The sequence below is a fragment of the Malania oleifera genome, chromosome 10, assembly GCF_029873635.1.
Source record: "Malania oleifera isolate guangnan ecotype guangnan chromosome 10, ASM2987363v1, whole genome shotgun sequence".
NCBI classification, from domain to species: domain Eukaryota; kingdom Viridiplantae; phylum Streptophyta; class Magnoliopsida; order Santalales; family Ximeniaceae; genus Malania; species Malania oleifera.
Genome location: NC_080426.1, coordinates 76,036,705 through 76,108,793, shown reverse-complemented (window position 1 = coordinate 76,108,793; position 72,089 = coordinate 76,036,705). Strand labels below are relative to the sequence as shown.

The 72,089-nt window shown below is 35.9% G+C and overlaps 1 protein-coding gene across 1 annotated transcript; it reads right to left on the bottom strand.

Moving 5' to 3' along the window:
- Positions 1-22,096: 22,096 nt before the first annotated feature.
- On the bottom strand, positions 22,097-52,776 carry LOC131165790 (uncharacterized). The gene is made up of 2 exons (XM_058123854.1): positions 51,920-52,776; positions 22,097-22,375 (listed from the first exon to the last, which is right to left on the bottom strand). The coding sequence occupies exon 1, from the start codon at positions 52,524-52,526 to the stop codon at positions 51,939-51,941; it is 588 nt and encodes a 195-aa protein (XP_057979837.1). The 5' UTR covers positions 52,527-52,776; the 3' UTR covers positions 22,097-22,375; positions 51,920-51,938.
- Between the last annotated feature and the right edge of the window lie 19,313 nt (positions 52,777-72,089).

Genomic DNA, 72,089 nt, shown 5'->3' with positions numbered 1-72,089 from the left:
AATTAACATTTAAACTAATATTTAACACTCCCATTTAATTTTCTAAATTATGTTTGCGAGGCCCAAAATTACACCAGCGGCGCTCACCCGGACCTTAAGTTCCGAACATTCTACTTCAACTCCAGATGCTCAACATTTTAACATTTCTAAATTAATCCTAATTAAATAAAAATAAGTCTCTTAATAACCTTCGTATCCCAAATTTGGAGTTTTGTCCACGACGATCCCACGAGAATTCCATCCCACTAGACTTGTAGAGAATTATTTCTAGATTCTCGTAGTGATCTCTGTTCGTCAATCAGGCTTGTAATTTATAAGAAATTATAAAAAAAAAAGGAAAAATTGGCTTATCTTAGGAGATACGCCTTTGCCGCTCCTACCACCGATCCGCTCCGGTAGAAATGACGACAGTAGAGAATGGAGTCCAGCGGTATCTTCTGATTCTCAATCGGGCGAGAATCCGCCACATAACTGAGGAGAGAGAGAGAGAGAGAGAGAGAGAGAGAGAGAGAGTGAGAACTTGGGGGTGGTCTAGCGTAGGAATCTTCTTGCAGAAAGAAAAAAAAAATTTATTTCCTTCTCTAATCCTTCCTTCAGGAAGGATCCTAAAGGATTTATAATAATAATAATATTATTATTATATATATATATATATTATTTATTCAACAATTTAAATTTAACAATACTTAATTAATTAATTGGTTAATAATAAATAATTTTAATTTAATTTAATTTTTTTCCTTTTATTTATTTATATAATTAATTAATTTAATAATATTTAATTAATTAACTAATCAATAATTACTCTTAATTTTAATTTTTTTTAATTAATTTTTTTTCCCGGACTATTACATGGGATTTGAATTTTACATCTGTTATATGTTTGCAAAAATTCAGAAATTTTGGGATATAGGAAAGTTTTCCAAATGATATATTATTTTTTATATAGCAGGAAAGTACAATTTTTCCCATACAGATTATAGTATAAGAGTTTCATTTAATTTGTGTGGCATGAGAAATAGTAAATATAGTACAGAGATTTAATACATAAATTTTTACAGTTATTACAGAACCATGATTTCCAGTTATTACAGAACCATGATATATAGTTATTATAGAGTTATGATTTACAGTTATTATACAGAATTATGGTTATTTCAGTTTATACAGAATCATGGTAAAATAGTAATATACAAACATAGTATTATATAGTATTAGATCCCTAATAGACCAAAACAGATTACAAAACACGATACTGTAGCTAATTTAGTATAAATAGTGCAACAACGCATCTCAAATAGAGTGTAGAGTGATAGTCGATTGTGCCAGAGGAGAGATGAGGAGCTCCCTGTCAATCAGGACTAGGTTGAGGAAGCCAATTGTACTACAAAGGTTTACAGTCTAACTTAGCCTAATAGGCCAGTCAGAGTTAAGTCCAGCCCACAAGCCGCACAACCTGAGCATGCAAGGTTAATTCATGCATACAATTATCCATCTAGGGAAGTTTTCACAGTTATATAATAAATGTATATAATTTTACAAAGAAGATGAACTATCTATTACAGTTAAAAGTATGTTCAAATAGAAAGCTTATTTTAAAAGGCATAGGTATGAGTTATGATATGTTTTATATTGAAATGTTATCACAGTTATAGTTGATTTAATAATTATATTATTCAAGTAAAACTCATCTGTTGGAATTGGTGTGATCCCAAGAGGGGGGTGAATTGGGTTTTAAAAATATTTTAACTAAATTAAACATTTACGTCAATTCACCACATGTCATATCCCATTTTAATTATGATCATGTATGTAAAAACTGAATAAGCAATATGTGCTGACATATATGTGTATCTTATTTAAAATAAATGTGTGCATGCAATTTGTTATAATTATAAATAAACAAGCATACACATATGAAAATTTAAAGAATGATAATCATTTTTAATTCATGAAAACCTGATTTAATATATAAATTTTTCCCTTACCTGATTTCTTGAACTACGCCAACAGGGATCTCGAAAAACACCTGCGGCGTTCACTTGGACCCTGAATCAAAAATCCTAATTCCATTAAATTAACCCTAAACAAAATATTATTTTAATATTTCCTAAGGTCATAAATTCTAAATAAAAAAATATACCCTTAAATTTAGTCAAATTATCAAATATCTCAAATCTCACTCTCGCTTTGGAGTAAGGCCTAGAAAACCCTAATTGGAACTTTACTCATATCAAAATGATGACGATCACGACTAGGACCCCATGGTGGTGTCTGATCGTCGATTCAATAGTAAATTTAACCAGAAATTGAGAAATTAGAAAAAATATACCTTTCCATAGGAATGGTGTCTATGTCACTCCCACGATAAATCCACTCCAGTATAAATATCGGTGACGGAGTTAGGAATCGAACGACACCTTCCGTTTCCCGATCGGTCGAATATTTGTCAAGAAATTAGGGGAGAGAGAGAGACGAAGACGGAGAGTGAACGAGTGAGACAGAGAAAGAAGGAGAAAGTTCAGAGAGAGGGAGAGACGCAGGTCGTAGGCCTCTGCTTACTTATCCTTTTCTTCTCTTTTTTTTTTTTTTTTAACTTATTTAACTTAACTTTTATATATATATATATATATATATATATATATATATATATATCTTTATTCCATTTTTTTGTACTACTTATTTATTTATTTATTTAATTTAATAACATTTAATTAATTAGTTAATTAATTAATAATTACTTTTTTTTTCATACTATTTATTTTTATTTGTTTATTTAATACATTAATTTAATAGTGTTTAACCAATTAATTATTTTAATTAATTTTGTTTTTTAATTATTATTTTTCGGGTTATTACATAAGCAATGCAAGAAACCAAGCATGTGACAACGTTCGAGTTTTGAGTGTTGCTGTGTAGATTAGTTGGTTTTTGATTGTAATCCTAATTGCTAGTGGCAAGCCTTTGAGCTTCAATTGATGTCATTTTCAATACTTGTGTATTTACTCTACTTTGATTTCAATTCTTCAATTTAAATACTATGTCTTTAATTTCCATGCACATTTAGTTCTTTGATTGTCATGAAATCCTAGGGGATAGGATAGCATAGTTAGGAATTCAGTCACTTATACGTAATAGGTTAGGGCTCCTATAGAGTGTTTCATGCTCGCTGAATAGGGTATACCTGAGTTTCCGATTGTACTCCAGACAATTGCTGCACCTTCGCTACCCTATGCTACTAATGGCTCACTTGATCATCTAACCTAGTATGGATAGCTTACCGGACATAGTTATCGCGAATGACGGCCTAAGTTGGATTCATGATTTGAGATTTGCCTTCTAGGAGTAGCTTTAATTACAATTTTACTTTCATTGCTTGTGTGGTTTAAAAAACAACCCAACAATCTTACCTTTTTCCTTTTATGCAAAGCATAGTAAATTAGACTAAAATTGGTAAACAAGTGCACTAGGTCCCTGAAGATCAACACCCGAATCACTCCTTGTTCTAGTGAAATTGGGCTTAGTTAGGTTATAAATATTATTTTTGGTAGTTAATGACCCAAGCCTTTGCGAGCCTACCAAATTTTGGTGTCGTTGTCGAGGACTCAATTAAGGTAGTAAGCCAATTTCTAGTGTAGTATACTACGTGTTTGTTTTTCTTTATTTTCTTTTTTTTTTTAATTTTTGTTTGATATTTGAAATCTTGATTGTGTGTTGAACTTGTATATGTTGGGTTTGCGATCTTTGAATCCCGAGTTAGTGCCTATAGAACTTGAGATTGAGAGATCTCGTAGGTCAATTAGGAAATCTACCTCTAGTCCCGAGTTAGCTGAGTCCTCTAAACCTAAATTCATGGCCGAACCCCGACTAGTTCCCACTTACCAAAATTCGGAACCTCTTGCTCCCCATCAACTTGCAGCGAAGGAGCAACCTCGTCAGCGCCTTAGAGGCTACTTCACACCCAACGCATACACCTCGTCGTATTGTATCCAATTCTTGAATATCGAGGCAGCGCAGTTTGAAATCAAGACCTCTACCATCTTGATGCTTCCTGTTGGAATTGGTGTGATCCCAAGAGGGGGGGTGAATTGGGTTTTAAAAACTTTTTGGCTAATTTAAACAATTCGCCAATTCATTACAGTATCATATCCCATTCAACATGTATACGTGTATGTAAAGCGAGTTTAACAATAAAAGCAAACATACACATGTGCAGTATCTTATTTAAATCAAATGTGTGCTTGAGAACAATTTCGACATTAAATAAACATTCATACACATGCTGAAATTAAAGTGTAGGAATTTAAATAAAATAGAAAGAGCGACACCAGATTTGTTATCGAGGTTCGACCAAACCAGCCTACATCCCCGCCTTGGGCTTACCCCCAAGGATTCCACTATACCTGCTCACTTAACCGGGCGGAGCAAAAGCCTTTTACATCCTCTCCTTACGGGGCGAGGAAAACCCCAGCTCAATTACTAGGCTGAGCCAAACTAGTCTCACTTGCGGGGCTGAGACTCCCCAGTTCAATTCCGGGCTGAACCGAACCGGTCTCACTTGCGGGGCTGAGACTCCCCAGTTCAATTAATGGGCTGAACCGAACCATTCTAATAAAATCATTTTGTACATAAAATATGCTTCTAAAATACAAGCAGAGATGTACAACATTAAAATCTAATATGCATTCTCATATGATTTTGAAATGAAGCTCATGTAAAGTATGAGTTTTCTCTCAAAATATTTTTCAAGTAAAACTTGAGAGTTTGGAAAATGATTGACCTTTATAAAATAGAAGGAGAAGCCTCTCAAGCAAGTATATATTAAATTGATATATGCTCAAGGCTCCCTCTTATATAACCCAAAGAAATTCTCCAACAAATGTATGTCAAAATAAGAGTAGGAGAATATTAGGGTTTTCTTCAAAATGATTGACCTTAGTAAAATTAATCCCAAGAAGGCATTCAAGAAAAGTATATGAGCGAGAATATTAGCCCAAGCCTTCAAGACATTTTTCACAATAAATTTCTCCAAAAAATATTTTTCCAATTAAAAGAATATGGGAGAAATTTAATCTTTGAAAAACATGAAAAATAGAAAGGCCTTCAAGCAATATACATATGAAGAATGTTATATGCTCAAGCCTCTTCAAATATAACCCCAAAAATATTTTCCCCAAAAATGGTTTTCAAAAGAAGAGAATGGGAGACATTTTAATCTTTGAAAATATATCACAAATGAAAGAAGAGGGCCATCAAACAATATATATGTATATGATATATTCTCAAGCCTCTTCACATAAAACCCCCAAGAATATTTTCTCCCAAAATGATTTTCAAATAAAAGGAGAGTAGGAGAAAAATAAGAATTTAAAGAACAAATGGGGTATAGAAGTGTGGGAGAATCAAAGAATGATAAACTAATTTAACAAAGGGATTCTCCAACATTTTCAAGTGTTTTGGGGTTGTATTTATAGGCAAAAACCCCTTGTGACCGTTATATAGCCGTTGGGAACTTAAAATATATTTTTATTTTGAAAACTAGCCGTTTTTCGGCCGTTGGGACACTTTCCCGAGAAGGTCGGTCGACCAGGCTCAAGGTACGGTCGACCGGGGCTTGAAATGAATGAGTTTCGGTCGACCGTAGTGAAGGCTCGGTCGACCAGGCTCAAGGTACGGTCGACCGGGGCTGAAATCAACGAGTTTCGGTCGACCGTAGTGAAGGCTCGGTCGACCGGCCTCTACTTTTCTGCGCAGACACTATTCAGTGTTTTGACCATAACTTTTTCCACACACCTCCAAATTGGATGTTCTTTATATCAATAGAAATCTAAGAGAAATTCCCACAACTTTACTGTTGGAAATATTTTAGGATAATGACTTTTGGTTTGAGAAAAATGTCCATCAATGAGACGGAAGAAACATGAAGGTAGTTTTTCTCTTATGGACACGTTTCAGTGTTTTGGCCATAACTTTTTCTGTGTAACTCCAATTTGGATGGTCTTGGTATCAAACTCAAGATATGGGAAAATACCACAATTTTCATCTTGAACATGGTTTGATATGAGATCCAATTGAGTGAGAAAATTTCTCATTTCTAACATTCGGTCGACTGGCCGGTTGACCGACCCCTTTGAAAAATATAGCTTTTGCCTTCTTTTAACTTTAAAACCATTTAAAAACCTTTGTATAAGTTAGGCATTTTATGAAAAGAGTTCTTCATATTATTTTGAGGTCCTATGGTCAATCTAAGGTCAGGTAGAGCTTCAATTTTAAATCATGTAAGATGCATGCACATTCAACCCTAATTACTATTACAACCCAGAAAAATAAATAAAATCTTCGTGTCTTCTGCTCCTCAATGCTCCATGGAATATGCCGATTGGTGTTCTTCTCAGTGCTCTTTACAACTTCCATTTTGCATTCATCACTTGTGCTTACAGAAACATAAACCTGTTCACACTCAGTTACACAAATGGGATACTGTGGTTTGTCATTATCAAAACAGGGATCGGACTTAAAAAGTCAACAATCTCCCCCTTTTTGATGATGACAAACACATGAGCAAAATTGGGATTGCCTGATAAGGCTCCCCCTTACAATATGCATAAATTCAAAATGATATTCAAAAAGCTCAATCATAAACATGAAGACTTCACAAATTTTCAAGTTGACAGTTAAGCTCAGTGGTTCAATGTGCAGTTTATGTTTGAAGCTATTTTAACAAAATATTCAAGTTTGTGCATTTGTCTTTCCCATTTTGAATAACAAAAGGCAGAGATATAAAAGGGGTTTATAATTTTGCTCAAGAAACATCTCCCCCTTTTGTCATCAACAAAAGGGCTAAACTGAGTAGAAAATAATTTTATCATTTAAAATATACTCAGCAAATAAAACTCCCCCTTTTTGAAGAAAAGAAAAGCTCTCTCCCCTTATGTGATATAACAGTTGGACATAAAAAATTTATAACGGTTTTAAAGATATATGGTAGTTAAGCACAGAACAATTTTTATAACTGGTCATTAAGAAATTAAAAAGCATATGAAAAACAAGATTAGACCAGGATTATCCACAAACCATGACAAATTAAACATATCATAAGACTCGTGAAAGATTTGAGTTCAACACGCACGACATATGATAGAAAATGTAGGTTTGAGCATAAGAGTGGTCTAATGAGTTCAAATGCATTTTATATATGATCCATGAACCAGTTATATAGCACCCTTTTGAAAAAGATTTCATGACACAAAATTTCAAGACAATACAAGCACAGTCATGAAGACGTTTCAGCATACAAGCAAGACATAAAATATATTTTATATAAGTTCAATTCTTGCTTTTATAAATGTATATATATATATATATATATATGTATATATATATATATATATATATATATGTATTAAAATATATCCCCTTAAAATTTTTAATAAATGTAAGGGGCTTATGCTTGTTGAAAAGGAAGCTTTAATTAAAAGCTCAAGCAAGCATCATTTTCCTGGTTAAGCATTTAAGCACGACACAAAGTATGACCAGAAAAATGTAACCATATAGATCCAAGGATGTTAAATAAATTTAAGAATGGGGATCATATGGAAAAACCTAAACCACTGTGGCAAACAAAATATGTTCATTTATTATATTAAAGGAAGACATTAAAATTAATCACAAGCCACAATGAATTTAAAAGCCAAATCTAAGCAGGAAATGTTGTGAGCACAACAAGAAAAAAATAATTTCTAGGTGCTCCCCCTATCAATTTGAATGCGTGCTTAGATTCTTTTAACTACTTATACTGATATAATTTGTGAAAGTTCAAGCAGTATAAGTATGAATTTCATATTTTACTGGATATGTGTTAGACGAATAAATTTCACCAGTAAAATGTCCCTAAACACACATGCGCTAAATATCAAGTACTAAGTCGTGCATGGTGTTCATGTGTACCCGGAACAATTCATATCAAAGATATTCAGTAGAGACAGGATATGATGTTCAAGGTGCCTAGAAAAACGTTGGACTCAAAAAGTAGAAACAATGAGAAATAATGAGAGTCCATGGGTCAATTGATTCTTACCCTTTTTCAAGGATGGGGCTTAACCTCCCCGGTATAGTCTCAAGCATACAAAAGTGCATTAATGTTCAAGGATGAATTTCATTTAAGCACATTCAACACATGTTCATCCTTCTAAATATTACTTAGCATGCAGGAGATTAAAGGCATTTATTTCATTTTCTTTAAAAGTGAGGCTTAAACTCCCCTATATATATTTGCATGCATACATACTTGCATTAAGTTCAGGATGATAGTCATTTAAGAACATTCCTCAAAGAGTTCATCCTTTCAAAAGATTTTCAATATGCAACAAATATAGACATTTTGCACATACTAGCATGATATATTGCATTTCAATTTAAATACACAATAGTCAATCAAGGTTATACTCAAGGGTAATGCAATAGGGGTTCAATAAAGATGACACAACTCAAAATTCACAATGAGTGTGTGAAATGAAAAACTCCCCCTAAGTCATGCAAATTCCTTAGTCAATGAACTATCATCAAAATATGGAACGTTCAATTTAAAATCGGATGATGCTCTACCATTTGGTTCCGGAGTGAAAGTACATAATCCAAAGAATTTTACCAAATGGTGTCCATGAACTAAGTTCATCCTAAAACCCAACCTAAATGTGTACATGCCTTCAAAATACATAGCAGTTTGGATTTCACATGTACTATCTCATGTAATTACTGTGCATCCTAGGTAGGGAAACGTGATGCTTATACTAATCAAAAATTGATTTCACTAGGTATACCAAATAGTATAAGCGGTCCTTTTAATGCAGCTATTCTGGTTATCTGTTAAGAGATTTTGTCATATGTTCAGTATAGTCTTCCTTATAAGCCATAGATGCATCAGAAAATATATATAGAGGCATGAAATAATGTTCATGACCCAAGAACATTTCATATCGAATCATTAGACTTTAAGCACTGGATATAACGTTTAGGGTATTCTCAAGAGCCTCGATATTCAATAAATGAAGATGATGCATATGAATCATTTTTGTGCTTCCTATAAGGATGGAGTTGGGCTCTCCTAGTTATTCGATGATTATGCAAGGATGAATTTTAATTTTCTATTTGGTTTCACTTATCATTTCAAAAATGTTTTAACATTAATTTTATCATAATCATCTTTAGCACAAGGTTTTTGTTTGGGAAAAATCCTATCAAAATTTCGGCAGCATGCCGTTTGTAAATCAGACATTTCCCAATTTTACCATGTACCTAAAATCAGATAGATTCATGCAATCAACAAATAATAGTCCAATTTAAGCATGCGAGAACCTATTTCAACTACCAGCATGCAATTCTCATCAACTGCATCCGCCATGCAGGAGGCATTCTAGACTAAGCATGCAATCAGGTAGTTCAATCAATATATCAAAAAAAAGAATATAAACTATCCATACGAAAATATGATCATTAGGAAAGTGATGGATAGTGGCATTCAGTACAAATAAGTTATCCATCAAATATAATTGAACTTAAATCAAAAGATGGATATATGCATTTATTTAAAACAAATTATCCATTCATGAGAAAATATAGTCATTTAAATAAGAATGGACATAGGCATTTAGCTCACATCAAATCAAATTTAAAATAATATCCATCAATCATAGAGTATATTCATTTAGCACAAATGGATATTTGTATTCAGCTCACATAAAGCGTCCAATGTATATGATAAGCACACTACAAAAAAAAATGTATATTGGATGAATTTTCAAAACATGCTGCTCCCCCTCAATTATGTAGCCAAAGAATTATATGTTCAATTAATTGTATTTGGCATAACAAACATTTTCAAATACGAGGACGAGCTTAGCATAAGATCAATTTCCTAAAACTCAATACTGTGTGATGGACATAGATATGCTATATCCGAGACATTCATACTAAAGCATATATAGCATCAGAATTCTTAGAACAATTAAAACATTTTGTCCATTTGAATGAGATTTATTTAAATATGCTTATGAGGTTTAATTCAAAAGCTGAAAATGACATAAGCATGCACTAGCCACAATATTATCATATATTAACCAATCATAATTATATGTATATATTAAGCTGAGATTGGATAATGTCATTAAAACTCATATGTTGGCTAGATTTTCTTAGGGTTCTCTGTAGAATAATAGAGCATACTAAAATATAATCTTTTAAGCATGCAACTCTATTTAATCATTTAAAGCATTTTGATTCCTTATATATATATCCTAAAATCTTATGAGTATTAATAAGATATTCTTCTCAAGTGCACCTCATAAGACATCATGCTATTATCATAAAAGATTTATCATGATTTATACAAAGATTTAATACAAGATATATCATACAAATCATGACAAGAAATTAATATAAATGTCATATGATTCACGAAAAATATAACACAACATACATAGTATGAATCAATGCATTAAGAATTTAATAAAGTAGAAAGAGGATAGATATACCTTTATGTTTTACTCCTTCTTAGTCATTTAAGCTCGGAGTGGTGTTCATCTCTCTCCCTCGGTTTCTTATACCTCTTATGTTTCCCAATAGACCTTAGTACTCAAAAAAGTAAACTTTATAAGAGTATTAGTAACTAAAGCACAAAAAAAAGTATGCATAGCACTCAAATGATATGCATTGAAACACAAGTCATGCAAATTCAATTCATTTTCAAATTTTGGAAAATTATGCATTTTTAAAATCATTTTTCAATGGGATATGACAATACTCACAAATACTTTCCAAATCCTCCAATCAATTGATTTTACAAAATCATTTTCAATAATCAAACGGTAAAATCTATATAATATAAGCAGTGGAGGAATTGCAAAATATTGACCCTCAAAACAGGGATACACCGAAAAATGAGTCGTTGCAATCTTTATGCAAATAGTTGTTAAGCTTATTGCAACCGGGCTCTGATACCAATTGTTGGAATTGGTGTGATCCCAAGAGGGGGGGTGAATTGGGTTTTAAAAACTTTTTGGCTAATTTAAACAATTCGCCAATTCATTACAGTATCATATCCCATTCAACATGTATACGTGTATGTAAAGCGAGTTTAACAATAAAAGCAAACATACACATGTGCAGTATCTTATTTAAATTAAATGTGTGCTTGAGAACAATTTCGACATTAAATAAACATTCATACACATGCTGAAATTAAAGTGTAGGAATTTAAATAAAATAGAAAGAGCGACACCAGATTTGTTATCGAGGTTCGACCAAACCAGCCTACATCCCCGCCTTGGGCTTACCCCCAAGGATTCCACTATACCTGCTCACTTAACCGGGCGGAGCAAAAGCCTTTTACATCCTCTCCTTACGGGGCGAGGAAAACCCCAGCTCAATTACTAGGCTGAGCCAAACTAGTCTCACTTGCGGGGCTGAGACTCCCCAGTTCAATTCCGGGCTGAACCGAACCGGTCTCACTTGCGGGGCTGAGACTCCCCAGTTCAATTAATGGGCTGAACCGAACCATTCTAATAAAATCATTTTGTACATAAAATATGCTTCTAAAATACAAGCAGAGATGTACAACATTAAAATCTAATATGCATTCTCATATGATTTTGAAATGAAGCTCATGTAAAGTATGAGTTTTCTCTCAAAATATTTTTCAAGTAAAACTTGAGAGTTTGGAAAATGATTGACCTTTATAAAATAGAAGGAGAAGCCTCTCAAGCAAGTATATATTAAATTGATATATGCTCAAGGCTCCCTCTTATATAACCCAAAGAAATTCTCCAACAAATGTATGTCAAAATAAGAGTAGGAGAATATTAGGGTTTTCTTCAAAATGATTGACCTTAGTAAAATTAATCCCAAGAAGGCATTCAAGAAAAGTATATGAGCGAGAATATTAGCCCAAGCCTTCAAGACATTTTTCACAATAAATTTCTCCAAAAAATATTTTTCCAATTAAAAGAATATGGGAGAAATTTAATCTTTGAAAAACATGAAAAATAGAAAGGCCTTCAAGCAATATACATATGAAGAATGTTATATGCTCAAGCCTCTTCAAATATAACCCCAAAAATATTTTCCCCAAAAATGGTTTTCAAAAGAAGAGAATGGGAGACATTTTAATCTTTGAAAATATATCACAAATGAAAGAAGAGGGCCATCAAACAATATATATGTATATGATATATTCTCAAGCCTCTTCACATAAAACCCCCAAGAATATTTTCTCCCAAAATGATTTTCAAATAAAAGGAGAGTAGGAGAAAAATAAGAATTTAAAGAACAAATGGGGTATAGAAGTGTGGGAGAATCAAAGAATGATAAACTAATTTAACAAAGGGATTCTCCAACATTTTCAAGTGTTTTGGGGTTGTATTTATAGGCAAAAACCCCTTGTGACCGTTATATAGCCGTTGGGAACTTAAAATATATTTTTATTTTGAAAACTAGCCGTTTTTCGGCCGTTGGGACACTTTCCCGAGAAGGTCGGTCGACCAGGCTCAAGGTACGGTCGACCGGGGCTGAAATCAACGAGTTTCGGTCGACCGTAGTGAAGGCTCGGTCGACCGGCCTCTACTTTTCTGCGCAGACACTATTCAGTGTTTTGACCATAACTTTTTCCACACACCTCCAAATTGGATGTTCTTTATATCAATAGAAATCTAAGAGAAATTCCCACAACTTTACTGTTGGAAATATTTTAGGATAATGACTTTTGGTTTGAGAAAAATGTCCATCAATGAGACGGAAGAAACATGAAGGTAGTTTTTCTCTTATGGACACGTTTCAGTGTTTTGGCCATAACTTTTTCTGTGTAACTCCAATTTGGATGGTCTTGGTATCAAACTCAAGATATGGGAAAATACCACAATTTTCATCTTGAACATGGTTTGATATGAGATCCAATTGAGTGAGAAAATTTCTCATTTCTAACATTCGGTCGACTGGCCGGTTGACCGACCCCTTTGAAAAATATAGCTTTTGCCTTCTTTTAACTTTAAAACCATTTAAAAACCTTTGTATAAGTTAGGCATTTTATGAAAAGAGTTCTTCATATTATTTTGAGGTCCTATGGTCAATCTAAGGTCAGGTAGAGCTTCAATTTTAAATCATGTAAGATGCATGCACATTCAACCCTAATTACTATTACAACCCAGAAAAATAAATAAAATCTTCGTGTCTTCTGCTCCTCAATGCTCCATGGAATATGCCGATTGGTGTTCTTCTCAGTGCTCTTTACAACTTCCATTTTGCATTCATCACTTGTGCTTACAGAAACATAAACCTGTTCACACTCAGTTACACAAATGGGATACTGTGGTTTGTCATTATCAAAACAGGGATCGGACTCAAAAAGTCAACACTTCCCAACTTTAGGAATCCGACTGAAAATTTATACAAGCATCTAGATGATTTTCTTGAAATTTGTTCCACCATCTGTATACCTCACTTTGGTGATGATGCCCTCCATCAAAGGTTATTCTCGTTCTCTTTGAAGGACAAAGTCAAATATTGGCTGAACTCCTTAGAACCGAACTCAGTGACCAACTGGGCCACCGTGCAACATAAGTTCCTAAAATGGTATTTTTTCCATTAGGAAAACTAACCAACTGAAGAAGGTAATCACGAGTTTCTCCCAATTGGATGGGGAACAATTTTTCAAAACTTAAGAACGCTTTAGGGACCTTTTGCGTAAATGCCTACATCATCAAGTCCCTAGGTGGCAATAATTTCATACCTTTTGTGAAGGGTTCGCTAAGCAAGATAGGTCCATGGTTGATGCATCTTGTGGAGGTTCTTTCCTCACGAAGCACGAGAACAAGGCTTGGACTCTCTTTGAGACCCTCGCCGAGAATTCTCAACAGCATACTATTATTGCTTGTAGACCATCACAACCTTCATCTTTCCATCCTAAGAGATTTTACGAGTTAGCCGCAAGCCATGACCTTGCACCCACGCTACACACCATTGTGAAAAAATTAGATCAATTCTTGTCCTTAATACAATAACCTCAGCCTGTGGCGTGTGCAGAGGTGTGTGTCATCTACTCTGATCCCTCTCAAACCTACTATAATTGCCCCCATGTACCTCCCACACCTGAGTTTGTGTAGGAGGAAGTTAAGATCACCCATAATTGGTTCGACATGTCGACCAATGATCCCTACTCTAACAAGTACAATCTTAAATAAAGCAAACATCCTAACTTCTCCTTAAGGTCACAAGCTCTGGGTTTTCAAGTTCAAAGACCTCAGCAATCACCCATTGCTCCACCTCCTCACCCATTTCCAAATCCTAAAAATCCTCCTGTGTCTGCTCTTGACCTTTGGCTTACCAGCAACCATCTCCTCCTCAACCCCAATACGATAGATCTTTTTAGGAGATGGTATTGAAAGCTCTTAAGGGAATTGAAACTAATAGTCAAATTGATCGGCAATTACTCTACTCCCACTCCCAGTCTATTGTCAAGCTAGAAGCCACCATGAGCCAACTAGCTACATCTTTGAGTAGGAGAGATGAGGGTAAGTTGCCAAGTCATCCTTTAGTGAACCCCAAGGACCAATACAGGGTAGAATTTGAGCCGACTTGTAACGCCCCGAACCCTTAATCCCGAGTCCAGGGCGTTATACCTGATAAAATCCCTGATTATTCATAATCAACATATACGCAGCGGAAAACATAAACATAATCTTCATATAACATAATACCAGAATTTACTAATTCTAACTATAATCCATAATAAATCATCCATCACCTACATTCCCATATATACTCATATCTCCCAAAAATATTCAGTATATTCATAATCCATCATTTCTCAACTGACTTAAAACGTAAAGACATAAAACATAAAATATAAATTTTATACATCCCAAAATTAACATAGAAATATACCATTTTCTTTTTCTATTTCCCAATAAGGCTATAAAACCTCGAGCACTCTTAGCTCGACCTCGAGGAGGTCCTGAAAAAAAAATATACATTTATATTTGGGTGAGACACATCTCAGTAAGGGAAGAAATAATATATTAAAACAGTGTATTGCCAATATGAGTCTATATAACAATATAATATTTAACATTTGAAAATTGTTAACATAATTTCTGAAATCATTTTCTAATCCTATTCAAATACATGCAAAATATTTAACCCACGAGATTACCCAAGGATAGGGGTGATTACCCGCCTATACAAGTAGCACCCCTCTGCTCTAATATTTAGGCAACCTAAGGTCACTAATAAAGCATACTAGGGCACTCACCTTACTCAGTAAGCCCTCAAGTGTTAGATTGATCTCGTACTCACACCTTTCAACAATAGCTTACCGGCAAAGGCCCTAAGGATAGGGAAATCTACCCGTTCATACAAATAGGTTCCCTATGTAGTTATTGCCATATCTAAAGCTACTAGTGCACTCGCCTTACTCAGCAAGCCCCCAGGCGAAGAGTGGGCCCCGCCAAATCACATCATGTTCTACGTACATAGGTACTTCTAATATCATAATACTTTATTGCTTTCTGTCATTATTTAATCATACACATATGTTCATGTTCATAGCTTAAGCAATGCATTTCATTTCACTTTAAGTGACTCTTTCCCATTTACATAGTTCACATTTGTCATGGTCATTCCATTGTCATTTCATTGCATAATGTTTTCATTGCATTCATTTGTACTATAGCTAGTCTTTAGCCATCATCTGTTAATCCACATGGAAATGTGCTAGAATCTGTTAACACAACTCCTTTTAGCTGTCATCAGTTAGTCCACATAGAAATGAACTAAATCTGTTAACATGACTGTCTTTTAGTTGTCTTACATTTACATGATTGCATTTAACATACACAGGCAACATTGTCCATATCACATTTTATTCATAATGTCTTACTTACTTAGCCTACATCTCATACATTTAACATATATTTGCACAGAATCTCATGTCACACAATTTAACAGTAAATTTCATACATATTCCTGTAAAATAGGTCAACCCACATTTAGCATTTAATTACTGAAAATACAATTCTTTTCTTACATAATTCCTCAGAAATCACTTTTCACTTTCATTCAGTTCATTTCCACAAATACATAACTAAATAAGTGGTCCTAAACTCAGAAATCATAGTTTTACATGGTTGGCATTTTAATAATTCACACCAAAACATACATATAATATAACGTAAATTATTAGTTTTAATTTCATAAAACCTAATTTAATATATAATTTCACCTTACTTGATTTGTTGAACTACGCTAACAGGGATTCCAAAAAATACCTACGGCGCTCACCTGGACCTTGAATTAAAAATTCTAATTCCATTAAATTAACCCTAAATAAAATATTATTTTAATACTTCCTAAGCTCTTAAATACCCAATAAATAATTATACTCTTAAATATAGCCAAATTACCAAATTTTCCAAATCTCACTCTTGCTTTGAAGTGGGGCCTAGAAAACCCCAATTGAAACTTTACTCATGTCAAAATGAGGACGATCGCGACTAAGACCTCATGGTGGTGTCTGATCGTCGATTCAACACCAGATTTAACGAGAAATTGAGCAATTAGAAGAAAATTACCTTACCTTAAGAATGATGCCTACACCACTCCCACGATAAATCCGCTCCAATAGAAATGTCGATAGCGAAGTTAAGAATCCAACGACACCTTCCGTTTCCTGATCAGTCGAATATCCGTCAAGAAATGAGGGGAGAGAGAGAAGTGGAGACGGAAAGTGACGGAGCGCAAGATCTCTCTCTCTCTCTCTCTAAAATTCGCAGGTCTCTCAGCTTCCTTATCTCTTTTCTTTTCTTTCTTTCTTTTTTTTTTAACTTAACTTTTATATATATCTTATCCTTATATATATATATATATATATATATATATATATATAAATATAATCACCATTTTTCTTAATTAATTCAATTTAATAATATTTAATTAATTAATTAATTACTAATAAATAATTTTAATTTAATTTATTTTTTTTCCTATTTCCTTTATTTGTTTATTTAATACATTAATTTAATAATGCTTAACTAATTAATTGATTAATAATTTTAAATAATTTTAAAAAAAAATTTCAATTACACTACTACTAGTTCTTCAACGTATCATGAACAAACCCAGATTGTGACCATTATTAGGAGCGATAGGGAGGTAAATAATAGGGTTAGGGAGAAGTTAGACCAAGGAAAGGGTAAGAAGAAGATGAGGGTAGAACCTAGTGTTAAATCTTGCATTCCCACCTCCTCCAATCTGGTGAGCAATCTTGAGATTCCCACCTCCTCTACTGAAGGAGCATTGCCCCATTATGTCCCTGCAGTGCCATTCATTGCAGCTCTTCAGACACATTCTAAGCGTGAAAAGGAATAAATTGAAAAGTCCATGATGGACACCTTTGGGCAAGTAAAGATCAATCTTCCTCTTTTAGATGCCATCAGGCAAGTGCCTGCCTACGCTAAGTTCCTTAAAGAATTGTGCACCCAAAAGTGCAAATCTAAGGTACACTTGAACAAAAGAGTAAGATTGACCGAGCATGTGAGCTCAATTCTTTTAAGTTCTATTGCCCCCAAACTTAAGGACTCCGGTGTTATTACCATCTCATGTGTAATTGGTGATTAAACTATCGATAGGGCCCTTTTAGATTTGGAAGCAAATATGAACCTACTTCCCTACTTGATCTGCAAATAATTCAATTTGGGAGAACTAAAGCCCACCCCGATCACCTAGAGTTTCGCTAACCGATCTGTAAAAAGGTCCCGAGGTGTTGTCAAGGATGTTTTAGTAAAGGTCAATAGGTTCTTTCACCCCATTGATTTCATTGTATTAGACATGGAACCTACCAACTCGACCAAGAAACAAATTCATGTCCTTTTGGGTCACCCATTCTTAGCCACGGTCAATACATGTATCCAGTGTACAACCGATATTATGGATATATCCTTTGGCAACATGCAGCTCCAGCTGATGTGTTATGCACCTCCCAGCACCCATCCTATGACGTCAATTACGAGGATGTAGACATGATCGACGAAGGTGTTGAGAAGGATGTCCCTTCGACTCTTTTGAGAAATTACCTTTAGGCTAGGCTTCAATTTGATTGGCCTTCTATTTTAGGTTTAGAGGACTCGTGTGCGCATGTCTTTGATGTTTGTGAATCGGTCTCTAACTTAAAAAAAAAAAAAAAAGCCTTAAAAAGCTAAGTTCAAAAATCTTCCTACTCTCTCTAGCGTTCCAGCACATCCTTCCATCAAGACCCCACCATCACTTGAGTTGAAGCCCCTGCCAACTTCTCTTATGTCTTTTTAGGCCCCGCGGAGGCCCTACCCATTATATATTATCTAGCTTGGATAGTACGTAGGAGTCTAGACTCATTTATGTCCTAAGAAAATATATGAGAGGCATAGGGTGGTCGATGGCGGACCTTAGGGGTATATATCCATCCGTCTGTACGCATCGGATTCACCTTGAGCTGAATGCGAAACCTATTTGTGAGATGCAACGGATGTTAAACCCCAATATGAAGGAGGTGGTATTGAAGGAAGTGGTCAAACTCCTAGATGTTGGGATAATATTTTCTATTTTTTTATAGTGAGTTTGTAAGCTCCATGCAAGTGGTTCCCGAGAAATCGGGAATCACGATTGTTGAAAATGATAAAGGTGAAGGTATCCCCACTCGTGTTACTAGTGGGTGGTGAGTGTGCATTGATTACCGAAAACTTAATAACCTCACCCATAATTACCAACTTCCAATACCATTCATTAATCAAATATTAGAGAGGCTAGCGAGATAGAATTTTTATTGCTTTTTGGATGGGCATTCTAGGTATAATCAGGTTGCAATCCACCCGGATGATCAGGAGAAGACTACCTTCACATGCCCACTCGGGACCTTTGCCTATAGGAGGATGCCTTTTGAACTATGCACTACACCCGCAACCTTTCAAAGGTGCATACTGGCCATCTTTTCTGACATGGTTGAAAAATTCCTTGAAGTATTCATGGACGACTTTTCAATGTTCGGATCCTCCTTTGATGCATACTTGGAAAACCTGTCCAAAATCCTTGAAAGATGTGTGGACACGAACCTAGTGTTAAGTTACGAGAAGAGCTATTTTATGGTTCAAGAGGGAATAGTGTTGGGGCACATTGTCTCCGCTAGGGGGATAGAAGTAGATAGAGCTAAGGTAGAGTTGATTTCCAAACTTCCTCCCCCTACTTCTATTAAATAAGTGAGGCCATTCCTAGGGCACGCCAGTTTTTACCAGCGGTTCATTAAGGACTTTAGCAAAATTTCTCAGCCCTTGACCAACTTGTTAGTAAAAGATGCACCCTTAGAATTTTATATATATATATATATATATATATATATTCATATTTTTATATATATATTTATATTTATATTTATATTTATATAAAATATATAAAGCCTTTTGTCCTTACCTTTTTTTTTTTTGGTTTTGTTTTGTGTTTTATTTTTCTTTTTACAAGACATATGGCCTCATCCAATTCCATATACACAGCTTAGACATCTAGGACGATAGATGTGCTTCTGACATCTTAAATACACCTTTTGTCTTCAAATCTCTAATATGCACAATAAATAATGTAAGAAAATCGAGTAATGCTTCACCATTCAACCAAGTTGACCAATTTTTTTTTAAAAAAAATAGAAGTTATACAAACAAGCATAGCTCATCTATCAAATAACATAAGCATTATTTATCTGTTAAGAATTATGAGCATTGCTCAATTATCGAGTTATATGAGCATTGCTCATTTGGTAAGTAATATGCATATTGTCCATCTGTCAAATTATATGAGCATTGCTCAAATGTCAAGTAATATGGGTATTGTCAAGTGATATAAGTATTGCCTATCTATTGAATTATATTGGTAATGTCCATTTGTCCATTAAAGGATACGAACATTACTCATCTATTAAGTGATATGAGCATTACTCATCTGTTGAGTTCATGGGCATTGTCCATTTGTCAAGTGTTATGGACATTCCTCATCTGTCAAGATTATGAGTGGAGCTCGTCATCAAATATGAGTATTGCTCATCTATCAAGTTATATGGGCTTGTCTATCAAATTATATGAGCATTGATCATCAATCAAGTTATATGGTTATTGCTTGTTTATCAAGTTATATAAGCATTGCGCTCATCTATTCAATCATATAGGCACAATCCATTGAGCACTGTTCATATGTTGAGTTATATAGGTATCGCCCAACTAATATGAGCATTGTTCATCTGTTGAATTATATTGGTATTGCCCATCTATTAATTAAGGGTGTAAGCATTGCTCATTTATTGAATTATATGGGCACTCCTATCAATTAGGGGATATGAGCATTGCTTATCTATTAGGTGATATGAGCATTGCTCGTCTATTGAGTTATACAATCATTGCCCATTTGTCAAGTGATATAAACATTGTTCATTTATTAAGTTATATAGGCAATTGCCTGTTTGTCAAGTGATATGAGCATTAATCATCTATCAAGATTATAAGTGGATCTCATCTGTGAAAATGAACATTGCCCATCTATCAAACGATATGAGCATTGCTCATTTGTTTCGAGTTATATAGGCTTGTCCATCTATCAAGTGATATGAGCATTGCTCCTCTATCTTTGGCCGTTTTAGCAAGCGAGCCTATTTGACCTATTGAATTAGTCTTGTAGTCCTTGTAGTCTATTTTTTGGAACATATTTCTTCGCATTCAAATATTCCTAAAAAGAGAATATCTCATCATAATATATTCAAGTTACTTGGAGTACACCTATCAATGGCTTTTTGTATCCTCTAAGTCTGACCATTCTTCTATAGTTTTTCAATTTGTTCATTATGTTTAAATATAACATATTAACTTCATAAGTAAAATGCTAGAAAGAAATTATCAAAGGTCGAGGTCCTTGATAACTTGGTTGAGATACTCTTGATTTGGGATTGATCAAGTCCTCCGCCACCGAATCCTCCTTTAACATATTACACTTTTGTCTTATTTAGTTTCTCTCCTCTCCTCTATTCCTTCTGCTTACCATCAACTCATCTAGGTCTCACTCGTACTAGTTAGGAACTTCTTACCTAGAGACTTTAGGAATTCCCCAAGACGAAAAGTTGCCTATCCGCTACTCTAAATTTCTACTCCAAAGTTGCAGGAGTAAATTGACACATACTCCTTCAGTGACTCCCCACTTTGAACCAAACTCATTCACTTTGAACCAAACTCATGAGGTCAACCAAGATTTTGGTTGATAAGAGTGTCCGGTGAAGCGCCAAATAACAAAAGTTCCCATTGACCCTAGCTTTAATGCTAACTATAAGTTTTAGAATCTTAATGAACAAAAAAATAGAAAATGAAAACTATACTATGTTAACTCTGAAAATTATAATGCAAAACTTCAATTTTGACATTAGAACCTTTTAAGAGTTAACCATCAAATTTGGCACAAGACCCAAAAGACAATACCACCATCAAATAGTAAGTTTAATACATGCTTTTGCCCATTGATAAACAAGGTTCAAGACACCAATTAAGTACAACCCATCAATTGCAACAAAAAGAAGACGCGTGTCTCAGTTAGTGGTACCAATTATATACATCCCCTTCGGTCATTTCACACAATCTAAGACAATACTCCAAGCAAATGAAAAGTTATCAGATCTTTTACTCTAATGTTATATTCATTCTAGCTAACTCATCTTTAGTGTGTTATTTAAATTGCATTAAATGAACAAATTATTTAGACCAAATCATCTGAACCACCCTTTCTTATAACTTTTATAAGTGCTACTCTGCCAACCAAATGGAAGTCTTTTATTCACTCTATGCATGCCAGTCTTGGGATGGAAGCATCAAGAAAACCACTAAAATTTTTCATTGTATGGAAATGTACATTTCGAAAAACATATCTGATGGGGACATTAGGGCATTAAACACAATTTTACAGCAGGGCCTCTGCCTTCTTGAATCAGGGGTCCCCCAGAGCTCCTCATAGAATCACCAGCGATTTAACCAAACCTTTCCTCGGCACTAAAAAAAAATCAGCCCAACCACACATTGATTATATCAAAACCAGATATTACATTAGATTAAATATCCAATCATCACGATCAGCAACAATCAATATCTTGCTGAATCAAATACAATACAATGATGATAGACGAGCAAGACCCAAAAGCAGATACTGCACCGTTTACTGGAAAAGGAGAAGTCAGCGGACCTCACAAAGGATGTCTCGTTCAAGTCTAAATGAGTTCCAAGCATCTGAGTCGTCCAGGACACCACGCGATTCAGTTCTTGCTCGGAGACACTCCCCTCCTCTGTAACAGGAGCAAAATGGACCATCAAAATCAACTAACAATGTAGTGCTTTACACTCATAGGAGGATTGGCCCATAAAATTTTAAAATAAAATATAAAAAAATGCACAATTAACTACTATACTCTCAAAATAATATTGAAAAAAAAAAAAACACATTTCGTAAAACCTGCATTGTGCCAACCCCGCTATTTGATTCCCTGTTTCTAGCATAAGCATAATAATGCATGACCAGTACCAAACAGAATGTCGATGAAGTGGCATCCCGTTCATTAAGAGTTTTATTTGTGAATTAATATAAGAAAATTGAGTTTTAAAGATTGGACTGCTAAAATATCTTAATCACAAGAACACAGTTATCTGCATGAGCTAGACAAGGCATGCGCCCCACCGAAAAGTTACTCAAGGGGTGTATGGCTCGCTGATCTTATGTCGGACAGGCGGACATGCACTCGCGCATAGTTTTGAGGAATTGAAGGGCAGACTGATGAATCATACAAAAAATAGCTATTTATTTTATTAATTTCGATTGCATTTTCATTTCTTTTATTTAGGTTATTTCTTATCAGGGTCACATATTATATTAACTCTGTAATTTAGGAAATTAGGGTTTTATTTTATATTAAGCTTTTAAAATCAGCTTCCTCATCTTCCAAGCATTATAGGATCAAAGCCTGCTTTGATGCCACTTCATGCAGAACTAACATTTATTTATTGTCCAACTTGGTACCAATTTGGCACCATTTTTTTTTATTTTCTATTTTTGTTTCTATAGAGTGGAAAAAAAAATATATTATGAAAATACATTTATTTACATTGTGAGTTTTCTATTTCTGTTTAACAGTTTTCAACTGCTAGGAAAACAACTAAAAAATAAATTTTATAATTTTCAGTTATTTTAGTAACCTGTGACCAAAATACTTCAATATCCAGAATTAACATTTTTTGATTGAAGAACATAACACTAGATTAAAAGACCGAACTATAATTAGCTGCCATTGAAGTCAGCTAGGTCCACATCTTTTTAGCCAACAAGTACATCGCCTAAGCCAATTCGCCATATCAAATAGTCTTGCATGGCACTAACTTAGATGGCATAGCATTGCTGCATCCCATCTTTATATGAACATCCTTCCACCAACCATTCCATTCTTCTATTCCCCTTCCAACTCCTTTCTCATCATTTGCTTCAAAGCCCACATCCTATCCTCTTGTGCCTTTGCTTCATCCCCTATACTAACTTCTTGGTCAATTTACAGTTTTTTCTTCTTACACTTCCTCAAATCCCAATTACGCTCCTCAGCCAAATCCAGTCCACCTAGTAGGACTTGAGGCTTGTTTTTTGTTGTCGTCATCATCCTCAGCAAAATCCAATTCATGTTGCAAGTCTTCATTGACTCGAGTCAACTCACAAATCCTATCCTCATCATGTTGTCTGCATTGCACTTTTCTTTTAACTGGGAATTTTTGGATTGTAGCTCCCTCAATTTCTCCATCAGCTTATGGACCTATTCCCCTCATGACGGTAGATTATTGACGAGCCAATTTGATTTTTTAGTCTTTCAACTCAATGAGTCCCAACAAGGGCTTATTCGGGACAAATGACAAGGGAACCTTTATGACTTTCCTCTTGCTTGCGTCATATTAGATTTCCCATGGCTGTCAAGGAATCAAATGATGCTGAAAAAGTGCTAAAGCCAAAGCATAACTTATACAACTATGGGCGCTGAATAAAGGGGCCCAAGGAATGGGCCCAAGGAATTGTCCACAATGCACTAGCAAGGATTTGGATGTCATCTAGACTGCATGCCAGATGACTAGTGGTTGTTTTACCTTGGCAATTACTTATCCCAGCTTTCCCACTAATGATTCTTCCAATCAAAGTGAGAAAACTCTATTAAAGGACTCATGTAGTCATGTACCTCCAAATAAGCATTCTTGAAGATCTTGAGCTCGAAAAATGTGACTAACCAACTAGACAGACGATCTAAATACAACATCAGAAGATTTCCTCATAGTAGAAGTTATGGGTCATGCAAGCATCGGCTAGGGTAAACAATACCAGGCTAATGCCTCCACTCACCACCTCTGAAAAAACTGTAGTGGCTTCCTTATATATTACATGCACAACAAATGGAAACAAACACAAGCCCATAAGCTACTAAAGTCAAGGATCTCCAAATGAACTGACGGTCCAAATAATTGAGATGATAGTCAAAATCCTTCTGCGGTCGTCCCAATCATCCCTCCTTTCCTCTTCGTGTTGTTGGCTAGTTTATTCACTTTATAACATAATACCCTCAATAGTGCTCCAGATCGAGATATGTCCTCAAGTCACCAATAGTTTTTCATACTTCTCAATGAGAGAAACAATGTCAACGGGCCCAACAATGAAACATCCATAAACAAAAACCTAATGCTGAATATAGACAATCAATCCATCCCGCTTCCCTCGATCCTGAGAACATTGATGATCAGTCCATACTCACATAAAACTTTCAATCTGTAGCTGACAACCTACCCCAACACTTCAATAGATTTTTGTTTGCCACTGCTTCAGATCAAAAGCCTGATGGTGTCTAGGACATGTTGCATCTTTATTGCAGTGGTCTCTTGCTAAATAAAAAATAAATCACATGTAGATACAAGACTTTCAGTCAAATGAAGTGGATGCACTAATACTCTCCTAGATACCATCGGGCTCCAGGCTTGAAGCAACAACAACAAAAGTATATTGAAGTGTTGAGGTAGGTTGTTAGCTACAAACTGAGAGATTTGCTATAGATCATCTGTGTTCTAAGGATTGAGGAGAAGCAGGAAGCATTGATGGCCTTCATTTAGCATAGAGCCTACTTATCAAGGTTTTATCTTCGGGCCCATTAACTTTGTCCCTCTCAATAAGCTTGAAGAGCTCCTATGTGCCCTAAGAGGACAAATCTCAATCTACATCCAAGGCCTCCAACGCACTATCAAGAGTATTGGTTATAAAGTCGAGAAACTGGCCAACACAAAGAAGAAAGGAGCAACAGAGGGGTGGTTGTGGGACGACCTATGGAAGGATTTCTCAAGCCATCACAATGATTGGAACCTCTAGCTCCTTGAAGATCCTAGCTTTAGCAGTTTATGGGCTTGTTCTTTTCCATTTGCAATGCATGTGATAGATGAGGGAGCCGTAATTGTTTTCTCAATAGTGGAGAAGGGAAGCATAAACCCATTATCAGCTATCCTAGTTGAGATTTTTATGACCCTCAATTTCTGCTGTAAGAGGGTGAGGAAGTCCTCTAATACTGCACTCAACTGTTGTGCATCTCATTGATTAGTCACATTAATTGATCTCAAGGTTTCCACAAGTGCTTATTAGATGGACAAGTCCTTTGGCAGATTTCACTTGCTCCCATTGGAAGACAGAGAGCAAGTTGGGATAAAGTCATAGCCAAGATAAAAAAGCCAATAATCTTGTGGTGGTATGGATGCCACCCGAGCCATTGCAAGCACAATGTGGATACAAGCAGAATTTTCTGCATACAAACTTCTATTTTGGTTCTTACCTTCTCCACTCTCTTGCGGTTGATGCCCATTAAAAAAAATTAATATTTGTTCTCCTCAATTGAAGGACACAAGTGGACCTTTATATAACTTGGGCTTTTCTCCATATTGGAAGGGATCCCAAACCCAACAAATCTCCCCCTCACAACTATGTGAAAAAATTCACCGTCCTACCAACTGAAGGACATGTATGGAGCCTCTCACGTGGTAGTGGTTTCGTCAACATATCAACACCACTACCATTAGTATAAATATTCTCAAGTTCTAAAAACTTGAAGCATAAGAAATCACATATCTGATTTCATCTAGGGTCAATATGCTTCAACCTTGAATGAGAGGTAGAATTCTTACCAAGGTAAATGGCACTCTAGTTGTCATAGAACATGTACTTCTCTTGCTTGAAACCAAACTCTTGAAGAAACTTCTTCATCCATAGCAACACTTTACATACTTCAATTGCCACAATAAAACTATGCCTTTACAATTGAAAATGCAACACACTTTTGCAACCTTGATTGTCATGCCTCAGCTCCCTCAGCAAAGTTAATCCAATATCTCGAAGTAGATTTACAAAAATCAATATCTCCTACCAAGCCTACATCTATAAAGCCAACTAACAAAGGTTTATCTTCACCAAAGGAAAATCTCAAGTTATACGTACCACAAAGATATCTCATAATCCATTTTATAGCACTCCAATGTTCTTTACTTGGATTTGAGAGAAAACGACTAACTGTACCAACCGCATGAGTTATATCAACCAAGACATACATTAAGCTTCCAACCACAGAGGCGTATGGAATTCTCTTCATCTCTTCCTTCTCTTTATACGTAATGGGACATTGCTTGGTGCTCAATTTGAAATGAGCTGCAAAAGGATTGCTAACTACTTCAGCCTTGTCCATGCGGAACCATTGAAGACTATGAATGTACTCTATGGAAAAGGACTTAATTGCTTCTTCAAAGCATCAATTTTGCAAGCATTCTTACTAACAATAAGAATATCATCTAATAGAGTAAAAAAATGATAAAATCATTGCCAAAGAATTTTTGCACAAATACACAATGATTTCAAGTAGTCTTCTTTTAGCCATGCTCTCTCATAAATCAAACTTCTTGTACCACTTTATTGAAGTTTGTCTTAACCCATCAAAACTTATTTTCAGCTTGCAAACATAATCCTTCTAGCTTTCCACCTTAAAATTTAAATCCTTATGGTTGCTCCATGTATATTTCTTCTTCGAAATCATCGTGAAGGAAAGCAGTTTTCACGTCCATCTGCTTAATCTCCAAGTCAAGACCAGTTGCTAAACCAAACACTGCAAGAATAGAGGACATCTTACCAACAAGAGAGAATATATCTCCAAAATCAATACCTTTTATCTGGCCGAAGCCTTTAACAACCACTCTTCCCTTCTACCAAGGCCTTGAACTATGTTCTTTATGCTTTTATCCTGCATACCAACTTGTTCTTCAATGCTTTCTTCCCTTTAGGCAACCTCACTAACTCAAAAGTATGGTTGTCTAGCAAAGAATTTATTTCATCTTGCATTGCATCATCCCATTTCTATTATTGCCCAACTTTCAACTGCCTCTTTATGATGCTCGGGATCTCCCTCATTCAATCAAGAACACACACTCATCAAAAGATCTCTAAGAAGGTCATCCATCTCTAGTAGACCTCCTTAGTGGAGCTGCTGGTAGATCTGTAGGTATCTCAAATTGTTACTGACAATTTCATCTTCTGGAGGATCTGAAACAACTATAACCTGCAAGTCATTCTATTCATTGTTTTCCTGCAAATCATTATGAATATCAATTGCTACTTGCTATGGTGAATGCAGCAATCAAATTGGATCTATATCAATTTAGTCATAGTTTTTCTAGAATTCAATCTTCTCTACCTTCTGAATATCATCAATGGCCTGGTCTTCAATGAGCACAACATCTCAGCTTCTCACAAGCTTCTTCTCAACAGGATCATAATCTGCAGCCAAATTCATCATGGCCATAGCCCATAAAAACACACTGACGAGTCTTCAGATCTAACTTTGAGCTTTCATCCTTTGGAACATGAACATATGCCTTGTAGCCAAAATTCAAAATCTCATATGTGATTGTAGGATAAATCCTTACCAAACCAAATCCTATATGGAACATCACCTTGCAAAGCAATTGTAGGGACTCAAATTGATCATATATGCTGTTCTATTAGTGCCTTACCACAAAAGGGTCCAGGTAATTTTGCTTTAGAAAGCAAACACCTAACTCTCTCGATCAACGTTCTATTCATTCTTTTTATCAAATCATTTAACTAAGGTGGCTTTGGAGGATTTTCTCATGTCTGATACCTTCTTGTCTGCAATACTCATCAGATGCCGATGAGTGCTCACCCCCATTATCAGTACAAATGCATTTTAGCTTCTTCCTTGTCTGTCTATCAACCAAAACTTGAAATTGTTTAAACTTATTAAGCACTTGGTCTTTTGTCCTCAAGGAATAGAATGATCATGAGTAAAGGCCACAAAATAAAGTGCACCAGCAATAGACGTTACCTTCAAAGGGCCACAAACATAAGAATGATAAGATTTTCTTGAAGGAGGACTCTTATTGAAGGATACTCTCTTTTGTTTTCCTACCATGTCATGATCACATTTCTCTGGTTCTACATTCTTCACACAAGAAAGCTTATTTTTCTTGGCCAAACAATTCAGCCCCTTCTCACTAATGTGACTCTGTCTCCTATGTCATAGGTTAATGCATCTTCGCTCCCTATTGCATTCACACTGTCCATTAAAATCGACGCTTGCATCATATACAAATTTTAGAACTTCTATCCTTGAGCCCACAATGAAGTTGCCAATAGAAAGTTTCCATTTTCCCAACCCAAAGCCATTGCACAACCCTTCATCGTCAAGTTTCCCAACTGAAATCAAATTTAGACAGATCTTAAGAACATGTCTAGCATCTTTAACGCCAACTTTATACCATTACTAGTCACCAAGCAAACATCTCCCATGCCAATAGCCTTTGCCAAGAAATTGTTACATATCTTCAGAATTCCAAAATTTCTTAAGAGTATAAGAAGTGAAGAATTCCTTCGATGGTATAACATGTTGTGAGGCACCACTGTCTGTCACCCAGCTTGTCTTATGACATGCAAGATTGATCACTTAGCCACTAGGATTGACCACATTTTCATCACAAACAATGAGAAGATCAGAAGTGGCAGCAAAAAAACACAATCACTTATTGATCTTTCTTGTCTTGCTTGGCATTATTATCCTTGTTCTCTCTTTTCAACTTTGGAAGAAAATTCTTTTTTACATGCCCCTTCTTATCCTAGTAATGACATTCAACATACTTGTATCTTAATCTAGACTTGGTTCAACTTTTGTCTGTTCTTTTTTGGTTTTTCTTTTTTTATTCTCACTCTATTTTCAGCAATGAAAACCTCAAATTGTGATAATGAGCATTCAACCTTTCTTCTCACTTTCTTGTTCAAAACACCACTCCTAACAAGTTGCGTTCTGATACCACAAAATTAGAGGCAGAATTAGAGTGACGTTTGAAATGTCTCCAAAGAATCAGGCGAAGTATTAAGCAACCAAATTCCCAAAATCTTATCATCGAACTTTATGTCCATTCCTAACTAGTCTGAAATTCATTGAAATTAATTCAAGTGATTAGATATGGAAGACCCTTCTTTGTATCTCAAATTCAACAATTGCTTCGGCAAATACAGCTTGTTATTCCTAGTTTTCAAGGGATACAATGCCTCAAGTTTGTCCCACACATGGTCTTAAATTTCCACAAATTTGTTGAAATTTCCATTATTTCAGGTTTCCATGACCCTTGAAATCGAAATGACAATCAATTTCCGTCTTGCATAATTTCCATCAAAATCTCAACGAATCATCCAGAATTTATTGAAATCTCGAAATTTTAGCAAAACTTGTCGAAATTTAAACTATGCAATGAAATTTCCTCGAAATTCAAATGAGAGATTTAGGAGTGAAGTGAAATTTATCTCCTAAATTATTTATTTATTTCTATCAAAACAAAAGATTATTACAAGTGCTTTTAAAATTTAATGAAAAATAAACCTACAATAATATTTTATTTAACCATTCATGTCTAAATTATCATTATTTGTATAATAAATAATATTTAAATGATTTATGAATTTGATTTTTATTAACTAGTTCACTAAATATTTTTAATGTACATTATCTTACAAATATGTTTGATGCACATATTATATCACAACTTCCCCACCATACACTGCATAGATGTATTTACCTGTAATATATTAGTCCTAAAACTTACATTATTGTGTCTATTAATCATTTCTAAAGCTTCATAAAAGAATTTCATGCTTTACTATTGATTTCCATTATTTTTCCAAATTGAAATCGAAATTGACATTGAAATCGAAATTTCTGTCAAAATTTCCGTACTTTTGGAGCTTCGAAATTTGAGTCGAAATCGAAATTTAAGACATTGGGGTCCCACAAGGTTCTAGCATGTGTTTCATGGACAATCTGATTGTGAACAACATCTTCTACCCATGGCCAAATAACACCACAAACTTTCTTATGCTCAAATTCCCAGTCCTCATCAGAATTAGATTCAGGTTTGAGTAGAAAATACAGGTAGATGCAAGCTGTTGAGAAACAATAGATCCTTCATTTTACCCTTTATATATGATAATTTGTACCATTCAAGCAGATCATGTTATTTGTATTTACTTCCATCATCCAAACAAGCTAAATTAAATTAATAAACCAAGATCTATGATACCAGTTATGATAGGATCCCGTGCTTGTAAGAACTTGTTAGGAGACAACCAATACAATAAACAAAACCTGCTATTACAAAAATTTGATCACAAATAATAGACACCAATTTAACGTGGAAAACCTGTTCAAATTGAAGAGTAAAAACCACGGGCCACAAAGCCCAACCAAAAATTCCATTATAAACAATTTTGGTTCACAAGCCAAGCTCCAGCAATCAACAATGATTACAAATAACTCAACAACAATAGCATTAATGCCAAAGGAGTAAATCTCGATGAGCTAGACCAGAAAACAAAGAAAATTGAAGGGCATATATTACGACAAACTGCTGGGACACAACACGTCGACTATTGCAGATGTTGTGGTTATAAGGGTGAAAATTGATGCAAGAATGAAATCAGCAAAGAAAGTGGATTATCCAGCGCAGAAACACCAACAAAATGAAAGGAAAAGGGTTCCATTTGGTAAAAAGACTGCAAAGAGGGGGACACAACATGTCAAGTTTTACAGATGTCGTGGTTATAAGGAAGAAAATTGAAGCAAGAATGAAATCAGCAAAGATCATGGATTATCCAGCACTAGGGGTGAGCAAACGGTCGGTTCGGTGAAATTCGGTTAATTAACTGAATTAACCGAAAATTTCGGCTAACCATTTACATTAACCGAACCGACCGAATAAGAAATATTAATCGAACCTCGACCGACCGAATTAACTGTTCGGATAATTCGGTTAACCGAATTTAACCGAAATTATTTAAACTTAATTATTAAATATTAAATATAATTATAATTTTTTTACTCTCCAGTTCATTTATTAATTTTATTTTAAAAAAAAAGGATATTTTGCATCTATTCATTTTAACAAACACATCACAACAGATGCATCAAACAGACAAGGGGCTATTCATTGAGACATTTTAACAAACACGACAAGGGGTTGTTCGAGCTTTCAAGGGGCTGTTCAAGTGTAGTCTAGATTTGATCTTTGTTGACAGTGGGGAAGAATGTCTAGATTTGATCCATATGAATTTGGCATGTAAAGGTACCAACTACCAGTTTGCATCCTGAAAAAACTCTAAAACATTCCCGCAAGATAGAAAACAATATCCCGACAATGACTACTTTCTGTTTAAACAGAATCCCAGCCAAAATGCATGTATGTAGGTAGATGACTTAGCTGAGGACAACGAATCTCAGTAGGGATGCCCAGGTGTGAATTTTGTTCAACAGCCTTCGTATCACCTGATGCAGGACACCAGGCAGACTCTTGCCTCTGCATTTCTCACTGGCAGTGAGCAAGAGAGAGGGGGGGCATGTCATTGAAAAAAAAAACAAAAAAAAAATCTCCACCAAATATCTCAGCATGGCCAATGGATTGCAAATAATTGTCCTCAATGATTCACAATATACCCCCAAGAGTTTTTGTTACAGCAGCAGCATCAATTGCAAATAATTGTCCTCCAAGATTCACAATATTCCCCCAAGAGTTCTTGTTACGGAAGTAGCAGCAGCAACAACCCTGGGACCCAGGCGAGCCGAAGGGAATGGGGACCTTAGGCGAGCCGAACTGAAGAGGAGAACTGGACTGCTGGAGAACTGTTGAACGCCTGAACTGAGAAGTGGAGATGAAGGAGCCGAGAACTCGAGAAGGAGTGAAGGACCGAAGGAGAAGTCGAGACTTGAGAGTGGAGAGGAGTCGAGGATAGCAGCTGCGGAGTGCAGAGCAGACCACTAAACAGAACCCTAATTAATTTATGCTTGAAATATAATAATTATTAAATCGGTTAATCGGTTAACCGAATTTATATTTCCTGGTCACCGAACCGAAAACCGATTAACCGAAATTAGATAAACTCCAACCAAACCGACCGAACCAAATTTTTTACCCGAACCGAACCGACCAATTTCGGTCGGTTAAATCGGTCAATTCGAGTTTCCCCGAATTATGCTCACCCCTATCCAGCGCCACATTCCAAGAAACACCAACAGTATGAAAGGAAAAGATTTCCGTTTGTTAAAATGTCAGCCAAGAGGGAAAAGTCAGTGCGGTGAGTCGACGTCGTGCCAAAGAAAAGGCAAGGAAGCAACGACATCCTGCCAAGCATGTGCCCATCCTATCTACCCACAATTCACCTACATCCCTTAATCTTATGCTAAGCTTGTTTCCAACTATAACTTTTAGCCCCCCATAGTACCACCTACTAACCCTACACTAAATACACCCAACCCTAATCTCGTTATCTCTCCCGCCAACTCAACACCTAAGCCTAGGTTGGAATTCAATGCCTTACCTGCACCATGATCAAAATTATACCGATCGTTGACCGCGCAAGTCATAATTACATCTGTTCCTATAAAGGTCAGGCCCTCTATCAAAATGGCACAACCCTAACTCATGAACTCTTTGTGGAATTCCACATGTAAACCTCTTGCATTAAGAAATTGAATACAAGATTTGATTAGTGCCAGTGTGCTAAATTATGCATGAACAATGAAGGAGTGAATCCTAAAGTAAAGACCAGCTCATTGTCAAACCATGCAGGCACATCTACAATAATGAGAAGTGTGAATCCCAAAGAATCAAGGATGTGAAGGCAAACAACCTACCCAAAATTATCATTACATTTACTCCCACAATCATTGACCAGTGCATCAATTCCAAGTCTAATCCCAACCAAAGCACCCTGACACCCTTTTCCTTATAACTCAAACTATACAGGCCCATGGATGTATGACATGGAGATAGTCATCTCTCAAAAGACTGCATATGTGGTCAACACAGCCGAGGTGGGAGGCATGACCTGTAGTGGACAATGCTACACTTTATCGACACAAAAGAACCCTTATTGACACTTATTCCAAGAGCAGTTATAGTTGTTATGTGAGTGTGCAAGCCTTGAACAAAATAGAAAGAAGAGAAAAGGCTAGTGAGAACATCACCGTCAAAGAGCACACAAGTATGGCTCTTGGAACCCAAGACCCTTAATCTTACTCTTAACGAAGGGGGTGGTCTTCGTAACCTTAACTTTTGAAAATCTTGAAAAACAGAAGATGAATGAAATTGCTTGATTGAAGATGAAGAGTTTGAAAGGAATCCAGTTTGCATGATTTGAACGAAAATATGTTTGAAAAAATGTAGTTTAAAATGCAAACCTCATGTTTCATCATCAGCCTATTAAAAAGAATCTTTTGGAAACACTTACTTAAAGTTTTTGTAGAAAACAAGTTTGAGAAAACACAAGGAACTTTCACATTTGAGCTCTCTCTTGACCTAACCTCCTTGATAATAGTATCTACTTCCATCGAGCATGTTATCTTAAGGAAGAAATAGTATGAAAAAAAAATTAATTAGGAGTAATTAGCAATTAATTAATTAGTTAATTAAATATTATTAAATCGAATTAATTAAGTAAAGTAAAATGGTGGTTGTATAAGGATAATATATATATATAAGTATATAATATAATATGATATTGTTATAATATATAATAAAGTAAAAAGAAAAAAAAGAGAAAAGGAAAGAAGCTGAGAAGCTTCTGCAGATTGAATTGCAGAGAAGCTCCTGCACTATCTATCTCCGTCACTCCCTCCTCCGTCCTCCTTCTTTCTCTGCTTATTTTCTTGGCCCAAAATTCGATTGATCGAAAAACGGAAGATACCGTTGGATTCCTAACTCCGCCACCGACATTTATACTAGAGCGGATTTGTCATGAGAACGGCGTAGGCACCATTCATAGAGTAAGGCAATTTTTCCCTAATTCCTTAATTTCTCCTTAGATCTTTAGTCAAATCGACGATCAGGCACCACCACATGGTCCCAGACGAGATTGTTGTTATTTTGACTGAAGTAAATTTTCAATTGAGATTTTCTAAGCCCCACTCCAAAGTGAGAGTGGGATTTGGGAAATTTGGCAAATTGGTTATATTTGAGGGTATAACTGTTTATTTAGTATTTATAGGCCTAGGAAATATTAAAATAGTATTTTATTTAAGATTAATTTAATGGAATTAGGATTTTTGATTCAGGGTCCGGATGAGCACCGCAGGTATTTTTCGGGGTCCCTATTGGCGTAGTTCAAAAAACCAGGTAATGCAAAATTATATATTAAATCATATATTATGAAATTAAAAATAATAATTTATGTTATATTATATATATGTTTTGGTGTGAATTATTAAAATGTGAACCATGTAAAAACTATGATTTTTGAGCCTAGAACCACTTATTTAGTTATGTATTTGTGGAAATGAACTGAAGAAAGTGGAAGGAATTTTCTAGATAATTATGTAAATAATGGAAATTGCATTTTCAATAATTAAATGCTAAATGTGGGTTGGCTTATTTTACAGTAATATGTATGAATTTTTACTATTAAATTGTGTGCCATGAGATTCTGTGCAAATATATGTTAAATGTATAAGATGCAAGCTAAGTAAAGTATTAAGAATAAAATATGATATGGACAATGTTACCTGTGTATGTTATATGCAATCATATAAATGTAAAACAACTGAAAGACAGTCATGTTAGCAGTTTCTAGCACACTTCTATGTAGACTAACTGATGACAACTAAAAGGAGCTGTAGACTAACTGATGATGGCTAAAGACCAACTGTAGTACGAAGAAACGAAATGAAAATGTTATGCAATGACAATAAAATGATAATGAAATGAAATGTGAAACGTGAACGATACAAATGGAAAAGAATCACTTAAAGTGGAATGCAATGCAATGTTTAAGTTATGAACATGAATAGATGTGAATGGTTGAGTAATCACAAAAAGAATAATGTATTATAATATTAGAAGTATCTATGTACGTAGAACATGTTACGTTTGGGCGAAGCAAACTCTTCGCCTGAGGGCTTGCTAAGAAAGGCGAGTGCACTAGTAACTTCAGATGTGGCAATAGCCGCATAACGTATTAGGGCAGAGAGAACCTACTTGTATGGGCGGGTAGATTTCCCTATCCTTTGAGCCTTCACTAGTAAACCTTTGTTTGAACTGTGTGAGTACGAGTTCAATTTAATACTTGAGGGCTTACTAAGTAAGGTGAGTGTTCTGGTATGCTTCAGCAACGACCCTAAGATTGCCAAAGTATCAAAGCAGAGGGATGCTACTTGTATGGGCAGGTAATCACCCATATCCTTAGGTAATCTCGTAAGTTAAATCTTTTGCATGTGATTGGTTAGGTTCAGAGAATGATTTCAAAAATTATGTTAACGATTTTCAAATGTTAAATATTATGTTGTTATATAAACTCATGTTAGCCACACACTGTTTTAATATATTGTTTCTTCCCTTACTGAGATGTGTCTCACCCGAATATGAATTTATCTTTTTCAGGATTTCCTTGAGATCGAGCTTAGAGAACTCGAGGTTTTATAGCATTTTGGGAAATAGAAAGAGAAAATTGAATATTTTTATGTTAATTTTGAGATGTATATTTTATGTTTTATGTTTTAGGTATTGAAGTCTTCAGATAGATGAACAATTGTGAATACTGGTATTTGTGGGTTATGTTTTGGAGGTATGTATATATGTGAATACAGGTGGATGTATGATTTATGTTAGAATGTAGATGGATGTAGAAAACTCTAGTATTATATTTATTGGAAGATTATAATTATGTTTTCCGCTGCGTACATGATATTAGAATGTAGATTATCGGGTAAATGAATGGATTAGTAGCACTCCGGGCCCACTTAGGGGGTCGGGGCGTTACACATACAAACAAAGCTAGATTGAACTTTCATGGATATATTTTTAAAACTCATAGCCTCTTCTAACATTTTTCAAATTTTTTAGGCATTTATTTGCATTTCTAGCCTTTTTTTAAATTACTTCACCAAATAATAATAAATCTAAGAGATGAAAAGGAGATTAGTTTACAAAACACACCTAAGTAAATAAACTAAGACCCACACACACGCACATAGTAATAAATAATACTAAAAATAATCAATAATAATGATAATAAATACTAAAAAGGATAAAAAATATTTTTTAAATTGACTTTTCTAGGCTTCCTTATTTTTTTTGCTTTTTTTAGAATTTCTTAAAAGCATATAGTAAATAAATTTCAAAAAAAATAAAAAAAACAGTATTCAGCTGAAAATTTGGTTCAAAAAAGGGATACATGTCCCTCACTAAGAAATTTCTCAACCCTTTTTCCTTCCTCACAACCTGCCCTCTGGATGCAGCCATTGCAAGGGTCTCCCCACCTAGTTGTCACGAATCAAACACTTCACACCTTTTGAAGGACCATGAGGCACTATTTGTCACACTCTTAACTAATCAGCCCAAACTATACCACAATCTCACCACATGTGCAAATTCATAATCATCAAATACAAAGTTAAGCAAAAGCAGTAAACAAGCAAGTATACGAGTCACAAAGTAAGCTATAAAGCAATGCAATTCATTATTAACATCTTTGTAGGCAACATATGTCTAGCAAGGGATGCAAGTAGGCTAAACATATTTACAAATAGCTAGTGAGTTTTACAATGACTCATGAATATTCACCCTCCCCCTTTAGCTTTCTATACTATTCTTACTCTATCACAAGGTACCATCAAAGTGATGGATGGGCGAGGAGTTGTACTCATTAACTTCACTCAAGCATTATCCTACTCGAAGAATAAAACCTACACTAGGACACGTTGATCAACTGCACCCAATTCTTCTAGTTGACAGTGATGAAATGGTGCTAGTACTCCTTTAGGAGCCCATCAAATATCTCTTCCCCTATCCATCTGTCTGTGGGTAATAGCTCGAAGAAATGTCAAGATGTGAACCGAGGGTTCTAAAAAGTTCTACCCAAAAAATTTTCCTATGAATCTTGTGTCATAATCACTAACAATGTCTTGGGAAACAGCCCAATACTTCACAATACACTTGAAGAACAACAGTGGTACGGTGGTACCTCCTCACCCAAGAAAATACTAGTATGAAAGTATTGTACTTCAAAATCCTACCTATAACCACAGGTTTAGACCCTATGTCACCAACTTTGGGCAAGTTGGTGATGAAGTCAAGTAAAACACTCTCCCACAGTCTTGTTGGTACTTGACAAGGCTCCAACAACCAACCATTTTCTTCTGTTCGACCTTGTCTTGCTGGGAGTGAGACAAATTCAAGTATACTCAACCACCTAATAACATATATGTGGCCAGTAGTACCTCTACTTCAACGATAACAAAGTTCGAGGCCATCTACGATGGTCTACCCACATTAGTAGTGTCTTCCTTAAGTCACCAGCTTGAGGCACAAAAGGTCGATCACCATAGCGATTCTTCCTCTAACCAAAACTGACACGCTTTGCCCTCTTCCACCAACTTCATGAGGTTTTGAATAAATGGATCTTTGACAAGGTTCTCCTTAACCCAATTTCTACATTGTTTTGGTAACCTTATTGTCAAGAGTGTCACCAATTGAAAGGTCACAAGCTCCTCCTTCCTACTTAGTGCATTTGAGACTTAATTCATCTGTCCTACCTTGTGCTCAAAGGAGAAATCAAACTCCACCACAAATTCTTTCCAACAAGCTTACTTGGGGTGGGGGGGGGGGGGGGTAACTTACAATGTGCAAAGAAACTATTGACAGCCAAGTTATCTGTCTTCACCACAAACCTAGACCCAAGTAATGTCGCCACACACATAAATAGTATATCACCTCTAGCATCTCCTTCTCTTAAGTCATATACTGACCCTCTACTCCACTAAGCTTATGCTCTTGTACATAATATGATGCCCATCTTATAACAACTAAGACTCCACCAAGGGCATAGCCAGATGCATCTGTCTATACCTTGAGGAACCTCCTAATGTCCAAAAGAGCAAATACCGAATCTCACATCATAGCTTCCTTCAAGTTGTCAAAGGCTCCTTGCACTCCTTCATCCAGTTCCTCCTATGGTCTTTCTTTGGCAATTCTATCAACAAGTCCTCGACTACCCCTCCACGAACTTGCAATAATAGTTTACGAGTTTCAGAAAGGAACGCAGCTCCTTCACTGTCATGATATTTCAATCTTGAATAACTCCTTACCTTCTCTATATCCATTCAAATACAACCTTGTTCAACCACATGTCTGGGAAGTTAATGCTCCTCTAGTCGAAAGAGCACTTCTTAAGGTTGTTCTCCTTCAGCCTATCGAATACCTTCTGTAGATGTTCTTCATGTTCTTCTAAAGTGGTATGATACACAACAATGTGATCAGGGCATACCACAACAAACTTGTCAAGATAGTCATGAAACACCTAGTTCATCAACATGCAGAAATTTGTTGGCACATTTGTCAACTCGAAGGACATCAATAAGAATTCATAAGCCTCATATCATGTCACACAAGTTGTCTTCAGCTTCATCACCATCTATTATCCTTACCATAGGTGGCTTTGCTATAAGGGTGATAGAAACTTGTCCTCCTTTTTCTTCACAATGGCTTACACCATATAAGGGAGATCTCCTATTAGACAAAGGGAACTAGTAAATGGCATCGATACTACCTTAGTTTCCTTCAAGAATTCCATTTCAAGTATCCAAGCATAGGGCTATGAAATTCACATGTCCTACCCATTGTCCAAGCTTCACAGTCACTTACTTGGCTACTCCTTAAATAGCTTGAGATGCAAACTCAACCTCTTTCATGCATTCTAAATCCTTCTCCAAGTTTAAATTGAGTATATGTGCTTCCCCTAGTGACACAAAGTTACGGATAGTCCCAATATCCACCATAACATGGGTGCTTTTCCCATTGATCTTCAAATCCACAAACATTAACCCTTTAGCTTGGCTAAGTCTTGACTCTTTCATATACCTCTCCAACACGATGAATAACAACATTACACCCATTCTCACGGTTTCCTCCTCATCCTCATATTGTCCTTGTGTCCCCACCTAAATAGAAGCTTGCAAGGCATGGAGCGATGACTTGTGAGGATTAGCAACTCTATGAGGGCCTCGACATAAGAAGCACACCAACTTACGCTTACCGCTCAATGTGTTGAATGACCGAGACAATGAAGCTTCCTTTGAAGTTGATGCCTTCGTTTCAGCACTCCCATTTTTGAGTTTGACCTTCTTACAAGACATTCCATTATTTCCACCCAACATACCACTCTCTTTGGACATGGTGGAACTCTCTCGAGCATAGACATTCAAGCATTCAGCAACAGCATGTGTGGTAGATACGTCTTGCACCCTTTGTCGATGAAGCCCTTGTCCACATTCAATTCTTCAAGGGAATAGAACAACTTGTCTCGATCTAACATGTCCCAATCCAAAACATCAAAGTAGACAATCGTTCTAGATCTCATCATACTTGGTATGCCACCACAACTTAGCATCGCCGCTCAAGTACATAGTCTCCATGGATACTTTCGCCTCTCTAAGTTAGTCCTAATCGCACAAAAAGTATTGCTCCATGAAAAATAAGTTCTCCAACTCCTTAGCATCATCATGGACACCCTCATACACTCGAGGTTTTGGCACCCTTGTTCTTCTTTTCTTACCAATGAAAAGTTGGAATTCCCAACAACATCAACCATCAGGTTCATCATGGTAATAAGCTTAACCATCTGAATCAGTAAAGCTTCTCTACCGTAGCACAAAAATCCTCTAACAATTCCAAAATAGAACCCCATTGATGTTTTTAATCCCTCCAACACATCAAAACATGTTTAGAAAGTTTGGTCATCTCCATGGCCACATTGTTGGGTCACGGGCCAAACACTTCACACCTTGTAAAGGGTCATACAGCACTAATTGTTGCACCTTTAACTAGTTAGTCGAAAGTACACCGCATCTCAACACATGAAAAACTAACAATCATCAAATACAAAGCAAACATAAGTCGCACAGTAAATCATAAAGCAACAGAATTCATCATTAACAACATTGTAGGCAACGTGTTCAATGAGTAAAGCAAGAAGACTAAACACGTTCACAAATAGATAGCGAGTTTTACAATGACAAATGAACACTCCCCTCCCACCCCCCCGAGCAAAAGAGCTTTCTATATCGTTCTCTTTATCACTAGCAAAAATCCTACTCACTAATTTCATTAAGACATTATCCTACTCAAAGAATAAAACCTAAACTAGTATTTATATTGTACTAGTTACCCATCTCATGTACACAAGACAAGCGATTATAGGCCAGTATAATACCTCAAACATGCTTAGCTTGCCTCGTGACACCTAGGCTTGTTGCGGTGGCTTCCAGCAAACATGCGGCAGTGCTCCTGCAATGCTTCAATCGCCCTTCTCTCTCTCTCTAAAACTCTTGCATGGGTGCCTGTTGATGTCCAGGTGAGCTACACCACTAAAACCTTTTCTAGCCACCACCATTGAGCTCGAAGACCTCCATAGCCAACCAATTACAAGAAAACAACATAGCTGCTACCCTACCTTCTTTCTCTTTTTTTTCATTCTCTTTTTATATCTCTCTCTTTCTCCTATCTCTCTTAAACACAACATATTCTCACATCCTATGTTCCTAAGCAAAACCTAGGTAACCACAAGAATTTGACAAGAACCCAATAAGATCAAAAAGCAAGAGAAGGGAATAAGAAGAAGAAAAAGGAGCATTCAAATCACTACATGTTAATAAAAAGCATTATTTACATACAAAGATGATGACTTTGAACTAGTGGGGTATTGATTCAATAGAATTCTATCCTCCTAAACTCAAAACAAGCACATCAAAATCATCAAAGCAAATATCAAGTAGCAAATCATTGAATCACTATAAGCAAAAAAAGAAGACGTGAAATACCATGTGACAAAGCATGAACTCCTAGAATTCCCAAACCCTCTTGCCTACACACTACCCTCCTTCTCCAATGCCTCCAAGTTTTCCAATGCACTCCTCTCCCAAACATACCCCCGTCCAAGCTTTTCTATAGAGATTTAAGGCTAGGGTTTTTTCCTCAATACCCTAATTTCCAAAAATGTGCCTCAAGCAAAAAAGGTTTCCCTCCTTGTCCTAAAAGGGATATTTGAACACAACCCTTGTCTAAATTCAAGCAATAAAAGCCTAAAGGGGTCAACCAAGGATGCTCTCCAAACCAATGAAAAATGATCCTAACTCTCGAAAACACAAAATTGAAGCCTTAGGTTATCCCAACCTTCAATTGAGTTAACCAAAAACTAGGAAATCTCTCAAGCATAAAGGCATGCATTTCAAAACATAACTACCCAATCAAGATGGCCATCGAGGCATTGATAAGCAATGTATAAAATCTAAAAAGATATCATCCAACAAAATGAAATGAAAGTAGCATTTGCAAAGTGCAAGCCCCAATCCCTTTGCAAATAAATCCAAAAAACAAAACCTAAGACGGAAAATACGTAAACATGAGTGGATATTTGAAAATCCTAGTATTCCTCTCCATCCACAAGGCCAAAGCATTGCATAGAAGGCATAATTCCACAATTTTCCGTTTTATGCTTCTACCAAGCCCTAAAACTTCGCCAATATAAAAATCATATACCACATCAAAACCCATGCACCAATGAAAAAAGGCACTCCAGCGCTACCTAGCCTCTTTAACAATGAAAAAATAGGTGCTCATTCGTCTTGCTAGAAGCCATGCACAGCATATAGATATCTGTGGTTGATTGCTTTATTAGGTCTCCTCACATCCAACAAGTTATTAGTGTTACCCTCCTAACAACTAAAGTACACATAAATTTCATAATCTAGGAAGGAACCTTAAACTTCCAAATTATGTTCTCTAGGGAGGAAGGAGAAGGATTCACAAATTCCAATAAATACAACATAAAGGATCTAAAAGAGAACATTCCAGAGCTGTCCCTAATACAAATACCATATCACACATGAACTAAGGGACAAAACAATCCAAAACTATAATTGAATTGACAAGTTCTTTAAAAGCCCACTCGTGTATTTGGGTTTGGGCTCCCTTCTTATGCAGAGAAACTTTCAAGTGAGGAGAACAAAAATTATATCTTTTTTTGAATGTGCACCAATCGCAAGATAGCGGAGAAGGTGAGAAGCAAAAAAGAAGTTTGTGTGCAAAAAATTCTGCTTGCTTCCCCACTGAGCAATCCTGATCAAACTGACGATCAGAGGGCCATTTGTGGTTCAATTTGGCTGAAACTTGGACAATAGGTAAAGAACAACTGACTCTCAATTCTAAACGGAGTGATTTTCATCTAGAAGCCTTCAGATCAGTCATTTCTATTTGTGACAAAAGTTCTATTTTAGGGAAATTTCTTTATTTTTCACATCTTGTTCATCTAGTTTTGCTCCTTTTTCCATTAATGCTATTGTTGTTGAGTTATTTGTAACCGCTGGTGATTGATGGAACTTGGCTTGTAAACCAAGGTGTCATTTGATATCATTGTCAGAAATTACAAAGATGAAACACAAAAAACGAAAACCAAAACCAAAAATAAAAACTAGAAACTAGAAACTAGCAACTAGGAACCCATTTGGTTAATATTTATAAACTAAAACAAATTAAAAACTTTATTAAAAAATGCTCTTTTTCATCCTTAAACCAAATAATATTATAAAAATATTATTAATATGATAGACTTACAAAATAATACACATTAAAAAAAATACTATAATAAAAATAAAAATTATTATAATTATTTTACTTAATTGTTATACTTTCAAAATTTACTTTATAGTAAAAAATCTATTGGACATGACAATTAAAAAATAGTAAAAATATTTTATAATTAGATTTATTGGTATTTTTTAAAATTTAAGAATATTCTTATTTTAATTATATATAAATTCATATGATCATTTTATTTTAGTTTTCATTTAGAAGTGTATAAAATGAATAATTTAATCCAAAAGAATTATTTCTGGATATTAAAATTTTTAATAAGTTACCAAAACAAATGAAAACCATAAAATATGGATTTCAATTTTTTCTTAAATAGTTGAAAACCGACAACAAAAATAGAAAACTAATAACATAAACAAACACGTTTTTGTAATTTGTTTCTTTACTATGCAAAAACAAAAATAAAAAATAAAAAACCATGACGATATCAAATAAGCCCCAAATTTGTTCATAGTGAAATTTTTAATTGGGCTCTATGGACCCAAGGTTTTTACACTTCGATTTGAAGGGATTTTCCACAACAAAAATAGAAAACTAACAACATAAACAAATACGTTTTTGTAATTTGTTTCTTTACTGTGCAAAAACAAAAACAGAAAATAGAAAACAACAACCATACCAAATAAGCCCCAAATTTGTTCACAATGGAATTTTTTAATAGGGCTCCATGGCCCCATGGTTTTTACACTTCGATTTGAAGGGGTTTTCCACATTAAATTTGGTGTTCATTGTTTGCGATAGTATTTTTGTAGCTGCAAAGTTATGTTTGTTGTATTATTGATTCCTCGTAGGTTCTTACAAGCATGGGGGACTAGTTCTTGTTTCAACCCTATCAAATTGGTATCAAAGCTCTCGATTTATTGATTGGGCTTAGCTTGTTTAAATGATGGAGGCAAATACAAATAAAATGGTTTTCTTGAATAGTACAAATTTATCATATGTGAATGGGTAAAATGAAGGATCTATTGTTTGTTTAGAACATGCATCTGTTTGTATTTGCACCTCATAAAGTTGAATTTAAATCTAATGAGGAATAGGAATCTGAGCATCAGCAAGTGTGTGGTTTTATCTGATAATGGACAGAAGACAATATTTACAATCACATTTTCAATGAAACACATGCTAGAACCTTGTGTGACAAACTTGATAATTATATGCCTCAAAAATTGGGAACAACAAGTTGTATTCGCCGAAGCAAATGATGAATTTAAGGTATAAAGAAAGGTTTTCCATATTTGATCACTTGAATTTTGGATTAGTGTCAGGAATGAGCATAAAGTTTGATGAAATTATAGGACTTTGGTTGCTTAATACTTGGGGAGATTCTTGGGAGATATTTCAAATGTCATTTACTAATTCTACCCCCTAATGGTGTGGTATCCATGCAACTTTCCAAGAGTGGTGTTTTGAACGAGGAAGTGAGAAGAAAGGCTCGATGTTCATTTTCACAATATAAGATTTTAGTCGTTGAAAATAGGGGTAAAAGCAAAAATAAAAACTAAAAGAGAAAATACAAAAGTCGAAGCAAGTCTAGATCAAGATCCAAGAATGTTGAATGCTACTACTATGGTAAAAAAGGGTGTATCAAGAAAAATTGCTTCAAGTTGAAAAGAGAGAACAAGGATATTAATGTCAAGCAACACAAGAAAGATCAAGATGACAGTGATTGTGTTTCTACTAACACTTTGGGTGATCTTCTCATTGTTTGTGATGAGAATGTGGTCAATCCTAGTGAGAAGTAATCAATATTGCATGTCATGAGACAAGTTGAGTGATAGATAGTGGTGCTTCAGAACATGGTATACCAAGGAAGGAATTCTTCACATCCTATACTCCAAGAAATTTTGAAATTTTGAAGATGGGAAAAAGTGGCTTGACAAAGTCTATTGGCATGGGAGATGTTTTCTTGGTGACTAATAATGGTATAAAGTTGGTGCTTAAAGATGTTAGACATGTTCCTAAGATTCGTCTAAATTTGATTTTGATTGGGAAATTCGATGATGAAAAGTTCTACAACAACTTTCAATTGAGAAAATGGAAAATTTCAAGAGGCAACTTGATTATGGCTCAAGGACCAAAGTGCTCAAATTGGTATATGATACCGGCTTTGATTTCAAAGGACAGTGTGAATGCAGTGGGGAGTGAAGATACAGCTAACCTATGGCATAGGAGACTTAGTCACATAAGTGAGAAGAGCTGAATTGTTTGGCCAAGAAATATGTGCTTTTTGGAGTGATGAATGAAGAACTACCACATGGCAAAGAAGTAAAAAAGAGTATCCTCCAATAAGAGTCCTTCAAGAAAAGTTGATCTCTTACCATTGGCGCATTTGGTTGTTGTGGTACTTTGAAGGTAAGGTCTCTTGGTGGTGCACTTTATTTTTGTAACCTTTATCGATGATCATTCTAGGAAGCTTTGGGTATATGCCTCGAAGACAAGGAGTCAAGTACTTGATAACAAGGTGTCAAACATCAAAAAACTCCTCCAAGCCACCTTAGTTAAATGATTTCACAGAAATAATGATCAGGACACTGATTTAGAGCATTAAGTGTTTGCTTTCTATTGCAAAATTACCTAGACCCTTTTGTAGTAAGGGACTAAACAAAGCAGCATATGTGATCAATTTGAGTCCTACAATTGCTTTGCAAGGTGAGGTGCCAGATAGGATTTGGTATGGCAAGGATGTATCCAATTATTACTTACGAATTTTTGGCTAGAAAGCTTATTATCATGTTTCAAAAGATAAAACTCAAATTTTGATACGAAGATTCATCGGTGTGTTTTTTGCCAGCTATGGTCACGATGAATTCAGATACAAATTGTATTATCTAGTTGAGAAGAAACTAGTGAGAGGCCAAGATCTAGTGTTCATTGAAAAACAAACCGTTAATCATATTGGTGAGGCAAAGGAGATTGAATCCCATAGAAATTATTACTTAACTGATATACCAATTCAATTTCCACATGCACCAAAACAAGTTGAAACTGATGTTTAAAATAATATGCAAGAAAGGAACAAATAGAATGATCTACAAGATAAAATTGAACTTTTAGATGATCCAACAAATGACATCGTTAGTAAGCAATATAAGACAACTATAGATCTACCAGCAACTCCGCTTAGGAGGTCTAATAGGCATCGTTGACCTTCTCAAAGATACTCCTCTAATGAGTATGTGCTCTGGCCTAATAAGCGAGAACCCGAGTGTTATAAAGAGGCCATTGAAAATGAGGAGACCTTTAAAGGCTCTATCCCTTTATATTTGTATGCTTTATTTGGACTGTTCAGAATATGTTTCTCATCTTTTATTGCATTGCGATTTTGCATGGAAGTTTTGGAATAAGTTATTTAATTATTTTGGACAAAGTTAGGTTTGTTTGAGAATAGTGGAGGAGTTCTTGGTAGTATCTTTTGTGGGGTTTGGTAGGAGGAAGGAAGTTTTGCGTTATGGAATTGTGCTTTAGTTGTAATGTTGTAGGGCTTGTGGAAGAAACGTAATCTACATATTTTTTTCAGGGAAGAAGATCAAATATTGGTTGATGTGGGAGAAAGTGCTTTTTATGGCTTCTTTGTGGTGTATAGGCAATGGAACTTTTAAGGGGATGTGTTTGACAAATGTTCAGCAAGATTGGATGTCCCTTCTAAGGGCATGCAAATTTGAGTTTGTTGTCTTTTGTGTTTTCCTTTTTGTTTTATTTTTCTGGGGATTCTCAAATTTCATTAAAGGAGATGTCTCTCTCCTGATTGTACATTCTTTCTTTATCTAATGAATTTCTTTTTCTATCAAAAAAAAAGGTGAGCAAAAACATAAATGGGTTGATGCAATGCAAGATGAAATAAATTCTTTGCATGGCAACCATACTTTGGAGGGGGTGTGGTTGCCTAAAGGAAAGAAAGCATTGAAGAACAAGTGGGTCTACAAAATAAAGCATGAAGAACATAGTTCAAGGCCTCATTATTAAGCAAGACTAGTTGTTAAAGGCTTCGGTCAAAGAAAGGGCATTGATTTTGGAGACATTCTCTCCTATTAATAAAATTTCCTCTATTCATGTAGTGTTTGGTCTAGCAGCTAGTCTTAACTTGGGAATTGAGCAGATGGACTTGAAGGCTACTTTCCTAAACAATGATGTGGAAGAAGAAATCTACATGATACCAGAACAATTTAAATTTTAAAGTGAAAGGCAAAGAGGATTATGTTTGGAAGCCAAAGAAAAGTTTTTATAGACAAAACAAGCTCCAATACAATGGTACAAGAAGTTTGAGCCAGCTATGAGAGAAGCATGGTTATAGGAAGACTACTTCAGATCATTGTTTATTTGTACAAGAATTCTCAAATAATGATTTTATGTGTATTTGTACAAGAATTCACTAGTAATGATTGTATCATTCTTTTACTCTATGTGCATGATATTCTTATTGCTAGTATAAATGCTTGTAGAATTGATGCTTTGAAGAAACAATTAAGTCCCTTTCCATTAAGGAAACAGGTGCTGCAAAATAGATTTTGGGGATGATGATTAATTGAGAGACCTACAAAGAAGTTGTATCTACCACACGGGAAGTACTTTAGGAAAATGCTTCAATGGTTCCACATGAACAAGGCTAAAGCAGCTAGTAGTCCTATTGCGCCTCATTTCAAATTGAGCACCAAGCAGTATCCCACTAATGAAGAGATGAAGAGAATTTCTTATGTCCTAGTGGTTGGAAGCTTAATGTATGTCATGGTATGTACTAGGCCTGATATAGCTCATGCAGTTGATATAGTTGATACAGTCAGTCATTTTCTCTCAAATTTAGGTAAAGAGCATTAGAACATTGTGAAGTGGATTACAAGATATCTCTATGGTACCTAAAACTTGAGACTTCCCTTTGATAAGGATAAACTTGTGTTAGCTTAACAGATGCAGACTTGGCAAAAGATATTGATTATTACATGTCTACTTCAAGATATTAGATTAACTTTGCAGGGGGAGCTATCGCATGGCAATCAAGGTTGCAAAAGTACGTTGCACGTTGAACTACAAAGGCAAAGTTTGTTGTAGCAACCGGAGCATGTAAAGAGTTGCTCTGAATGAAGAATTTTATTCAAGAGCTTGGTTTCAAGCAAAAGAGGTACATGTTGTCCTACAACAACCAAAGTGCCATTCACCTTAGTAAGAATTCTACCTTTAATTCGAGGTCGAAGCATATTGACATTCAATATCATTGGATATGCAGTGTGTTAAGCTATAACTTGTTAAAACTTTAAAAAATTCATATAGATGATAATGGTACTGATATGTTGGAAAAGCCACTACCAAGGGAGATACTTGATAACATCTTTTGATCATCGGGATGACGAATTCCCTCACATAGTCGTGAGGGGGAGATTCGTTGGGTTTAGGCTCACTTCCTAGGTAGAGAATGGCCCAAGTTCTTCAAAAGGCAACTTTGTCTCCCTTAAGTGAGAAGAACGAATATTAGGTTTTTTATTTTTTGAATGGGCATGAGCTGCAAGAGAGTGGAGAAGGTGAGAAGCAAAAGAAAAGTTAGTGTGTAGAAAATTTTTCTTGCTTTCCCATTGTGCAATCTTGATCAAAATAATGACCAAAGGGTCATCTGGGGTTCAATTTGGCTGAAATTTGGCAAGCAAGTAGAGAACAACTGGTTCTCAATTCTTAATGGTGTGAGTTTCGTTTAAATACCTCTAGGTCAGTTGTTTCTATTAGTGACAGCAGGTCTGCTTCAAGAAAATTTCTTCGTTTTTCTCATCTTGCTCACCTAGTTTTGCTCCTTTGTCATTAATGCTATTGAGTTGTTTGTAACCATTGGTAATTGCTGGAACTTGTAAACCAAATGTGTTCATAGTGGAATTTTTTGGTAGGGCTCTCTAGCCCCATGGTTTTTACTCTTCTATTTGAAGAGGTTTTCCCCATTGAATTTGGTGTCCATGGTTTGTGATAGTATTTTTGTAGTAGCATGTTTTATTTTTTGTTTTAGTTGCCTCCTCACAAGTTCTTACAAGCAGGGGATCAGTTCTTGTTTTAGCCCTATCAGCACATTTCCTTCTCTTTCCTTAAAATCAGCGATTTAAAAGGCTTATGAGGTGCACCATGAGTTTTGAGGCTTGAATGCCCCAAGGCATAGTGTAAAAGGCGAAAGTCCCAAAAGGCATACACATTTTGGAGTTAGGTGTACACATAGGCAAAAAAAATTGGCATTTTACATCTCTATAGAAAAGGTGTACGCGAACCTATTCGTGCAAGTTACAAAAAGGCAGCTTCCCTCAAAGAATACTCTCCTTCCCTTGATTGACCTTCTCTGACAAGACTCCTTCAACACAAAGACTGGGTTGTCGACTCTCTTCAGCCGATCAAGCATCACGACCATGGGTTGTCGTCCTTCTGACGAGACTCTTCCAACATGACAACTAGGTTGTCGTCCCTCCAATGAGATTCCTCCAACACGACGATTGGGTTGTCATCTCTCTCTCTCTCGCGACCTGCTTTGATCATCAACCAACCTTAAATCTCCTCCAGTTTTGCACTTTCTTTGATCAAGAGATCTCAACTTCTCTCACAATTATTCCATTCAAAGTTATGAGAGAGAGAGAGAGAGAGAGAGAGAGAGAGGCATGAGGAGAGTTGACTGAGTCCACTTCTTTAATCCAGAAATGCAGTGTTTGGAATAAAATATTTAAGTTTTGGATGGGCACATGGCACTAACCCTTTAATTGATGGGCAAACACCGACACAACCAATTGACTTTAGACTCTTTTAAGTTATTTTTCAGAAGTAAAATTTAAAGAACTTGTTTTACTTTAATTAGCTAATAAAATTCATATTATTTTTAGTATGTATAATTTATTTATATGGTTTTTTAAATAAAAATTTTAATTTCTCAAAAGGCTTACGCTGAGGCGCCTTATGCATTCGCCTTTTAAAACACTACTTAAAATTATAAAAGGAATGGAAATCCCATGAATGATAACCACCTGCAAGAAATAAAAAGAAGCAATCATAACATTATGCATAGAAAAAAAGTTCAAAAAGACAAGAAGCCAAAATTAAGAAACATTTCTCCAATAAGTGAATAGTATCAACGCTACCAACCTTGTATCAAGCACAAGGGAAAAAACCAAGTATGATATATTAGAGACAAACTTCTTACTAATTGCATTAGTATAGTAAACACTTCTTTGGTATCTCCCCCCCCCCCCCCTCTCCCGAGGCAAAACAAAAAGGATGACAAGTGACAAGTATTTATTCTTAATAACCTTGTGCCAAAAAGCTGCATATATCTAAAAAATACCTCAGTGTTTATTATCCTATTCCCACTAGAGAAATATATTTGGACACCAAGTTCTCAAGTCGTAAACCCTCTTTCCAACTCAGACCTCCTAACTATATCACAATTTTCCCCTTTTAATACTTTTTGTACTCGACCATAAAAAAAATCTCTCATAAGTCTCTCTAACCTCTCAACTACATTAATATGAATTCTAAAGAAAGAAAAAACAAATGGAAATACTTGAAAGACAGTTTTAGCAAGCAACACATGACCCTCTTAAGGAAATACAAACCTTCTTGTGAGCCTCTAATCTTCAACCAACTCCCTCAACCCCCAAATCCCCAAAAGACATAGATCTAGGATTATCCCATAAAGGAAAATACATGGAATACAAATGGTCAAGACAAAATAGTACAACCTAATTAAAATGTAGGCACCTCCATCTTGCACAAATCCATATTGATCCTTGCAACATCACTATTAGCCATATTAATTTTGAATCCTAAAATTTTTCAAAGGATTTTTAGTATGCAAGAACTTTCAAGAATTTCTCAAGATTACCCTTCAAAAAATAAGATGTCATCAGCAAACTGAAAGATGGGAAAATGTAAGCTCATCCTACTGATCCAAACTTCAGCCCTTTAATCACACCCAATCTCTAAGCATACAAGACCATATTTCTCAACAATAAATCCTGTGTAAGCAATAAAAGGAGAAAGAAGATCCCAGACTTGACACTGGAGGCTCTAAAACAATCATTATGCTACTCATTCACAATATAGATATTTTCATAGAAGCAACATCTTAGTCATTTCCTCCAAAACAACCCAAAACCCTTCCGCAATACTCTGTCCAAGAAATCTCAACAATCTTATTATAAGCTTTCACAAAATCCAATAAACAACACCCATATTGTCTTCTTTAGTTGGCAAACACTCTTTCTTTCTAAATAAAATTTTTTTTGTTATCTAAAGTCTAAAGAAGATCCACAATCCTTCCATTTGCAATCCTTCCTAAACTCGGGCATCGCCAATTTTTTTACTGTAAACTCTGAGAACACCATATTTCATGTGTACACAAAATTGTTTCTTAGGGCAGCCAAACAAGAGTAAGAATAGGCATTCGCCTTGTGCAACCTCACTACCAATAGCCTTACAAGCAAATCAAAATTCAGGGGAAAGATAGGCTGGGCCATAATAAATCTCATAAAAAAAAAGAGTGACAAAGTTCAGTGGTTTCTATATAATTCCAACAAATTAAACATAGCTTAGAACCTGCATACAAATAAGTAAGGAGTGAGTGAACAAGCCCTGACCTCAAAAAAATCAATCAAACTAACGATTCCGCTCAGCAGGCAAAGGCCGATTGAACCCGCCTCTTCTATTCATATACTGCCGCGGCTGCCGCTTCGTCACAGCTCTCACGCCACTGACATCGGCACCCGGCACTGGCTTCCCTTTCGTAGAATCAAAGCCAACAGGGATCCCCATCCTCTTCATAAGCTCAATCTCATCAGCGTCAACATCGACATCGCCACCGTCGCCCTCAGCGGAGCCCCGTTGCTTCTGCTGCTGTTGTTCCCTCGCAATGCCGTCCACAAAGTCGGAGACTGCAGCGGCGGCAGCACGCTGGCGGTCCTTGTCGCCATCATCGTGGCGGTGGCGTTTCCGAGGAGGGTCGGCGGAAGGAGAGCGGTGGCGGTGGTGGCGGCGGTGGCGATCTGGGGAGCGGGAGTGGGAGCGGTGGCGGTCCGGGGAGCGAGTTCGGGAACGGGTGTGGCGGGATCGGATACGGTCCGGTGAACGGGAGCGTTTGTTGCGGCTGCGTTCACGGTCTCGATCATCCTTTTCTTTTCTTCTATCTCTTTCTCGTTCACGATCTCGTTCGCGATCTCGGTCGCGGCCCTTATCCCTGTCTCCCATCTTCAGCTCCGGCTCTACTGCACCTACTCCTAGCGGCGCAATGCTTCATACTCTTTCGGAGGCCGTACTGTAGGGGTTTCTTGAAAAGTGGAAACCCTGGTACGGGAGAGAGGGTCGGAGGATCCGGGCATCTATGCAAATATTGCAATATTGATGACGTTAAATTCCAAGAACACCCGTGAGTGGATTTTTTTTTTTTTTTCAAATAAACCGCAAGAGGTAAATTGCAAATGAACAACGCAAACGGCAGGAATTAACCCTGACTTATTGAAGTTATCAGTATATTCTAAGGCTCGCCCTTATCACACGGTCATATGTTTGGAGATACCAGGAGTTTTTTTAATCGACCAGCTCATTGGTTGGTTGTTGTTTCTAATTTTTTTTTATATTTTAAAATTTATAATGTTGCTATAACAAAATCATCATTATCAAAAAAATTATTGAAATGGATGTTACAATTACCATAAAACAAATAAATAGATAAAAGATAATGTAAAAAAATCAAAATAAAAAATAATAATTGTAAATTAATTGAAAGATAATAAAAAATCATTGTAAGTCTATTACTTTTTACAAATTGGAATAACCAATAAAAAACAAAAATAAAAATAACATTGTTTTCCATTACAAAAAAAGTGACACCAATTATTGAAAATCATAATATTGGTTATTATAATTATCCCATAACTTTGGAGCAATTTCATCATGCTTATGAGCCACGGTATATAATTATGATGGGTAGTATCATTTTCAATTCCAGGGGGCATTTACATTCCTGATCATATCTTCTTCTTCTTCTTCAAACTCCCCAAATAAGTCATCTTGACAAGCATTCATTTCAATAAAATTGTGTACAATAAAACATGAAATTGCAATAAGCTTTTCTTTCCTAATGATATACCTATGCATTTTTTAAAGTGTTGGAAATTTGGCTTTTAAAATCCCGAAACATCTTTCATGGCATTTTGTAAAGAAAAATGTCTGCAGTTAAATAATTTTGCTGAACCTTTTGGTTTCCTCTTCCTCTATAATCTTTCAAATGATTTTCTCTCCTTAATATGGTGAAAGAAATTAATCTACTCATTTTTGTGTATCCAAAGTCAACAGGATATATTTTCTGGCATAAAACAAAAAAGTGTACGAGATTTCATAAAATCAAAACAACAATGAATTATAAGTTTGAATTAATACATTGTGAAGGCATGGAAAATTGATTTTCATGTTTTGATACAATTTCCAAGAAGATTATTGAATTATTTGTAGTTTCCACCCATCCAATCATCCAAAAGGTGTAAAGTATGTTAAATGAACATTCTATATTGACTCATTTTTTTCCCCCATATGAAATTTGTTTGTCACTAAAAAAATGAATAGCAAGATGAGTTCCATCTATGAGTCCTATATAATCCTGTTTATAATAAAAATATATTTTTGAAACATAAATACATACTTTGCCTAATGAAATTAATGAAAAATATCATTCAACTAGCATGCCTCAAAATATGGAAAATATTTTGAAATGATAGTGTATCTATGGAAAAACTATCAAATGATAGGGGTTTGATAAATTTTTTTTGCAAGTCGATTTATTGCATCAAAGATTTAATGAAATACTTGGATATAATCCATATAAAATGTCAAAATTGTCCAACGTTATCACAAACACTATCGGTATGTCTAATAGTCTTTAAAAAATTGAGTTTTTTCCTTTTTTAAATTTTATTTATATTAAAATATTAAATAATAATTGGATGAGAACTTTATTTCTTACTTTGATGCGTGGGTAAAATTCGATGAACCATCCAGCAAGTTTTGCATGATGGACGTGAGACTTGCATAGTGGAGCAAGAAGTATATTATTTTTAAAAATATAATAGCTGGGAAGTGTCCTTTCTCAAAAGTTGAGGTGTGGACTGTGGGGTGCCCTTCCCTTGAGGGGATCATTGTAGGGTGTCCTTCCTTCCCTTTTCCCATCAACCTTTATTATTAATTCTCCTTAAATATTAATGTATGAATTTGAAATAATATTTAAATAACGTAATGCAAAGAAATGGGATGTCCTAAAATCTATCTTTCATGAACTTTTCTAATTTTAAAACACATGTTTTAACAAATATTTTCACGGAATTAAAAAAAAATACATTTAAAATAACATTCTTGAACATTTTATTTTCAAAATGAAATCTTTAATTCATGAAATCTATTTTTTTTTGTTTCTTTTTTTATAAAATTTTAAAAATACACACAAGATGCATGTAGAAATTCAGAGTCTAGAAATTCATAGAGTGAAGACAAAAAGAGAAGGAGATTTCAAAATTGTGTATTTCTTGGTGTGAAGATTACACTATACAAGGGCTCCTATTTATACAAATTCTCTACAGACAAATTACACCAATTTAGCCTGATCAATTACCTATAATCAAGTCAAATCAATTAATAATATCAATCTTAACAAATCAACCCTTATTTGCTTCTTTGACCAATCTCAATAGTGATTCTTTATTATCAATCTTTAGTGTAAAATCTCTCATATCCTTGACACTCCCCCTCAAGTTGGGGTGGACATTAATGACACTCAACTTGTTCGGTAGATGGTTGAATTGAGTAGGTCAAAGATGAGAGTTATGCTGTATTCCCAAGAGGGAGGTAAATTGGGTATAAAAAAAAATTCCTAGGTCGGGTATCCTAATTTAAACACAATCAGTAATTCACAACCTAGGGTCTTACTAGCAATCTCAAAGCAATAACAATTTAAATAATAAAAATATTTAAGCAAGCACAATAATCACAATAACATAAATGAAAGCATACAAGAGCGGAAATTAAATAGAGTAGGGAAGAGAAAGCGTATACGCCGAATTTTTAACTAGGTTCGGCAAACCCGCCTACGTCCTCGCCTTGGACAACATACCCAAGGATTTCACTATCCTCTCCTTCAAATCAGGCGAAGCTTCCCGTTACAATATGTTGCTTACACAAGGTGTAGCTACCTCTTTACAATCCGCTGCTTCCATACGAGGCGTAGCTACCTCACCACGATTCACAATCCGAACAGCCAAAACAAATTATATAAAAATATTTTTACGTACAATCAGATGCTTCTTAAAAAACTAATGTGTACAATTTGAAGCACTAAATGCACTCTCATATGATTTTTAAAAGAGATTTTCAAAAAGAAATGTAGGAGAAGTAGGATTTGAAGCTCAAAATAGAGTTTTAATATGAATGGGAATCAATGAGCATGCAAGTATGCTCCCAAATAAATTTTCTAACATTTTTTAAATGTTTAGGCATGTATTTATAGGCCAAATCCTCATTTAGTCGTTGTATGGCCGTTAGGGGGAAGAAATAATATTATATTTGGAAAACTAGCCATTTTTCGGCCATTAACGTCATTCTGCCCAGTACACTCATTGACTAGTCCATGCACTCATTGAATAGACAACACCTAACACTCATCGACGAGTCTTGCCCTGGGTTTTCACCGCGAACACCCTTAAGTGTTTTGGACATAACTTTTTCTATACTATTTCAAATTGAACGTTCTTGGTATCAACAGAAAGCTAAAAGAAAATCCTACAACGTTTATGTTGAATACTTTTCAAGATAAGGAGTGATTTATAAAGAAAAGGGCTTATCAATGTGATTGAAGAAACATGAAGGGGTTTTTTTTCTATGCACACCTTTCAACATGTTGGGCATTACTTTTTCTAAAAAAACTCCAAATAGGGCGTTCTTGATATCAAAATAAATCTAAAATAAAATCTCACAATTTTCATGTTGAACATATTTTAAGATGAGAACTTATTGATCGATAAAATTGCTTATCAAATGCAACGGTAGAAACATGAAAGAGATTTTGAAAAACTTGTTTTGAAGTTTTTCATTCCAAAAATAATTTTTGCCTTTTTTTATTTTCAAAACCAATTTAAACCTTTTGGTATAAGTTTAACTTTTTGAATAAAAGGTTTTCATCAAAATCTTGGGTCCTAAGGTCAATTTAAGGTCTTGTTCATTTTGAGAGATTGAGAGAGAGCTTCAAATTAAACCACATGAGCATGCATGCACAAATGAAACCTAATTTACCATTACAACTTAAAAGCAAATAAATTTTCATGCTTTACTCCTTTGCAATCCCATGAAATACGCCGATTGGTGTGCTCATTTAGGTGCTCTTTACGGCTTCCATTCTGTCACTTGTGCTTACAGACATATAAACCTGTTCACACTCAATACACAAGTGAGATATTATTGTTTGTCATTATCAAAAAAGGGATCGGATTCAAAAAGTTAACAATCTCCCCCGTTTTAATGATAACAAACAAAAGAGCAAAATTTAGGTTCGCCTGATAAGGCTCCCTCTAACAATATGCATAAATCAAAAAGATATTCAACACGGGTCATATTCAAACATGAAGACTTCAAATTTTTTCAAGATGAGCATTTGAGTACAGTTTGGTCAATGTGTAGTTTATGTTGAAGCTACTTTGAAAAAAATATTCAATTAAGCACATTTATCATTTTTCTATTTGTGAAAAACAAAAGGACATAGAGAAAAGAATAATAATTTTGCTCATAAAACATCTCCCCCTTTTTGTCATCAGCAAAAGGGCTAATAAAATTTCTTTTTAAATAAGAAGACCATATAAAGCAGCAAAGCCATTAAGTTTTTTTTTTTTAAATTCACAGCACAAATGATTTTAATTACCAACTACTGCATGTCATGAATTCCATTTAAACACACAAGCAAAATAAAAGATATAACCTATATGAGTTTAGTTCTTGCTAAAAACAATGTTTACAAAAAATTCCCCCTTTGATATTACCAATGAGTGTTGGGGACAATGCTTGCTGAAATAGAAACTTTAAAGATCATGCAAGTTATGTTTTTCTGGTAGTCATTTAAGCACAAACAATTTATATACTAACCAAAAAAATGCAATCATATAGATCCAAAAAAGTATCAGAAGAATTTAAAACATGAATCATATGGCAAATTCAAAATGTAGAGACCCGGGGAAATAATAATAATAATAAAGAAAAAGGGAAAATTGGTTTAGTGCAAGACCAAACTGTCGACGGTGTGGTAAGCTTAGAGAAAACCGTCGACGATTTTGAATTACCAAGGCTTAGTAAAGGTAAAACAGTAAAAATCGGTTTGGTTAAAAACCAAATCGTCGATGGTTTTGGTAAGCTCAGAGAAAAATGTTGACGGTTTTGAATTACCGAGGTTTAGTAAAGGTAAAACAGTAAAAATTGGTTTGGTTAAAAATAAAACTGTCTACGATTTTAAGAAAACTGTCGACAGTTTTGTCTGGGGCAGTAGCTTATAAGTAGGCTCTCTCTCTCTCTCTCTCTCTCTCTCTCTCTCTCTCTCTCTCTCTCTCTCTCTCTTAATGAGAGCAGATTTGTGGTTTGGGCTTCCTAGGCACTACTCCAGGGATAAGATAAAGGGAATAGATTATGTCAATTATTTTTAGAAAATTTAACCGATTAAATTGTAGTATTTGATTACAAAAAATTTTGAAATTATTATTATATGTATGTTTTGGGAAAGATTGGGTATTTGAGTTTCAGAAAAGCCCTAGAGATGATTATACCATTATTTTCAACAGATGAATATAGTTATCCAAGGCAAACTATTGTGTTATGAATTATCACTCAAATTGTGTGGCATGAGTGATGAATATGTTACAGCATAAATAAACCTATTAGAATATTTTATGAAAAATATACTGCAAAGTATAGTTTTACATAGAATTATGATATGATAGATTTTTACAAAGTTATGAAATAACAGTTCAGATGACTTAATGTCGAATTCAGTTCAGACGACTTTACGTCGAATTTAGTTCAGACAACTTATGTCGAGATATGAAATGACAGTTTTATACGGAGATATGATATATCAGAATTATGCAGATTATGAAAATGAAATCAAGTTACAGTTTTATTATATATGAATAGTATAATATGGTATAAGAACCCTGATGGACCAATTACGTTCAGAGCACGGTACCGTAGCTAGCTAGATCAGTCACTGCCACCACACTACTCAGATAGAGTGTTGGTGTATGGATAATAGATTGAGCTAGTGAAGAGTAGTGTACCCCCTGGTAGTCAGGACCAGGCTGGGTAGCCAATTGTACTTATAAACGCGTTATGTTTGGCTTAGCATGGTAGGCCAGCCATTGCTAAGTCTTGCCTACAGGCTGTATAACTCGATCATGTGGGGTTATTACATGATATTATACGATTGTCCATTCAAGGGAAAATTCTTTTATGTATAAAAATAACAGATGATTTGCATATACCGAGAAACTTATTACAATAAAGTATGTTTATGCTGAAAAATATGTATTTTCCAAACACACACACACACACACACACACACATATATATATATATATATATATATATTGTCACGCCCCGAACCCGCGGATTGGGCCCCAAGTGTGAATTTAATAACCTAACCTGTCTCTGTATCAATTAAAAACATATATGATATTACACTGAAGGAGGGTCCGAACCCATGGGGTACATGTATATCCTATACGCATTCACATACACATACATACACATCACATACACAGCGAAAATGCTCTTTCTAATACATACAACGTACCATACCAGAGTTTATACATAACTAGCTCCAAAATACAGTACGTACCCTGGGTGTCTACAAAACCCAACAATGACAATCTGGTTGCAAAATCCATACTTACGCAAGTATGCAGCTAACCAACAACCACGCTCCTGTTACGCTAGGACACTAGTGACAACTATTCGAAGGACCTAAAAAACATTTGTATAATCAGGGTGAGACACCTCTCAGTAAGGAAGAAACAAGTTATATCAGTATGTGGCATACAAGTGTTATTTCGACATAAAACATAACATGATACAGTTCCAGTATTTTCACAATCTAGTTCCAATACATACGATACAAAACATACAGTCAGTGTCATCACACTCTTCTGCTAAAACCAGCCACATTACAGGGAGCACCTGATAACCTAGCATTAGCCGAAGCCCCACAGAGATATCGTTGCTAATACGGTGTCCACTCACACTCATTGGTGACCAACTGGAACAAACAGGTGATATTTCACACCCTCGGATATAAAGTCGGATACTCTCGCCCATGGTATTTAATCGAGACATGGTGTTTGCCCACAGTAATTAGCCAAGACGTGGCAATTTCACAAAACCTGGAACATTTTGGAACTCATGTTCCTATACCTCTCAGCTTACGGTAATTAGTCGTCATGAATGTTTTCACACACCTGGAACATTTTACATACAACAGTTCATTCCACACTTATTTGGTATACAACAAATCATATCATTTTTAGTTCGAGAATACAGTTTATTACAAATATAGGTACGATCATCTCAATATCACAGCTTTATATAACATACAATTTTTCAACACAAATAGAAATGATACCTGAAACCCCCAAAATTTCCCAAAATAGTAACCTGAAAATTTCGTAATTTCCCCCGATAGATTTTCCCAAATAAGTAACCAAATCATACATACAGTCGTAACCTACGTGTTTACCAATTCCAATTTCAAAAATAACTAATATGAATAGAATCCCCTTACCTTTCCTCGAATACCAAAAATCCGAACTCTACGGCTCTAAAATAGCGAACCAAGTTCCCAAAACCTAAACAACAAAGAACAATACTTCCTTACAATCTTATTCTCTACATATCTATCAAAACGAAAACAGATTAAGAGTCTTACCTTGGTTTTGGGTCAAAACCCAAAAATCCTAAAAACGAAGATCTGATCCACTATCCTCGAAGAGATTCTCCTCCTAATTCACGTGGCAACGTCAAATCATTGATTCCGGCAACAAACGACCCAAAATCCTAGAGAGAGAGAGAGAGAGAGAGAGAGGATTTTGGTTTCTTAACTTTTAAGCAAAGCCAAAAGATATTTATAACCAAGTTGACCTAGCCAGCCTCGTCGACAAGATAGCGTCCTCGTCGACGAGCCGCAGAAGGAAATTCATTGATGCCAAGGTGGACTCGTCAATGAGCCTGAGATTTCAAGATTTCACAAAATCTCTCGGTATCTCCTCGTCGACGAACCACTAGAACTCATCGCCGAGTTGTATAAGAGACTTCGTCAACGGGAAAAAAAGCCTCGTCGACGAGCCCTGCTGATTTTGACCTTTTTAATTTTCCTTCTCTTTTCTTATTTATTTAATACACCTATCTTGGGTCAGGTTCTTACAATCTCCCCTCACAAAATTTTGTCCTCGAAATTTGTAATCTCTCATTTACCAACTCAATAACATGCCCAAACGCATACCTAACTCTAGAAAGAGCCGGCGGCCACCCACATAGTAGCCCCGTCCCAAATACATACATACCCTTACTTATGGCAGAGGAATACCATGGTTACATACATACCATCTCGAGAGCTCATAATATTACAAAACTCTCCCAGAGACTAACCACACACCATTAATATGATAACAAAATATTACATACATACCCATACCGATCCTGCTACCCAAGCTACTACTCAGAACAACTATGGATATTCTTGGCGTATTTCAGTCTCTAACTCCCAAGAAACTTCCTCAACCGCGTGATTCCACCACAGTACCTTAACTAACGGTATCTCCTTGGTACGCAGCTTCTGAACTTTCTGGTCTAGAATCTAAACAAGTATCTTCTTATACGCCAAAGCATTCCTAATCTTTAAGGATTTGTAACTAATCACATGTGACGGATCCGACACGTACCTTCTCAACATGGATACGTGGAACACATCGTGGATCCGAGAGAGCGCTAGGGGTAGTGCAATCCTATAGGCTACCGGACCCACTCGTTCAAGTATCTTGAATGGTCCAATATACCTCAAGTTTAGCTTGCCTTTCTCTCTAATTCTCATCACCCCTTTAATCGGAGCAATTCTCAAAAATATCTTACCCCCTACCTCGAATTCCAATTCATAGCGACGAACATTTGCGTACCTCTTCTACTGACTTTGAGCCGATTTAACCTTATCCCTCATCCCAATACAGAGGATATCTGCATCTCCAACCATACAAAACTTCGAACGGTATCATACCAATACTAGCTTGGAAGCTATTGTTATGGGCAAATTCCACTAATGGTAGAAACTGAATTAAATTACCGCCGAAATCTAACACGCAAGCTTGTAACATATCCTTTAAGATCTATATCGTCCTCTCTAACTATCCATCAGTCTAGGGGTGAAACACTATACTGAAAGTAAGTTTCATCCCCATTGCTTCCTGTCAGCTCTTCCAGAATTAAGAAGTGAACCTCTCTCGATCTGAAATAATGGACATTGGTACCCTGTGCATTTTGACTATCTCCTGCACGTATAGATCTTCTAGCCTACTCAAGGAGTAGCTAACCTTCATTAGTACAAAGTTAGCAGATTTAGTCAACCTGTCCACGATTACCTTAATTGCATTCTACCCGTGAACTTCTGATGGTAACTCGGTGACAAAGTCCATGGAGATGTGCTTCCATTTCCACTCCAGAATACTCAATTACTGCAACAGCCCTGCCGACCTCTGTTGTTCAGCCCTTACCTGTTGACACGTCAAACATTGCTCCACAAATAGAGCAATCTCTTTGTTTATGCCACTCCATTAGAAAGATTCGTGCAAATCCCGATACATCTTCGTACTACCCGAATGTACCACATACAAAGAACGATTCGCCTTTTCCAAAATCGTCCTCCTTATCCCCTCATCATTTGGAACACACATTCTATTTCCAAACCTCAATACACCTCCCTCGGAGATGTTAAAATTTGTAGCCAACCCCTGCTGCACCTTCTCTACAACCTCGACTAACTCCGCATCATTAGCCTGCGCGACTTTAATCCTCTCAAATAACATCGGCTAGATCACCAAGCTAGCAATGAAAGCATGATGATTACCATCCACCAACTCCATGCCAAGACTTTCTATACCCTGTCTGATATGATGCTGACCTACTACTGCAGATACTGACGCGTGCTCTGACTTCTAACTCAACGCATCAGCTACCACATTAGCTTTCCCCGGATGATAGCTAATGGTGTAATCGTAGTCCTTGATCAGTTCTAGCCACCTTCTCTACCTTATGTTCAACTCCTTTTATGTGAAAAAGTATTGGAGGCTCTTGTGGTTTGTGAAGATCTCACACTACTCACCGTATAAGTAGTGTCTCCAGATCTTTATCGCATACACTACTGCCGCCAACTCCAGATCATGTGTGGGGTAGTTTTTCTTGTACTCTTTGAGTTGCCGAGAAGCATAAGCAATTACTTTTCCTTGTTGCATCAGCACACATCCCAAACCCTTCAGCGATGTGTTGCTGTAAGTCACAAAACTACCATCCCTAGATGGGATGGTTAAAACCGAAGTAGTGACCAGTCGGTGTTTCATCTCTTGGAAACTTTGCTGGCACTCGTTGATCCATTCAAATCTCACACCCCTCCTTGTCAACCATGTTAAAGGGCCAGATAACTTAGAGAATCCCTCCACGAACCGCTGGTAATACCCAGCCAGTCCTAGGAAACTCTGAACATCCTGCACGCTCTTTAGTTTCACCTAGTCAACCACTACTTCTATCTTACTTGGATCAACTAAGATACCACCTCCCGTCACGACATGGCCAAGAAATGTGATATGCTTCAATAAAAACTCACATTTCTTCAACTTGGCATACAACTTCTTCTCCCGTAAAACCTAAAGTACCAATCTTAAATGGTTTTCGTGTTCTTCCGAACTCTTAGAATATACCAGAATATCGTCGATGAACACTACTACAAACTGAACCAGGTAATCATGGAAAACCTTGTTCATTAGGTCCATAAATACCGTCGGGACGTTAGTCAACCCAAATGGCATGACCAGAAACTCGTAGTGACCATATCTAGTTCAGAAAGCAGTCTTCGCAACATCCTCTGTCCTAACTTTCACCTGATGATACCCTCAACATAGATCGATCTTCGAAAAGACCTGCATTCCCTACAGCTGGTCAAACAAATCATCTATACGAGGCAACGAGTATTGGCTCTTCACTGTTACCTTGTTAATCTCACGGTAATCAATGCACATTCGCATCGACCCGTCCTTCTTCTTTACGAATAATACTGGAGCTCCCTAAGGCGAAACACTAGGTCTGATAAAACCCTTATCTAGTAGTTCCTGCAACTGCTCCTTCAACTCTTTCAGTTTAGTTGGAGCCATCGGGTATGGAGATTTAGAAATCGTTGTCTTACCTAGCAGCAATTCAATAGTGAACTCCACCTCACGATCAGAAGGTAAACCGAGTAAGTCTTCCGGGAATACATCTAGAAATTTGTTAACCAATCAGATATCTTCAAGCTTCAGATCATCCCAAGGTGGTTCCTTCATGCAAGCTAGATACCCCTAGCATCCATGCAAAAGTAGCCTTCTCAACTGTATAACCGATAGAATCTATGGCATCGAACGCACACACGATCCTACAAACTCATACTTCTGTTCCCCAGGAGGTCTGAACACTACTACCTTCCAATGACAATCAATCACCGCATAACTAGAGAATAACCAATCCATCCCCAATATGACGTCAAATCCACACATGTCGTACACTACTAGGTTCATCGGTAGCAGCGTTCCCTGAATAACCACCGGGCAGTTTCCTAACATCTTACTACAAATCATTACACTCCCAGTCGGTGTAACCACAAACAACCACTTATCCATCACTTGGGTTTCAATTCCACACCGTTTCACAAAACTTGTAGACATAAAAGAATGGGTTGCTCCAAAATCAAATAAGACAACAACTTTATTCAAAAGCAATAACATGGTACCTATCACCACGTTTCCCGCATGCTCAGCATCGACTAGAGTAAGCGAGTACACCCTTGCCGGAGCCGTGTTTGGCTAATAGTTTCCCTAAGGCATCTAATTACTTCCACGGTTTTAGCTCGATGCAGGAGCATCGCTCCTCTGTGCCTGATAGTTTCAGGACATGTGGCCTGATTTGCCACAGTTGTAGCAGTTACCCACAAACGGTCGGCATTCACCATCATGCCATTTACGACACTTGGGGCATTGAGCAAAAGATGGATCCCCCTGAGGGCCCTACCGTTCAGTATTCTTGCGATAACCCAAACCATAGTTTTTCTTCTTCCACGATCCCTGCCGAGAACCAGTCTGAGAACCAGAAGATACTGACCTCTTCTTCTGTTCTTGTACCACTTTGTCCCCCTGGAGGTCAGCCTCCACAATGGTGGCTTTATCCACCAGAATAGAGAACTCTCAAATCTGTAGCATACCCACAATGTTGCGGATGTCCTTCCTCAGACCCTTCTCGAACCTCCGAGTCTTCTCATACTCGTTCGAGATCAAACACGGCACGAAACGAGATAGCTCAATGTATCTAGCAACATATCTCTACACCGTCAGGGTTCCCTAAGTCAGGCTCAAGAACTCATCGGCCTTCATATCACGGGTGGAAGATAAGAAGTATCTCTCAAAAAATACCTCCTTGAATCAGCTCCAAGTCATAAAAGATGGACCAGCTCTCTGCTTCTCAAGCAGACTCACAGTTGTCCACCATCTTTCAGCTTTTCCTACCCGCTGGAAAGTAGAATAGAGAACCTTTTGTTGGTCAGTGTAGTGTAGAACTTCCAATATCTTCTCGGTCTTCTACACCCAGTTTTCTGCTACTATCGGATCAGGTCCTCTAGTAAACATTGAAGGGTGCATGCGGGTGAACCTTTCTATGGTACAACCTATAATAGTAGGAGAATGCTCACGTCTCCTAACACTTCACCCGATCTCCCGCATGACCTGCCTCGTCAAACCTCGAAGCACAAAAGGAGACTTGTCACTTGCAGTCCCCTCGGAACCACTATTGGAGTTATTATCCTTGGGCTCCATTCTGAAAGTAAGATAGGAATTGGTTAGAATTCTTATATCATACATAGTTAACACAATCATTAAAAGCTAATCATGTTAAGTACAACTCTCACGGGTCTAGGTCTGTCCTACAACACCGACACAAAACCATCAATGGTTTGTCGTGATTTTACTAAAATCGTCATTCTAGGAAAAATAAAGAACACCGCCAATGAGTTCCCGTTGAGCTACAAGATAACCCTCGACCTATTCTATCCATTTCCTACATCCTATACTCTGGTATGTTCACATAACTACGCCAAACCAAATCTACAAGACCTAACAACCTGGTTAGCTTTGATACCAAACTGTCACACCATGAACCCGCGGATAGGCCCCAGGTGTGAATTTAGTAACCTAACCTGTCTCTGTATCAATTAAAAGCATACATGATACTACACTGAATGAAGGCCCGACCCCGTGGGGTACACATATACCCTATACACATTCACATACACATACATACACATCACATACGCAGTGAAAATGTTCTTTCTAATACATACAATGTACCATACCAAAGTATATACATAACTAGAGTCTACGCTCCAAAATACAGTACGTACCTCGGGTGTCTACAAAACCCAACAATGACAACCAGATTACAAAATCCGTACTTACACAAGTACTATACGCAGCTAACCGACAACCACACTCCCGTTACGCTAGGAAACTAGTGATGGCTACTCGAAGAACCTGAAAAACATTTATATAATAACGATGAGACACCTCTCAGTAAGGAAGAAACAGGTTATATCAGTATGTGACATACAAGTGTTATTTTGACATAAAACATAACACGATACAGTTCTAGTATTTTCACAATCCAGTTCCAGTACATACGATACAAAATATATGGTCAGTGTCGTCACACTCTTCGGCCGAAACCGGCCCCATTACACGGAGCACTCGATAACCTGGCATTAGCCGAAGCCCCACAAAGATATCATTGCTAATACGGTGTCCACTTACACCCATCAGTGACCAACCGGAACAAATAGGCTATATTTCACACCCTCGAATATAGAGTCGGACACTCTCATCCACGGTATTTAGCCGAGACATGGCGTTTGCCCACAGTAATTAGCCGAGACGTGACAATTTCACAAAATCTGGAACATTTTGGAACTCATGTTCCTATACCTCTTAGTTTACGGTAATTTTCCATCATGGCTGTTTTCACACACCTGGAACATTTTACATACAACAGTTCATTCCACACTTATTTGGTATACAAAAAATCATATTGTTTTCAGTTCGAGAATACAATTTAATACAAATATAGGTACAGTCATCTCAATATCACAATTTTATACAACATACGATTTTCCAATAGAAATAGAGATGATATCCAAAACACCCAAATTTTTCCAAAACAGTAACCTAAAAATCCCGTATTTTCACCCAAAAGATTTTCCCAAATAAGTAGCCAAATCATACATACAATCGTAAACTACATGTTTACCAATTTTGATTTTAAAAATAACTGATATAAACAAAATCCCCTTACCTTTCCCTGAATACCAAAAACCTGAACTCTACGAATCCAAAATAGCGAACCAAGTTCCCAAAGCCTAAACAACAAAGAACAATACTTCCTTACAATCGTATTATCTACATATCTACCGAAATGAAAACGGATTCAGAGCCTTACCTTAGTTTGAGGTCAAAACCTGAAAATCCTAAAAACGAAGATCTGATCCGCTATCCTCGAAAAGATCCTCCTCTTGATCCACGTGGCAACGTCGAATCATTGATTTTGGCAACAGATGATGGCCTGAAATCCTAGAGAAAGAGAGAGAGTGTGTGTGTGTTCGAGTTCTAGAGAGAGAGAGAGAGAGAGAGGATTTTGGTTTCTTAACTCTTAAGCAAAGCCAAAAGATATTTATAACCAAGTTGACCTGACTAGCCTCGTCAATGAGACAGCGTCCTCGTCGACGAGCCGCAGAAGGAAATTCGTCGACACCAAGGTGGACTCATCGATGAACCACTGGAACTCGTCACCGAGCTGCACAAGAGACTTCGTTGACGGGAAAAGAAGCCCCATCGACGAGCCCTACTGATTTTTACCTTTTTAATTTTCCTTCTCTTTTCTTATTTATTTAATAAACCTATCTCGGGTCGGGTTCTTACACACACACACACACACATATATATATTTATGAGTATAAATTTACATGATTTATCAGTTAAAGTTAATTATTTATAGGATATATTTATGATACACTAAAACTCATGTTGCCACACACGGACTATAATTTATTTTGTCTTACTGAGAGGAGTCTCACCCCAATAACTTTAACATTTCAGGAAATCCAAGGGACCAAGCCTAAAGAGCTCCAGGGCAGAGCTTAGATACTATAGTTCAGAGTAAGTATTGGTGAGACATGGACATGTTTTGTGTATTATGGGATGTATTATAGATTTTTAGGGATTTAAGTATATAATTATGGTGAAATTAGAACTTTGGTATGTGTTTTGGGGTTATATATATGCATGCTTCCACCATGGTATTTAATATGAGTTATGGACAAGTGTTCCGGTACCCCAATTTGGGTACGGGTCAGTATAGTTATGATATCAGAGACATACGTAGGTAGAATAGCACTCTGAGCCCCACAGGGTTCGGGGCGCTACACAAAAAATGTGCCTAAGTAGTATATTTTCGCTTAAGATATTCAAGCAAATCATTATACTTTAATGCATATGCCATAATAAGCTTAATATTGATCTAAGCCTGAGAATAGGTGAGTACAACAAGATAGAAATTTTAGTTTTAAAAGCTCCCCCTTTGGATTTGAACACTAGCTTAGATGAAATGAGATGCTTATACTTATTAAGAAATAATTTCCTTAAGCATGCCAAGAAGTATAAGCAGTTATTTTGAATTCCCTTAACCAACTATACTGAATATTTATCAACTATATATATCACTTGATTAGTATAGTCATCTTTATAGGCCACAAAGCATCAGAAATATAAACATTAAGGCATATTGTATTACACATCACCGAGCACAATCCATATCTAAATATAGAGCTTTAAGAGCAAGATATGATGTTCAAGGTTTTCAGAAGAGCTTCAATATTCAAAGAGCGGAACATGATGCACATGAGTCATTTATGCTCGTTTTCTAGGAATGGAGCTCAGCTCCCCTATATATGTTCTCATGCATAAAATTTTCCCAAGCATATGCAATGTGTATTTAAGAATGAATTTCAATATGCTTTTATCATTTTAATAAAAATTCAGCAACATGTCGTTTGTAAATGGATCACTTTTCCATCTTGCATATCACAAAAAACATGCACCACATAATCTAGTAGTTCTCTATAACATGCACTTCACAAATCGCTGCATCAGTCATGCAGCTGGCATTCAGATCATTTATACAAGTATAGTCAATTAGTTCAATATATTTAGTATGGCCCAATGACAGTTCATGCTATAAGTTACTAACCATCCATCAAAGAAATTCAACCATTTAGTACATCATGGATAGTAATCTACAATGTTGTTCTCATAAAGGCATACATATATAAAATATGATTATGAGAGCATTTGATAGAGTCATTATAAAGAGAAATGCTCCCCATGAGTTGTGTACTACTACTATTTTATGCCTTTTTTATTCTTCGAATACTTAAATTTCTTAGCCAAGGCTTTAGGTTTTTCAATGATTTAAATTTGACTTTGTGAGCTTAGGCTTAGAGGACCAAAAAGTCACGATGAATATCTCATTAGGTGAGCTAAGCCTATTATGCCTTTTTCTTATAAATCTCAACTTGTGAGAGGCTTAGGTTTGAATGACTTTCCATTTTAACTACTTGTGCATAGGTCTCATTGAACTATGAATTGCTCTCTAGATTGAAACTTAGTGTAATCTTCTTAGCCATTTAATATTATTCAAAAGCTTTAATTGATTTGATTTAAAGGCGAGAGCTTATAAAGGGGAATATAAATAAATACTCTTAAATAATCCAATAATGAGCTCATAAGAGTATTTAGACGAGATTTTCTTTTTGACTTAATCATATTGCACAAATACTTTGTAGTTCGTGATTGAGTGTGGGTTCGAATTAGCTTTTGGAGAACCCATCTTTTGATACCATCATCCAAACTTTCCACTAAATATGTTCATAGAAAGAAAAATGTGAAAAGCTAGCAACTCTAGACTCTGATTTAGCATTATATCTCAAAGATGAGTTTGGGTTAGGTGATACATAGTATAAAATTTGTTTCCTAAAGCTCAATCTAATGTAATGGACAAAATATGCTATATTTAAGATATTCATGTTTAAGCATGTATATAGCATTATGAATCATTTATCAAGTGAAGATGCATTTGCCCATTTGGAAGTGGATTTTCTTAAGCAAATATTAACCAGTCATTATGATATATGTATGTTAAGCGAATGGTTTGGATATTTTCACTTTAATTCTCAAGCACAAACCACTTCCCAAGCCTTTACTTAGCATAACCTCCTTTTATATCAAATTCTAAAATCTAAGGAAGAATAATTCATGTAATTTCTTTTGGTGCCCAATTTTCCTTGATTCCTAAGGGGTTTGCTTTCTTGACAACCCAATTTTCTTTGAGTCTCAGTGGGTTAAAACCCGATGTTTCTTTGACTTTCCAGACTTGTTTGGGTTTTACACTTTTTCTTTTGAATGGGGAATCAAATTTGATATGACCATTCTTTTTGCACAATCAGCAAGTGGTGTGAGCATAAGGATCAGATGAGGTACTAGTATAATGTTTGGATGCTTTCACAATGTACCCCATGTATAGGTTCTTTCTTCTCCTATTTTCAATTCCATTATAACATATACCTTCCTTATCTAAGGTCATCTTTTGGGAATCTAAAAGCTTATCAAAATTTTCTTTGCCCCTAGTAAATGTATGGATGATCTTAGCTTGGTCCTCTATCTTTCTTTCTAAGCCTTGAATTTTTAAATCCTTTAAGTCTTTGCAAACAACTTGTAATTTTACAAATTCTTTGGTCATTTTTGTTTGCTTTACATTCAAGTTCATAAATTTGAAGATCCTTTGCATTATCACTAGAAATCTTGGATCTTAACTCTTTCAACTCTTTTGTCATCATATTATTCTTGTTTTCTAATTGCATGATTTTCAAATCCTTTTCTTTTTCAACAAGATTTTTTTTATTATAATTCCTTTAGTGATGCCTCATTTTTGTTTTCTAATCTCTTAATTTCCAAGTCCTTTTCAATCTTTTATTTTTCCCAAGAAGTATGAGGTTCTCTAAAATCTTCAAATTGTTTCGCCAAGTTTTTATTTTCATTTTTCAACATTGTTTTCTTTTTGGACATCTTTGTTAGAATCTTATGAGCCTTAATAAATCCCTTATGTAATTCCTTATAAGATGGCATGTTATCATTATCAGATTCATCATAAGATTCATTACTAGAATTATCACAATATATATCACAAGATTTATCACAATCATTACATGAATCATTGTGAGAAGTAGAAGGAGAGGAGTGTACCTCTTCGTTGATTAATGTAACTAGGCCACAATTTTCAACTACTTGATCATTTGAGCATGATTCTTCCCAAGTGGTGGACTTCTTTTCTTTGGTCTCTCCAAATATCCTATCAAGATCTTCCCATATTTCCTTAGCACATTGACATGACTTGATTTCATGAAAGACATTAGTATCTATAGCAAGAAATAGAATATTCATGACCCCGAAATTTACTTGCATTAATTCCATGTCATTTTCAATTAACTCATTTTCTAATTTTGGAATTTCAACATTATTAACTATTTTCATGGGCACAAAATTCCCTTTAACAATCACTTTCCACATCCTCGAATCTATTGATTTTACAAAAATACTCATTCTTAATTTCCAAACAGTAAAATCTATACCATAAAATCGTGCAGGATCTGTAAAGGATTGTCCCTCACAAAATGGGGATACACCAACAAAATGAGCCATTGCGATCTTTAGCACATACGATTAAGCTTTTTGCAATGAGGCTCCGATACCAATTGAGAGTTATGGTGTATACCCAAGAGGGGGTGAATTGGGTATAAAAAAAAAAATTCCTAGGTCGGGTATCCTAATTTAAACACAATTAGTATTTCACAATCTAGGGTCTTACTAGCAATCTCAAAGCAATAACAATTTAAATGCTAAAAAAATTTTAGCAAGCACAATAATCACAATAACATAAATGAAAACATACAAGAGCGGAAATTAAATAGAGTAACGAAGAGAAAATGCAAACACCAAATTTTTAACGAGGTTTGGCAAACCCACCTACATCCTTGATTTGGGCAACATACCCAAGGATTCCACTATCTACTCCTTAAAATCGAGTGGAGCTTCTCGTCACAATCCGCTGCTTACACGAGACGTAGCTACCTCTTTACAATACGCTGCTTACACGAGGCGTAGCTACCTCCTTACAATCTACTGCTTCCACATGAGGTGTAGCTACCTCACCACGGTTCACAATTCGAACAGCCAATACAAAATATATAAAAATATTTTTCCGTACAACCGGATGCTTCTAAAAAAGCTTATGTGTACAATTTGAAGCACTAAATGCACTCTCATATGATTTCTGAAATTGAAGCTCGGTAGAGTA

Coding starts and splice junctions, on each gene's coding strand:
- LOC131165790 (XM_058123854.1), bottom strand. CDS start 52,526: ATGGGAGACAGGGATAAGGGCCGCGACCGAGATCGCGAACGAGATCGT.